General features: G+C 45.2%; 1 pseudogene; it reads right to left on the reverse strand.

The window, feature by feature from the left end:
• Positions 1 to 26,818: 26,818 nt before the first annotated feature.
• On the reverse strand, positions 26,819 to 48,439 carry LOC123171443 (uncharacterized; annotated as a pseudogene).
• Between the last annotated feature and the right edge of the window lie 23,650 nt (positions 48,440 to 72,089).

Genomic DNA, 72,089 nt, shown 5'->3' on the forward strand with positions numbered 1-72,089 from the left:
TCACGGGGAGAAGGCCCGCGCCAGAAGAGGAGGAGCTCCTGGCGTAAGAGGAAGATCTCGCTGCCGAGGACGAGCCCGCGGCCGAGGACGGGCCTTTTGTTACTCTGGAATGTATCAGCTCCTAACAACTCCTATAGTGATCTTTAATGGACAAGGTAACAGTGCCAGCTAATCTTAGTGGTATGTAGAGATGTTACCTGACGGTCTTTCTTCAATCATCGCGGCTTAATACACCATATCATGCCCAATCAATGTGTGACATGAGTACGGAGTTATGAAGCTTACATGTGTAGTATAGCTAGACTTTTTTGCTCACGTACAATGATTATATCGACCTACTTGTACGTAATATATGCATTATATTAAATGCATTTAGAATTATTTATTAATCTGACTTACTATATCTAGGATTTGATTTATTTTATATTGCCACTAATCCTATATCTTAGAAGTTCTTAAAGAATTGATGTATCTTAGTTGATATACATAGTTAAAGCATGTCCTTTCTAGCGGGCATTTGAAGTGTGATGTATGTTGCAAAGATTCTCACCAATCGCTGTATAATTTGTCTCCAATGATTTTTTGCTATTTTCTTATATACGGTAATAAGCAACAAAATCAGTTCATATGCAGATTTATGTGTGTGGTTCACATTGATATTTGAATATTAATATTGCCATCATTATAATGTGCCCGGGCGAATGCATGGGTCGACGACTAGTTCTAACAATAATTAACACATATCTTAACATCACATAAGACTCCAAAGAATGAGGAAAAATGACAAAACCACCGATCAAGAGGCCTTGCCATGACCATGTGTCCAAAAAGATACAACTATTGTTCATCCACCTGTTTAGAGGTAGGGCGGGAATGTTTCCATAATACCATCGTTATTCATTTATAAATGTTGGAAATATGCCCTAGAGGCAATAATAAAGTGGTTATTAATATATTTTTTGTTCATGATAATCGTCTACTGTCCATTCTACAATTGTATTGACCGGAAACTCAAATACATGTGTGGATACATAGACAACAACATGTCCCGAGTAAGCCTCTACCGGACTAGCTCATTGATCAAAGATGGCTATGGTTTCCTAGTCATAGACATGAGTTGTCATTTGATAACGAGATCACATCATTGGGAGAACGATATGATGGACAAGACCCAAACTATAAATGTAGCATCTGATCGTAGCAAGTTTATTGCTATAATTTTATGCATGTCAGGTATATGTTCCTATGACCATGAGATCATGCAACTCACTGACACCGGAGGAATACCTTGTGTGTACCAAACGTGGCAACGTAACTGGGTGACTATAAAGGTGCTCTACAGGTATCTCCGAGGGTGTCTGTTGAGTTGGCATGGATCAAGACTGAGATTTGTCACTCCGTATGACGCAGAGGTATCTCAGGGCCCACTCGGTAATACAACATCACAATAAGCTTGCAAACAATGTGACTAAAGAGTTAGCCACGGGATCTTGTATTACGGAACGAGTAAAGAGACTTGCCGGTAACGAGGTTGAACTAGGGATGGAGATACCAATGATTGAATCTCGAGCAAGTAACATACGGATAGACAAAGGGAACTGCATATGGGATTAGCTGAATCCTTGACATCGAGGTTCGACTGACAAGATCTTCGTAGAATATGTAGGAACCAATATGGACATCCATGTCCCGCTATTGGTTATTGACCGTAGAGGTATCTCGGTCATGTATACATAGTTCTCGAATCCGCAGGGTCTACACACTTAATGTTTGGTGACGATATGAGTGTAGTTGAGTTGTTTTGGTGGTAACCGAAGGTTGTTCAGAGTCCCGAATGAGATCCCGGACATGACGAGGAACTCCAGAATGGTCTGGGGGTGAAAATCGATATATAGGACGAAGGGAATCGGAGTCCGAAAGTGTTCCGGGGGTACCTGGTTATGGCCAGGATGACTGAAAGGGGTTTTTGGGGCCCCTAGCAAGTGTTGGGGACCTCATGGGCCATGGGAAGGAGGCACACCAGCCCATTAAGGGGTTGTGTACCCCCCTCACCTCAGCTCACGAGCACCAGGAGGGTTGGTGCGCCCCCTAGGGCTGCCTCCCCCTTGCTTGGGGGGCAAGGGGCCGACCCAAAACCCTACGCGCCCCCATCTTGGCCGCCACCCCCCTAGGGGAAACCCTAGGGGCGCCCCTCCTCCTCCCTTCCCCCTATATATAGAGGGGTAGAGGGAGGGCAGCCGCACCCCATCTATGCCACGGCGCTGCCCTCCCTCTCCCTCGTAGTCCATCTTCTCTCCACACAACTTAGCGAAGCTCTGTCGAGATTTCTCCACCACCACCGCCACCGTGCCGTCGTGCTGCCGGAGGACTCAAACTACTACTTCACCATCGCTCACTGGATTGAGGAGGTGAAGGCATCATCAAGCAGTACATGTGTTGAACGCGGAGGTGTTGTCCGTTCGGCACTTGGATCGGGAGTTCGCGGGACAGATCGTGATTGGATCGCGAAGATGTTCGACTACATCAACCGCGTTTCTTAACACTTCCGCTTAGCGATCTACAAGGGTATGTACATGCAATCTCTCCTCTCGTAGATGTTCATCTCCTAGATTGATCTTGGTGAGCGTAGGATTTTTTTCCATGCAACGTTCCCCAACAATAAATAGGATCTAGCATATTAGTTCCATATCCAAAATTCACCGGGAGTGCTGGCAAGGTAAACAAGACCTAATGTAGGTGTGGTTTTTGGTAAATTTTCTTCCTCTTAATGGGTAGGAGCGCGTGACTGGAACCGAAGCGGAACCAAGCCAGGATAGTAGGGGTAAGGCGGATAAGAGCCGGCGGCAGTGGTGGATCCCCAAAAATGTCACGTAATCTTTGGAATGGGTACACTATTTAGACAAGCCACGCCAATTTTTGTAGAGATATTCTGCTATAGACATCGTGTACACTGTGTAATCATCTATATAGTCACATGTACATTTTTTTGTGGGGGTAGTCACATGTAAACTTGTTAGTCTTGAACTTAACAATATCTACTAAGTAACTTGATACATACACACAAAAGACTCTACCAAATTCTCCAGATATTTAGGAATACAATGGAAAAATATACAAACAAATTAAGTATAGTCATCGAAAGCATATGTTTATTTGTGGAATATTGTGATAATATTGAATTTCTTAAATCTATAATGAAATCCATTTAATGAAATGTTTTCTTAAGCGCTCAAAATTTCTGTTTGTGCAAAATAACACATTTGACATAGCACTAGAAATGAATTGTAATGATAAACATTATAAATGGATGCATTTTTATAATAATATATATAGTTTGTTTCACGTTCTTAATGGTGCTAGTTATACCTAAATATAATATTAATATAATATGTCAAAAGATTTATCCTCAAAATGGAAAAAAATATTTGATGAGAAAATAGGTACGAAATAGAAAAGTTGAATATAAATAGCCGATAACATTTTACCATCAAAAGGAATAAACATCACCGAGGGAAAGTCAACTATCAACCAGGAAAAGTCATTTCCTCACTTGACAGGCAAAAGGCAAAAGAATAAAGAGGCACTACTCAGCATGCTAGTATGCTCACGAAGATTATAATTGCTGATCTTCCTTGATGTTTATTTCTAGTCACATAACAAAAGTCATAAAGATACTTTAGGAGCTTGTTAAATGAACCAGGCCGATAGGTTAGCTTTACTACAACTATTGGAAATCATTTTATTTGTCTTTTGCTCTCATTGTATGCAAATGTGTGCTCTTTTAGTGTAAACATCTCCTATATATTTTATTGAATGACTTAATGTAATACCTCATTTCTTTATAGTCCATTAAATTTTATTGCCCCAACTAGTAGGGGATATTGAGAAAAAACTTGATTGATCAGGAATTTGTGCTACAGAACATGATTCCTACTCTATTTTATTGTTCTGGATGTGTTCTGTATCCTCATATGTTCTATGATAATTTCTAAACTGTTTTTTGGTCGGCCAACGCCTTCTTTTAAGCTTGAGGATTGGGTAAAAACACAGTTGTGTGAGGTTTTTTGTGGGTGAGGATTGGGAGGGCCAGGTGAACTAAATAGAAAACATGATGTAATCTACAGTACGATAATTATTTCATGCCCATGAAGCACTTAAACTTTTTAAGTATTGCAACGTTTCTTATGTACATTGATGCCGTAGCTGTGGCCTCGAACGCAAGGGCAACACCGGCGGAGCTGCTGCGCTCACCTGTGTCTCAAGAAAATGCTGCATCCGGTGGCCTTTGTTTTACTAGAGGAAGCACGTAGGCATACGGGCCAAATGCTTGTTAATTTATACTCACTCTGATCCAAAATAAAGTGTAATCAAGAAACTACTTTTGGATCAGAGGGAGTAGTAGTATAGTAACACAGGTGTGTAGAGGCGACGTCTGTGGGAGCGTTAGAAGATAGTTGTGTCAGCCTATCTGGCACCTAGAGAGAAATGGACATAGTTCAATATATTTTCTCTATGTTGCACTGAGAGCAGTGGACTAGTTTCCCTATAATATTCGAATGAAAAGTGAAACTATAAAATAAGATAAAGATTTCCTTTTTGTCATGAGAAGAAGAATTGTGACTGATGGCAACGGAGTGCATGTTCTGCGGTTCCCTGAAACTAGTTCATCTGTATGCACTGTCCTGTAGCCATGTAACTGGTGTCGTGTAATGTGGTGTTCAGTTCGGCGCGATTTTGTTACTGTTATTTTACTAACCGGTCATGTACTTGTTGGTTTTTGCAGTAACCTCTTTCAAAATGTATTTTAGTCGGAATGTGAAACCACCAATGTTCAGCAAAAGTGACCCACCAATATTTCTTCCTTCCTCTAACAAATTAAGGAAGCTGGTGCCCTCTACTCTAGCAAACAACTTGAGCAAGAAACTCTAGACACAAAGCCTCACTTCAAGAGAAAAAATTGTTGGGCTAAGTCCCTCCACATGGAGGTGTGTTGGCAGCCCAACATCAGCCCACATAAGTCCAACACATGTCAGCTATTGATCTTCACTGCATCCAACGCTTGAGAGCGCTTCCAAGGGAGGTGAAGCAAGGAGAAAACCCTAGCCACTCCACCCCTTGCTGGTGGTGGATGCCATTGTGAGAGTGAGAGCATACACAAGAGAGGGACATAACCTGAGAGAAGAGAGAAAGAAGAAGAAGTGGAGGTTCTGACAGGATTTGCTGCATCTGACTAGATAGTGTTCAAGCTGGTGATTGGAGGCTCAAACGTACTTGGATTGGGACCAAACTTGGTGAGCTCGTTCCTTACTTTGAGTAGTTCGATCTAGTTAGCTGCTTTGAGGATTGGGTCAGTGGAGCATCAGATTTGAGAGTGGTATTGTCAGCTCTGACTGCTGCAATTTCATAACAGAGTAGTTTTGGGAGACGGACATTTTGGGTAGGCAAATGGTGTGCGATTGAGCTGAAATTTTGAGGGGATCTGAAGAACTCGTGTGTCTACTTGTCTGCCAAATTTGGTGCTGTTTGGTTCAGCGGTTTAAGAGGTATTTGCAAAGTACTGAAGGGGACAGAAGCTATGTAGACTCTGCTTCGCTGAAATCTTGTCTCTTGTGGTTGTTGTTGATGTTGCCGGTTAGCAACATGGAGAGTTTTTTGTAAATCTCTCTAGAGGTTCTAGAGAAGACTTTGTACTCATCATTCTCATAGTGAAGTTGTGTGGACCGGTCGGTCCACAGCCGTGGTTTTTACTCCTCAAGTTGAGGAGGTTTTTCCACGTTAAATCCTGTCTCACATGTGCATGTTGTTTGTGTTATTCAGCTGCTTACTTGTTGGCTGAAGCTATCCTCAAAGTTCATCACAATTGGAGGGGGTTGTGTAGTATGCATATTTGTCGTGTAGGTGACTTTGTGCAACGCGTTGTTGATGTCCAGCCCTAACAAAGTGGCATCATAGCCTTGGTTTACATCAAGAAAATTGCTAGTGAAGAAAAAATTGTTGAAAGGTGTGAAAGGAGTTCACATCAAGAAATGTTCAGATTGTCTAGCAAGGAAGCAACACCGAGTTGCCTTCAAGACTCTACCTCCTCACAAGAAGCCTGAGAAGCTGGACTTGATACATTCCGATGTTTGAAAAATGTCGGTAAGATCTCTTGGTGGTGCTAAGTACTTTGTGACTTTTATTGATGACTTTTCCATGAAAGTTCGGGCCTTCACTTTGAGGACCAAAAATCAAGTACTAGGTGTATTCAAGCAATTCCAAGTCTCAGTTGAGAGAGAAACTGAGAAGAAGATCAAGTGCATTCACAATGATAATGGAGGTGAGTATATTGGGCCATTTGATGCAGATTGCAAACAGCAAGGTATTAGGCATCAATTTTGATGCGGAGCATCCTACAGTCATCCCCATGGACCTACCATAGTCTCACCAAGTGCCAAGAGGACCTATGACACGAGCACGAGCTAGAGCTCTCGAGGCTGAGGTGACTTCTTTCCTTAGTGATATCTCATTCGATCCTCTCGAGACATGGCTACTACTTAAGTCCAGAATGTTGTGCATGATTAGGTACCAAGAAACCCCCCCCCCCCCCCGAGGATGCACATGAAGATGGTCAAGCCCCCAAGTTCTTGGACAAAGAGGAATGACGAAAGGAACCGGAGAAGTCCCCAGGACCTGGACATCCGGCCCCAAGCCCCGGACATTCGGCCCCTGGAGAAGACCCTCCTCAAGACCTCCTAACGGAGAAGATCCACGTTGGATTCAAGACCTCCTCTCGGAGAAGACCCTCCTCAGATCTACTCCACCGTGAGGGACCGACACCTCTTCGGAGAAGATCCACGTTGGATTCAAGACCTCCTCTCGGAGAAGACCCTCCTCAAGACCTCCTAACGGAGAAGAACCGGTTACCCTATGTATCGTCCCTTGTTGGATTCAGATCTTGTATCTCTTTGTGTTTCGAGAATCTAGCATATGTGTGACCATATTCTCGTTTGTTGAGTGATTCCTCTTGTGTTTCCCTCGTGTTCCCCTCGTTTCCCCTCTCGTGTTCTTTGTGTTCTTGGTAGGATTTCCTCCAAACGTGAAAGATCGGGCGTCTAGGGTTCTACCCTACATCATCTTGGTATCATGAGCCACGTTGATCACGTTTTTGGAGCCCCTACCCTTTGTTTTCTAGCTTGATTTTGTTGTTTTTCGTCCTAATCCGAAAATCCCCACCAAAAATAGCCCCAATTGTTTTTGTGATTTGTTGGTGTGATGAAGTTTTGTTGGATTTGATCCATGGATTTGCTTTGCCACGTGTGGACCTAGCTTTCCCCCATCTTCTCCGCAATTTCCATCCACTAAATCCTCCGAATTTTGCCCTGGAGTTGCCTTTTCCCCGCGGAGTTCATCGAGTTCGTCCACAGATCCCGAGCCCGGACATCCGGCCCGTGACCCCCGGATATCTGGCCGCCCCGGACATCCGGCTCTCAAGCCTGGACATCCAGCCCCTGACGGCAACAACTCCATCCACCGCCCCATTTTCCGCCTAACTTTCGCCAAATTTTTCCCTGGTGCCCACGCATACTTCCGCATACCACCACCGCTTTCCGCAAGCACCACCATCACTTACCGCTACCACATACGACGATTTTGACCCGTTTTGGTCTTTGAGAATTTGAGCTGTGGTTCCCGTTTCCTATTGTGTTTCGGCTATATAGGTACAGTTTGACATCAACATCACCACTGCTCATCTTCGCCAAGGACTCGTCATCACCAACAACCGTCTGTGCTTACAAACGACTACCGCGGCGGTAACCTCGACGACATCTTTGTCATTTCCATGCCACTTGCATTGATTACCACCTAGCCTTACTTTTGCGTTGCTTACCCATCGAGACTAGCCTTCAAGTATTGCCGGCAACGTGACTTGTGCACATTAGTGATCATACTCCACATAGCATACATACCATATCATAGTGGTGCATATCTTGGTATAACCTTTTGTGTCACAAAATTTTCATCGCATAGACAATTGCTATCTTGGTTCGTGAAGTTTTGCATGAGAAAAGAGCTCACAAGTGAAAGAGCCAAACAAGCTTTTAAGCAAAAAGGGAAAGATAAGCATAGAGCTTATTAGCAAGAACCATATCATCGTACTACATTAAGATTGTCATATCCGATCATCTTGGATCATACCATCGGAATACCATACATATAGCATACTTGGGATAGAAGTCGTTGCATTTTTGTCTAGTAGGTTCTGCACAAGTTCCCTATCCGCCTATTGTGCAATCGTGCTAGCGTCTCTCTAGTGTTGTGCAACAAGAGCATTTTCGTGGTCTCCACATTTTGGCTCATTCCTTGGTTGCACGACCCCACTTATTTATTTGCGCGTGTGTTTCCGTGTACCATATCTTTCTATTGTCTACTTGTTGCATTTGCAAACTTGTGAATCTTTTCCAACATTATTGAAGCTCACTAACAATTGCATCAAATTTTGTGCCGCCATCCTAACTGAGCTCCACCATAAGCTTTTACTTGTGTAGGTGTGAGCACCGACAAGAATTGGTACCAATTGTGCTATTTCCTTGTTACACATTTGAGTGATCATTGATCCATCTTCAACATCTGTCAAGGTACATTTGGTATAAGTTCTTCTCTTTCTCCCACTCACCTATTTGCTTGGAATGATGGATAGGCCAAGTTCTTCTACCAACCCACTCTTCATCGAGCAAGACGACGACATGTCATCCTACGTCACCAAGAGCCACCTCTTCGGTGCACAAAAAGCCTTACATCAAGAACAACAAGCAATGAGAGACTACTTCGACAACAAGTTCGAAGCACACAAACAAGAGAACGATGCAAGAATGGACGAGATTCGTGCCTTGATGCTCAAGCACCATTCCATGACTTCGTCCTACTCAAGACGGAGTCGCTCGAGTCGTCATTCCGGCGACACTCTCTCTGGCTCAAGTACACGGACATCGAACACTCTACGTCGAGCCGCGCGCCAAGACCGTCAACCTAACCACAACCCTCTTCATGGCAACCATCCACAAGAGCAATTCGACGAGCAAGCACATCGTCAACGTCACCAAGAGGAAGAGCAAGCACGCCAATACCAAGACGAACAAGACACCGAAGCACTCCGTCAACAACAACAACGGCGTGAAGCCCAAGCACTTGAGGCACAACGTGCACTACATGACACAAGTCGCGCCATCGCCGACCGAAATGTTCATAACCGCAATCAAGAGGAAGCACTTCGCAAAGAAATCCAAGAGAGGAACTATCAAGCAAGAGTGCATCGTCAAGTTCCTCAGGCTCCTCCACAAGCTCGACAAGCTCCTCCACAACCTCAAGTCCATCAAGAGCAAGATGACTATGGAAATACTCCATGATAAGAGCAACATGAGGTTGACAATCCTCCATGTCAAGGGCGTCATCATCACCCTCGACCCCAACACAATGAGGAGCAACGCTATGGCAAGCTCAAGTTCACCATGCCCAAGTTCAATGGAAGCAATGATCCCGAAGAGTACCTATCATGGGCATTGAAGGTCGACAAAATCTTTCGCTTGCACAACTATGAGGAAGAGAAGAAAATCGCTATGGCATCCCTTGAGTTCCAAGACTATGTGCTCATATGGTGGGAACAAGTCCTTAAACGCCGAGAAGCAAGAGGTGAACCCCCAATCACCACATGGGAGGAAATGAAAGATGTCATGCGAGCACGCTTTGTGCCCACCTACTACAACCGTGATCTCTTCAAGAAGCTCCAACTCCTCAAACAAGGAACAAAGAGTGTTGAAGAATACTACAAGGAAATGGAGATAGCCATGATAAGAGCCAATGTAACGGAAGATAATGAGCAAACTATGGCCCGTTTCTTGAATGGCCTCAATCATCCCATCAAGAAGATTGCCGACTTCCAACCCTACTCCAACCTCATTGAGCTCGTGCATCAAGCTACCAAAGTGGAATGTCAAGTGCAAGATGACTTCAAGTACGCCAAGTACTCGTCCAAGAGCTACGGCTTCTCCAACAACCAAGCTTCAACGACTCCAACATCTTCTACCGCAACCAAGCCATCTACAAGCAATGGCGACAAGTCGAATTAGAAGAAAAGTTCGACAACTTCAAGGCGTCCTCCTACTACAAGCAACTTCTAGCCGCGAGCTTCATCATCTACTCCAAATGATGAGACCGTCAAGACAAGATCCATCAAGTGTTTCACTTGCGGCGGCCGAGGCCACAAGTCCTTTGAGTGTACCAATAAGCGCACCATGATCCTCAACGACGACGGAACCTATGACTCCATGAGTGAAGAGGAAATGGAAGCCCTTGAGCAAGTGGCCTTGCACCGACGCGTGAACGAAGACGAAGATGATCAAGTCTTTTGTGGTGAGGATTCGAGCCCCGCTCTCATTGTCCCCAAAGTATTGACTCTTCAACATCAACAAGACGAAGACCAAAGATGCCACATCTTCCACACCAAGGCCGACATCAATGGAAGGTCCATCAAGGTAATCATCGATGGAGGTAGTTGTCACACCTTGGCAAGTGAAGAACTATGCACCTAGCTACAATTGGTCAAGATGAAGCACCCGCACCCCTACAAGGTTCAATGGCTAAGCGATTCCGGCACCATTCAGGTTGATCATACGGTCAAAGTTTCCTTCAAAATTGGAGCATATGTAGACACTTTGGAGTGTGATGTCATCCCGATGTCCGTTTGCCACCTCCTTCTTGGTCGACCATGGCAATTTGACCGCGGCGTCATCCACAACGGGCGTACCAATCACTATAGCTTCAAGATGAAAGAAAAGGAGTATGTGCTACGACCTATGTCTCCTAGTCAAGTGATCGCCGACAAGCAAGCCACCCATCATGGAGAAAAGAGTGAGAGAGTGATCCACCCAAAAGAGAGTGAGCGCCACAAGCCAAAATCGAGTGCCTCCATGATGAGCGACAAGAAAAACTTAGTCCTATTTGCCACCAAAAGTGAGATGAGAGCAGTGTGTGAGTACCCATCACGTGTTATGCACTATGTACTTGTGTGCAAGGACGAGGCACCAAAAACTAACACCTCTCACGATCTACCTTTAGTGTTGTCTTCTCTTTTGCAGGAATTCCAAGATGTTTTCCCCGATGAGCTACCTCCGGGTCTACCTCCACTACGAGGCATTGAGCACCGAATTGACCTCATCCCCGGAGCTCCTCTACCTAACAAGGCTCCCTACCGCGTCAACCCCGAGGAAACTAAGGAGATCCAATGGCAAGTACAACAACTCATCGACAACGGTCAAGTATCTGAAAGCTTGAGCCCTTGTGCCGTTCTGGTCATACTTGTTCCAAAGAAAGACGGTACTTATCGCATGGTTTCTGATTTCCGTCCCATCAATGCTATCACTGTTAGATATAGTTACCCTATTCCACGCTTAGATGATATGCTTGATGAGCTTAGCGGAGCCGCCATTTTCTCTAAGATTGATCTTAAGAGTGGCTACTATCAAATACGCATCCAAGAAGGTGATGAATGGAAAACCGCATTTAAAACCAAATTTGGCTTATTTGAATGGCTAGTTATGCCAATGGGTTTATCCGAAGCACCCTGTACTTTCATGCGAGTCATGCACTTTGTTCTTCGCCCCTATATTGGTGTATTTGTTGTGGTCTATTTTGATGATATTCTTGTCTTTAGCAAATCCCTCAAAGATCATGTCACCCATCTTAGAACCGTGTTGCAAACCCTTAGGAAAGAGCGTCTTTATGCTAATGTGGACAAATGCCTTTTTGGTGTTGATAAGCTTGTTTTCTTGGGTTTTGTTGTGTCTTCTAAGGGTGTTCATTTAGATGAATCTAAGATCAATGCTATTAAACCAACCAACTTGCGACGAGTGCGTAGTTTTCTTGGTTTAGCCGGTTTCTATCGTAGATTTGTGAAGGATTTTAGCACCATTGCTTCACCTTTACATTCTTTGAGTAAGAAAAATGCGCCATTCGTTTGGGGACCATCCCAAGATACCGCATTTAATGAGCTTAAGAATTTGCTTACTCATGCTCCCGTGCTTGCACTACCCAACTTTGACAAACCTTTGAGATTCATTATGATGCTAGTGGTCATGGCATAGGAGGTGTGTTAACGCAAGAGAAGTGCCCCATAGCATATTTTAGTGAAAAACTTTCCGGAGCGCAACTCAATTACCCCATCTATGACAAAGAGCTATATGCTTTAGTGCGAGTTTTGCGTGAATGGGAACATTATCTTCGCCCTCATGAATTTATCATTCATACCGATCATGAAACGCTTAAGTACTTAAAAGGACAAACTAAGTTGAACAAGCGTCATGCAAAATGGAGTGAATTCATAGAGTCTTTTCCTTATGTCATCAAGTACATCAAGGGTAAGGAAAACGTAGTGGCGGATGCCCTTTCCCGCATATGGACGCTTGTCACTAAACTTGAATTGAATGTCATTGGCTTTGAGCACATAAAAGACTTGTATGCGCATGATCCTACTTTTGCTATTCCTTATGCCAAATGTTTGACGCATACATCTTGGGAACGATATTACATCAAGGATGATTATCTTATGATATCTAACAAACTTTGCATTCCCGATTCTTCTCTTCGTTTGCTCCTTTTGCAACAGGCTCATGGAGGCGGACTCATGCGACACTTTGGACGCGACAAGACATTCACCACGCTCTCCAAGAACTACTTTTGGCCCAAGATGTTCTGCGACATCTCACGCTTCACCAACTGGTGCTCTACATGTCGCAAAGCTAAGTCAAAAGCTCAATCCCATGGTCTTTACATGCCTCTTCCTATTCCGTATCAACCTTGGGAAGACATTAGCATGGACTTTGTACTTGGTTTGCCTCGAACTCAAAATGGAAAGGATTTCGTGTTTGTTGTTGTGGACCGATTCTCTAAAATGGCTCATTTTATCCCACGCAACAAGATAGACGATGCTTCACATATTGCGAATATCTTTTGTAGGGAAATCTTGCGCCTACATGGAGTGCCCAAGATGATCGTCTCGGACCGCGACGTCAAGTTCTTGAGTTACTTTTGGAAGACTCTATGCGCCATGCTCGGAATCAAACTCTTGTTCTCTTCGGCATACAATCCCCAAACCGACGGCCAAACGGAGGTGACGAACCGTACACTCTCCACTCTAATTCGCGTGTTGATCAAGAGGAACATCAAGGAGTGGGAGGAGTATCTACCCATCGCCGAGTACGCCTACAACCGTGCAAGACATTCAACTACCGGCAAGTCCCCCTTCGAGGTCGTCTACGGTTTCAACCTGTTATCCCCATTGGACATTCTACCTCTTCCACTACAAGAGCGCACCAACATGGACGTGAGTGCACGAGCAAGCTACCTCAAGAAGATGCATGAATATACAAGTCACACCATCGAGCGCCAAGTACAATGACTCGCGACCAAGCTCAACATCAACAAGCAACCCATTATATTCAACATTGGAGATCTCGTGTGGCTACACCTTCGCAAGGAGCGCTTACCCAACGAACGCAAGTCCAAACTTCTATCGCGAGCCGATGGACCATTCAAGGTGCTCGAATACTACAACAACAACGCCTACAAGATCGACATTCCACGCGACAAGTACTCCGTGAGTGACAACTTCAACGTCAATGATCTCTCCCCGTACCATGGTGATGAGGATTTCGATCCGAGGTCGGATCTTTCCCAAGGGAGGGGAGATGATGCGGAGCATCCTACGGTCATCCCAATGGACCTACCATCGTCTCACCAAGTGCCAAGAGGACCTATGACACGAGCACGAGCTAGAGCTCTCGAGACCGAGGTGACTTCTTTCCTTAGTGATATCTCATTCGATCCTCTCGAGACATGGCTACTACCTAAGTCTGGAATGTTGTGCATGATTAGGTACCAAGAGAACCCCCCCCCCCCCCCCCCCCGAGGATGCACATGAAGATGGTCAAGCCCCCAAGTTCATGGACGAAGAGGAACAATGGAAGGAACCGGAGAAGTCCCGAGGACCTGGACATCCGGCCCCAAGCCCCAGACATCCGCCCCCTGGAGCATATACTACAGCCGCAGCCCAGCCGAAGCTACAGGCCCCGGATATCCGGCCCCGGTCCCGGACATCCGGCGCACAGCGAGCGGCCGGTCATCCGGCTCGACCCTCGGAAATCCAGCGCCCCATCACAGAAGCTGGACCCCCTCCAGCCCGGACATCCGACCACAACCCCGGAAATCCAGCCCTTCACGTCGCCCCGGATATCTGGCCAGCGCCCGGACATCCAGACCAGCCCTGCCCAAGGAGATCCAAGACGGCGCCAGGCTAGCCCGGACATCCGACCCGACAGCCCAGACATCCGGCACCCTGCGAGCGCACAGACGTCCGGCCTTCCTTGTCTGTGCACTGTGTAAAGGGCCGAGCCCATGTATCCCTTCGCCCCCTAGACTATATATACTCCTACTCCGCCCTCTTTCTAGGGTTAGCATTGTGATAGCTCATACTTTGAGATAGAGCTTTGCTCATCCATCCGGATCTACTCCACCGCGAGGGACCGACACCTCTTCGGAGAAGATCCACGTTGGATTCAAGACCTCCTCCCGGAGAATACCCTCCTCAAGACCTCCTAACGTAGAAGAACCGGTTACCCTATGTATCGTCCCTTGTTGGATTCAGTTCTTGTATCTCTTTGTGTTTTGAGAATCTAGCATATATGTGACCATATTCTCGTTGGTTGAGTGATTCCTATTGTGTTTCCCTCGTGTTCCCCTCTCGTGTTGTTCGTGCTCTTGGTAGGATTTCCTCCAACCATGAAAGATCGGGCGTCTAGGGTTCTACCCTACATCAAATTTACTCACTCAAAAACACCACAACTAAATGCTCTTGCTGAGAGGATGAACAGGACAATTGTGGAGAGAGCTAGGTGCTTGTTGTCAAGTGCAAAGCTACATAAACATTTTTGGGGTGAGGTTTTGATGACTGCAGTTTATCTTATTAATCTCTCACCAAGTTGTTTTTCGCAGGGAGATGTTCCTAACAAGGTCTGGATGACAAGGACGTCTCATATGACCACCTGAAGGTTTTTGGGTGCATGGCATTTGTTCATATTCCTCAAGATGAATGGTCAAAGCTTATTCGAAGACACGACAAGCTTTCTTTGCTATGGAGGTGATTAGTTTGGCTACAAGTTGTTTGACCCCATAGCAAGGAAAGTTGTGAGAAGCCGTGATATTATGTTTGTAGAAAACCAAACAATTAAGGATATTGTGAAGACAAAGGGGCAGGTCCCTCCTCAGCAACAGTAAGACATGATTGATTTTGACCCAGTCCCTGCAACTCCAGCTCCTCTGCAAGTTGATAGTTAGTAGTTCTTTTTTAGTTTTTGTGCAATCTAATTTACATTTCATTTAAGTTATGTAAATTAGTTTATGTAACTAGTTGAATCGAGTTTGAATCAAGTTTGATGAAGCTGTTTGAATCAAATTTGCACTAAATTTGTGTTTAATTTTTTTGAAGGATTCAAGTTTAGGAGTTTGGTTAGAAACACTCCTTTTTAAGGAGCAAATATGCTCCTCTAAATGATGCTTGGCCGTATCCTCCTTCAAATTACAGGGGATTGATTAGAAATGCTCTAAGCATTGGGATTTTGATTTGAATTTTGTTAAGGTGACATGGTCGCGACGGTGAACTCAAATAGGATTAGAGTGTCCTGCCCACCGTCTACGAAGGATTTACAAAAATCAGTAACCATAACCAAAATATACTTCAAGTTTGTTCGACACTTCATAGTAGCACGGGACATGCATGGTGAAAATGCAAAACATGTTTGACAGTTGACACTGCATCGCGGAGCTCTGTACATAGGAAAGTGAAGAAGCTCGCTAGCTACTGCCCTCCACCACCGGCTGTCAGCTGCGGTATACGGCCGGCGAACCAGCGCTTGCAGTCGTAGACGATGCAGAAGGTCTGCAGTGCCGTCATGAGCAGCAGCACCACCGTGGCCAGCAGCGTCAGCATCTTCCACGACCTGAACATGTACTGCTTGAGCATCCTCCTCGCTTTCACGGCCGCGCTCCAGTTCCGGTGCGCATTCACCTCCATGATCACGCAGTCCAGCAGCGGCGCCTTGCTCTGCCGCACCGCCCGGCACATCCCGTTGCACATCTCCGCGGCCTCCTTGTTGCTCTTCATGCCGTTCATGATGATCCCGCACCCCGTCAGGATCTTCACGTCCCTGGGGTGTCTATGATGCCGTTCATCAGCTCCGTGTACCGCACCAGCACCAGCAGCCCGCACATGGCGTCCGCCTCGTACGCCACCAGGTTGCGGAGGATCATGTCCGTGTTGCTGTCGAGGTGGAGCACCGGCAGGGTCAGCGTCGCCGTGGCCGCTTCGAACACGATCTCGGCCACGCCCTCCGGGGCAGCCAAGAACCGCACGCCGCCAGCTGCGCCACCGACGGGATCATTATCTCCTGGGCCAGCGGCGACTTGATTGGTACTAAAGGCTTGGTTGTTGTTGTTGTTGTTGTTGTTGTTGTTGTTGTTTTTTCCTTCCATGGAGAAGGTGATCTTTTCATCTTTTGTGTTGGATCTTGATATGTTACTTACAGCAACCAAACAAAAATAAGTTTAGCTCATATATTTCAGACCACACATTTACGTTTTCATTACAATTTGTCAACCAAACGTCTTCTATATTCCTCTGGTGATGTGCATTCTCAGCCCTTCTCCTCATCCTCCTCCTGACAATCTTTCCGGTGATGTCGAAGCGGTCAATAGGCCATCTCCAACTTTCAGCGAAATTTGCTGCATTCCAAACGTATATACGTTTGGAGTACACCCATGCCTACTAGTGGACATCTTGACATGACTAAGGATGGTGAACCCGTTGATCAAAAAGTTTACCGCTCTATGATTGGTTCATTGTTATATCTATGTGCCTCTCGTCCCGATATTATGCTAAGTGTGTGCATGTGCGCACGATATCAAGCGGCCCCCAAAGAATGTCATCTTAAGGCTGTGAAAAGGATAGTGAGATACTTAATACATACACCAAATTTTGGCATTTGGTATCCTAAGAGGTCTTCTTTTGATCTTGCTGGCTACTCCGATTCGGATTATGCCGGTGACAAGGTTGACAGAAAGTCCACTTCGGGTACTTGTCAATTTCTTGGTAGATATCTTGTGGTCTTGGTCCTCCAAGAAACAAAACTTGGTATCCTTATCCACCGCCGAAGCATAATACATTGCCGCCGGTTCATGTTGTGCTCAATTACTTTGGATGATCCAATCTCTTAAAGATTAACGGATATATGTGAAACATGTTCCATTGCTATGTGACAACGAAAGTGCTATTAAGATTGTTCACAATCCCGTGCAACATTATCGAACTAAGCATATTGAAGTTCGTCATCATTTCATTCGAGATCATGTTGCTAAGGGTGATATCAACCTTAAGCATGTTCGTACCGACAAGCAATTGGCGGATATATTCACTAACCCACTTGATGAGAAAGTGTTTTGCAGGTTGAGAGGTGAATTGAACATCATTGATGCTTCAAACTTGGAGTAGGAGCTCCATTTGGATACATGCAAGACATGAGCATATGACTAATACTTGATATTTCTCTTATGATGATAATCATATGTCTTGGATATATTTGCACCCTTGCATGTTATCTAACCCTTGTAGGTAGATGAAGTTCAATTACAAGTGGTGCTCCAAACGAACTACATCAACATTGAGCATCCCACACAAGATCAACTACGTGATCAAGATCAACACCACCACCCAAGGTATGTTATTCCATCTTAGAGAAGCTTTACCCCAAGTCATGGGTCAAGGCAGCTCAACAAGATGTGAATACATCAAAATGCTTAAACGAAAAATGGCAACCCCATTTTCAGCTTAAACGATGAGTATGACCTATGATCAAGTGTCTTCACTTGACTCCTAAGTCAATATACTCTAACATAGGTCACTTTGTCGCCGACCAATTCTAGATGAAGTTCCCTAGTGTTTCTCTTTGTTCTTGCATTTGTCTCATGCATATTTGTTTCCCTTTTCACTTCATCTAGATATCATTTCTTTTTTCTGTTCTGCATTTCATGCATCCAATTCATTGCAAATCCTTTAGTTAATTCCTTGCAAATCCTTGTGAGATCTTATTTGCTTAGTGAGCTGAGGTGACAAGTGCTTTTTCTCTGTACTGAACTCGGACACATCAGTTTGTCACTTTCGGTCAAACTGAATTATCTCGGTGCCACCGAAGATAACAACTCGGTGTTACCGATTTCACATGCTGAGGAGACACTTTGTCATTTGCATCATGCACTTTTTGTTCCAGCTCCACTCGATGATTCTTATCCTCTACTAGCACCTTATTTTTCCCTGCTACTTTGCTATGTGACTTAAGGATCAAACCTATTTTGACTCACACTCCAGAAGACCCTTCTTGGAAATTGATGTCAAAGGGGGAGAGAGAGCTCACATCAAAGCTTAATCATATCAGAAGGGGGAAAGAGAGATAAATTATCACATCATAGAGAGACCCCAGATGCTTGGTATTCAAAGAGGAGAGAAGTCACATGTCTTTAGAGGGGAAAGACATGTTCATATTGTTTGTGTGTTTGCTTTGCTCTGATTTTCTTTTCCTTATCTTCTCCCAGTATCCCACATAAGATTCAGGGGAGCAAGACATCTAAGGGAGGAAAATCTTCGAATTCATTGCATATCTTTACCTCTAGGGACATGTCTACACTCAAATAGAGTACCTAGTACTCACTCTCTACATGTCATCCCAATCTTCGTACTCTTGTGGTTTGCTGCTCTTGCTCTGTTTAGTAGATTTTTGTGTGTTGTCTAACCTTGTTTACTCAGGTTCATCTCTTCCAAAGCTAGCTCAAGACCACAAGGTAAGTATATGCATCACACTCATGTGCATGAGGATCTCTTGCTAATTTACATATTGTTTGCAAGAAGGACTCATGAGCATGAAGGTACATTTCCTATATTCACACCATTTGCTCTGATGCATATAGCCAAGATACATGTAACTCATTGTTTGCTCTGCCATGATTATGCACTCACATGATCTTATGTTCCATATTTATATGATTGCATACATGTAGGGGGAGCCTATGCATGTACATGTCCTTCCAAAGCTTTACCTGCTTTATCTTTATTTAAAGATTTGATCTATGTTGTCATCAATTACCAAAAAGGGGGGAGATTGAAAGCACAAGTGCTCCTTGGGTGATTTTGGTAATTAATGTCAACATATCTCTTGTTGTACTAATACTTTTATCAAGTATATTTCAGATGAGTCCAATAATGGAGTGGCATGGACAAGAGGATGTGGAACCCTTTCAAGATGCTAAGGACTAAGGATTGGCTCAAGCTCAAAGCTCTGGACTCTACATTTTCTATTTCAGTGATCCAAGATCACATTGAGTCCATAGGAAAGCCAATACTATTAAAAGGGGATGAGGTGTTGCTTAATGGCTTGCTTGCTCAAAGTGCTTAGTGATATGCTCCAAAGTCCTCAACCATTTTCTCATATCCACACATGTCCAAAACCAAAAGTCAAACTCGGCCCCACCGATTTGATCCATCCGGCGCCACCGAGTTCATTTGACATAGCCACTGCCAGAAAACCTAATCAATTCGGTCACACCGATGGGATCTTGGTCTCACCGAGATGGGCTTGCAATCTCTCTGTTGTCCATTGCAATAATTTCAGTCTCACCAAAATTATGCAATCGGTCCCACCGAGTTTGCTTGACCAACTCTCTGCTTTGCTTATTACCAAAATCGGTCTCACCAAGTTTGTGTAATCGGTCAAACCGAGATGAGGTTTTACCCTAACCCTTGCACATCGGTCCCACCGAGTTGATCATATCGGTCCCATCAAAATGCCTAACGGTCACATTATGAACTAAATCGGTCTGACCGAGTTTTATGATTCGGTCCCACCGAGTTTGGTAAATTGTGTGTAACGGTTAGATTTTGTGTGGATGCTATATATACCCCTCCACCCTCTCCTCATTCGTGAGGAAAGCCATCAGAACATGCCTACACATCCAGCATCCATTTTCTGATAGAGAACCACCTACTCATGTGTTGAGGCCAAGATATTCCAATCCAACCATATTAATCTTGATCTCTAGCCTTCCCCAAGTTGCTTTCCACTCAAATCATCTTTCCACCAAATCCAATCCTATGAGAGAGAGTTGAGTGTTGGGGGGACTATCATTTGAAGCACAAGAGTAAGGAGTTCATCATCAACACACCATCTATTACCTTTTGGAGAGTGGTGTCTCCTAGATTGGTTAGGTGTCACTTGGGAGCCTCCGTCAAGATTGTGGAGTTGAACCAAGGAGTTTGTACGGGCAAGGAGATCGCCTACTTCGTGCAGATCTACCCTAGTGAGGCAAGTCCTTCGTGGGCGATGGCCATGGTGGGATAGACAAGGTTGCTTCTTCGTGGACCCTTTGTCGGTGGAGCCCTCCTTGGACTCGCACAACCGTAACATTCGTGGGTTGAAGTCTCCATCAACGTGGATGTACGATAGCACCACCTATCGGAACCATGCCAAAAATCTCTGTGTCTCCAATTGCGTTTGCACACTCCAATCTCATCCCTTTACTTTCTTGCAAGTTGCATGCTTTACTTTCCGCTGCTCATATACTCTTTGTATGATTGCTTGATATGTAGTGTGAGTGGTTAAACTTGTGCTTAAACTCCACCTCAACTTGAAAAACTTAAAAACTGCCAACTTTGTGTGTTGAGGGTGTAAGGGCATATTTATCCCTAAGATGTTTTGGTGATTGATGACAATGCTTTTGCGGACTAATCGTGTGCGTTGAGTTTTTTTCAGAGATTCATTCTTTTGGGCACGAGACGATATCCTCCCCTCGGAGCTTAAAGCGAAGACGGTGTAGTCCTTTCGGATTAGTTTGGTGGACTAGTTTCATAGGGATCACCGTACTATCAAGAGGGGGTCCGTTTTGGAGAGGCTAGGGCGGAATCATCACGTACACTTCCTTTGCCCCTCCCTCCGAGCCTTTCCGTTTCGCTGATGGGCTTGGTTCTCCTTTCTTTGTGCCCTCTCTGGTTCCAGCGGTAGTACCGCGGGCCAGAGCGGTAGTACCGCTTGGGTGGTACAAGCGGTAGTACCACTCTGGAGCGGTAGTACCGCCCAGAGCAGTAGTACCGCTAGTAGCTCCGTGTGTGTGCTATCTCTGGTCCCAGCGGTAGTACCGCGGGACGGAGCGGTAGTACCGCTTGGGTGCCACAAGCGGTAGTACCGCTCTGGGCGCGGTAGTACCGCTCCAGAGCAGTAGTACCGCTGGTGGCCCCAAGCCGTAGTACCGCTCTGGTCTCGTGCTAGTACCGCCTTGATTCGAGGGCTCCTTTTTCGTGTCGGGTTTTACGGTACTGGCCGCGGCTGTGGGGGCCGTAGTACCGCTCCTGTGCGGTAGTACCGCCCTCCCTCCGCGGTAGTACCACTGTGGACCAAGCGGTAGTACCGCGCTTTTGGGCGGTAGTACCGCTTATTGTTGCAAGCGGTAGTACCGCTGGCACAGCGGTACTACCGCTCTCTTCGGGGCAGAGGGGGGGTAACGGTTGGTTTGTTCCCCCCACTATATAAAGGGGTCTTCTTCCCCAAAGTTGACTTACCTCTTCCCCCAAAAGCTCCATTGTTGCTCCAAGCTCCATTTTCGCCCGATCTCTCTCCCTAGCCAATCAAACTTGTTGATTTGCTCGGGATTGGTTGAGAAGGCCACGATCTACACTTCCACCAAGAGAAATTTGATTCCCCCCACTTATCCCTAGCGGATCTTGTTACTCTTGGGTGTTTGAGCACCCTAGACGGTTGAGGTCACCGCGAAGCCATAGTCCATTGTGGTGAAGCTTTGTGGTGTCGTTGGGAGCCTCCAATTAAGTTGTGGAGATTGCCCCAACCTTGTTTGTAAAGGTTCGGTCGCCGCCTTCAAGGGCACCAATAGTGGAATCACGGCATCTCGCATTGTGTGAGGGCGTGAGGAGAATACGGTGGCCCTTGTGGCTTCTTGGGGAGCATTGTGCCTCCACACCGCTCCAACGGAGACGTACTTCCCCTCAAAAGGAAGGAACTTCGGTAACACATCCTCATCTCCACCGGCTCCACTCTTGGTTATCTTGTTCCTTTACTTTCGCTAGTTTACTTGTGTTATATCTCTTACTTGCTTGCATGCTTGTTGTCGTTGCATCATATAGGTTGCTCACTTAGTTGCATATCTAGACAACCTATTTTGATGCAAAGTTTAATTTGGTAAAGAAAAGCTAAAAATTGTTAGTTGCCTATTCACCCCCCCCCCTCTAGTCAACTATATCGATCCTTTCAGAGGGTCTATTCACCCCCCCCCTCTAGACGCCTCTTCTCGATCCTTTCACAACCCCCCTCCCAAGTTGTGGGTTGAAGGTAGACATGCAACTGGGGCTCCTACAAAAGAACATGCAACTGGGGCTCCTATAAAAAACCAAAACGGACGACACTCCCCCTAGTTGTTGGTCGAAGATAGACTTGCAACTAGGGTGCCAATAAAAAAACAAAAACACACGCCCCCCCTAGTTGCGAGTCAAAGGTAGACTTGCAACCGGGGCATCAATAAATTTAAAAAAAAAATCAGAAGCCCGTCCTAGTTGCGTGGCGAGGGTTGACATGCAACTGGGGCTCCTATAAAAAAAACCAAACGACCCCACTAGTTGCGAGGCGAGTGGAGACATGCAACTGGGGCTCCTAAAAAACAGACGCCCCCTAGTTGCACCGCGAGGGTTGACATGCAACCGGGGCTCCTATAAAAATGACACCCCCCTAGTTGCGGGTTGAAGGTAGACATGCAACTAGGGCGCCAATAAAAACCAAAACAGACGCCCCCCTAATTGTGTCGCGAGGGTTGACATGCAACTGGGGCTCCTAAAAAAGGACGACCCCACTAGTTGCGAGGTGAGTGACATGCAACTAGGGCCCCAATACAAAACAAAACAGATGCCCCCTAGTTGTGTCACGAGGGTTAACATATAACTGCGGCTCCTACAAAAAAAGCAAAACAGGCGGCACCCCCTAGTTACGGGTCGAAGGTAGACTTTCAACTGGGGTGTCCATAAAAATACAAAAACAAACGACCCCCTAGTTCTGGGTCAAAGGTAGACTTGCAACTGGGGCGCCAATAAAAAAACAAAAACAGACAACCCCCTAGTTGCGGGTCGAAGTTAGACGTGCAACTGGGGCGCCAATAAAAAAACAAAAACAGACGACCCCCCCTAGTTGCGGGTTGAAGGTAGACTTGCAACTAGGGCGCCAATAAAAACCAAGACAGACGCCCCCCTAGATGCGTCGCGAGGGTTGACATGCAACTGGGGCTCCTAAAAAAAGGACGACCCCACTAGTTGCGAGGCGAGTGTGGACATGCAAGTAGGGCGCCAATACAAAACAAAACAGACGCCCCCTAGTTGTGCCGCGAGGGTTAACATGCAACTGCGGCTCCTACAAAAAAACAAAACTGGCGGCACCCCCTAGTTACGGGTCGAAGGTAGACTTTCAACTGAGGCGCAATAAAGAAAACAAAAACAAACAACCCCCTAGTTCCGGGTCAAAGGTAGACTTGCAACTAAGGCGCCAATAAAAAAACAAAAACAGACGACCCTCTAGTCGCGGGTCGAAGTTAGACGTCAACCGGGGCGCCAATAAAAAAACAAAAACAGACAACCCCCCCCCCCCCCTAGTTGTGGGATGTGTCATCACAAGATGTGTTGCATTCAACACGAGTCTTTGCCTCCTAGTTGACTAGACGAAGCCTAGACATCCCTTTTATAACGATGTTCAAGGTTGTAGCAACCCTATCTGACACTTTATGTATCCAGAAAAAAATAGAAAAACAAAAAAATGAGTAAAAAATGTATGTACTTTAAAAAAAATGTTCCATGTGTTGTACGCAAAAAAATCAAAAATTAAAACAAAAAATTGCTCAGAAAAACAGACGACCAGCAACGGAAGCGGACAAAAAAAAAGACAGCCCATAACAAGCGCGCGCCCCCCCCCCCCCCCCCCCCCCCCCCCAAAAAAAAAGCCCACCCCGCAAACAGGCGAGCGCTGCGAGCGAGCGATCGATCGTTGTACCTGCATGAAGAAAAAACAGTTACATTTTTACTTCAACAGGCGAGCGCTGCGAGCGAGCGAGCGATCGTTGTACCTGCATGAATAAAAAACAGTTACATTTTTACTTGGAGATAGTTTTACTTCTTTCACAAGAGTTTATTTTTTCCGATAAAATGTAATTGAACAAAGTTATCGTTCAATCATTTTTCAAGAGTGTTGAGTATAATATCTGTTCAGAAAACATAGGATAACGTAGGATTTATTCTACCTTGACTTGTACTTCAAGATGACTATGTACTCCTATAAATATGCCCACGAGGCTCAAGTAATACAATCATTGATTTCACCAATCTCTCTATTCCTTCTAACATGGTATCAGCCTAACTGATCCAACCCTAGCCGCCGCCCCCGTGGCGGTCGCCCTCCATGACCGCCGCCGGGGGCCACACCGCCATACCTAGGATTCGTCTGTCGGTCGTGTTGACCGACTGCCCTAGAGAGTCTTTCTCCCAATCTCTTGATCGGGGTTTTCCTCTTTCGCCGGTCGCTTTGATCGGCGTTTACATTTTGGTTTTCCGATCTCAGACCGGTTTGCGCCACCGTTGACCGCGCCTCTACTCCGATATCGGCGTGGACTCTACACCGGCTGATTCGTCATCAACCGTGCAGCAAGGCTGGATGCGCCGCCCAAGGGATGCCTTCTTGCGTCGCTGCCGGCCGCTCGTCCTCGTGATCTCCATTGCCGGTCTGTTTTCATTGTCATCGCTCGGGACATCACCGACAACGTCCCATCGACCCCGATCTGCGCGTCGTCCCTGCTTGGCGCGTACAGTGGCGCCGTCGGTCTGATCAACCGATCACGCGCCTGTCTTCGCCAAGCATGTCCCCGAGCATGCGCCTACCGCCGACCGAGCCACAGGTTGTCGTCGCGTCGTCCCTTCGGACCACGGCGACGCCGCCCCGAGGTCTTCCCGCCGGCGGCCCCGACCTGCGCGCCGCTCCCGCCGACGCCGCTTCGGCTGTCGCGTCGCGGACCGTGGTCCACGCCGCCGCCCCGAGATCCTCCCGCCGGCTACCCCGTAGCCGCCGCCGCCTTTGTGTCACCCCTTAGGGCTGTCGCGCCGCGGCACGCGGTCCACGCCGCCTCCTGTCATGTCGTCGCCCCTGTCAAGTGGTTCTCCCCTCGGCTTCCCTAACCCACGAGCCGCCGCTACACCGGCTCTTCCGGCTGTAGCACCGCGGAATGCGGTCACCATCGCCGCCCGAGGCCATCCCCGCGGCATCACCGACCGGCGCCGCCGCTGCGCCGCCCCTTTAGGCCGTAGTGACGCGGCACGCAGTCCACGCCGCCTCGAGGTCTTCCCGTCGTCGCCCTGACTTGCCCGCCTCCGCTTTGTTGCCCCTTCGGGCCGTAGCGCCGTGGCCCGCGGTCCACTTCGTCGTCACTGCGTGTCGACTTCCTGTGGTATGTGCCGTGCTGCCTCACTCGGCGCATGAACGCCACCGTCCACGCCGGTCTTCGTCACGCTGACGGATTCCTCGCATACTTTGAGCACCACCGCCGCGTTCCTAACCAAGCCGCCGCCGCCGTCAGGCCGCCGCCGCCACTCTTCTTCGACCGCCACCGCCCCTCCACCCCCTTCGTCTTCGTCCAGCACCAGCCCGTCGCCAGCGTCGCCGTCATCTACCCCGACCACTTTGTATACTCTGACCACCATTGGTGACATCAGCCCCACGCCGATTGGTGCCACAACCGTCGAGTCTCCTTCTCTGCTGGCCCCTTCGACTCCTCCACATGGTGTACAGCTCGTGCAGGTCCCTCGTCTATGCGTGCCTTTGTCCACGACGTGTCCCCGGACCTGGCAAGCCTGGTGTGGCGCTTCATCAACTTCGTCTTCGTCCATCTACGCGTACCCGGCATTGACAACATCGACGCGTGCCTTCGTCCACGATGTGTCCCCAAGTTTGGCAAACCCGGCGCGATGCCTCGTCAACGCCATCTTCTTCTTGGCGCACCACTACTTCGACACCACTGCGCCCACGATGAACTCGATGCCTCCTTGCGCCCGCGGCTCCATGGTGACATCATCGACACTGGCTACCCCGACTCAACATCGACCACGACAATGTTCGCACGGCTACCTCGACCACTGCTACACCACCCTATGCTCTTGGCTAGCTCAACAAAACGGCACAAAGGGCTACCGCCTTGATTAAGCAACCTCGTTGGTTTCCACTCCAACCATGTCTTTCGTGATGCATCGACCGTTACGATTGTGTGACTGCGGGGGGATGTTAAGTATAATGTTTATTTAGGAATCATAGGATGTGTAGGATTTAATCTACCTTTCCTTGTACTCCAAAATGACCATGTACTATATATATGCCCACGATGCTCAAGCAATATAATTATTGATTTCACCAATCCCTCTCTATTCCTTCTAACAAAGAGAAAAGACCATTACGTCCTGCTTTATAGAAAGGATGCATACTGGGAGAGTGGGAGTAGCCAGTTCAACAGAAGAGCATCCATCGAAACCGGTAACACAGTACACCAGTTACAGTCTGAAGAACACATAGGGAACAAGTGTACGCAAAGGCGCACCAGAACACATAGGGAGCAAGTGTACGTGGAGGCCTGATGGTACACAGATGGGCAGATGATATAGGCTTCCTCACTCTGAAGGGGTGGCATCTAAGACGGTGATCGCCTTGCCAAAGCGCTCTGAGGTGAGTCGTGCCCACTCACGAACCCCCGGTAGAAATCTTCTCTCAATGCCGATATACACAGACGGGGAAATCTCCTCTTGATGCCGATATAGAGGCCGATAACGCTGATAACAGCATAGCTTCGTGGTCCAGGGGTGTACACTCATGTGCTTTAGAACACAAGCATGTTCTAGGATACAGCATGCCAACGCAGTCTGACCCGTGTAACACCGGAACCCGCTGAGTAGACGGTCCTGAGATGATCGTGGCGACGCATGTGGGGGTCTTCCTCCTCCACCAAATCATCAGGTGCCGAAACCTTATGGAGCGAATAAATCATCTGCATTTGGACGTGAGCACCCAGTCGGTCAGAAACAATCCAAGTACAAGTGTAACTATACCAACAAAATGGCACTCACATCCAAGTGCAACGTCTCCAGCTGGGTTGCGAGATCCATACAGTGGACCAGCTGAAAAACTCCATTCACTAGTGGAAAAAGTCCCATTCGTTCCGGTTCGTGAGGGCCTTCTATCCCGGTTTATGAACCGGGACTAAAAGGTCGTTACTAATGCCCTTGGCCTTTAGTTCCGGTTCTTACACGAACCGGGACAGATGGGCCTCCACGTGGCCGTTGCGGCCAGCCCAGGCGGGGGGCCTTTGGTCCCGGTTGGTGACACCAACCGGGACCAATAGGCATCCACGCGCCAGCATCTGGCTGGAGCTGAGGTTTTTTTTTGAAAGGGGCTGGTTTAGGGGTTTCGGGGGTTAATTTAGGTAGCTAATAGAGAGAAGTGTCCTCTCTTATATCTCCGTGCTTGGTTTACCAACGCTACTGATGTGCCTAAACATGGCTTAGATTGAAGTGAAGGCAACATGTGGTGCATGTCGAAAGTAATACTAATCCTAACTTGATCAAGTTTGGATTGTACTACTTTCGACATGCACCACATGCATGTTGCCTTCACTTCAATCCAATCCATGTTCATTTCACCCGCTGATATATAATAACTATTCATGCTCGCATCATGCATCATCATATATAATAACAAGTCCTACTAATCATCATCATACAACTTCTACTCGTTATTAATAACAAGTCATACGATCATCATCCTCATAGTCATTGAACCATTCCTACTTAATTGTTCTTAGCACATGATCATCAGTATTAGGTAGGACCTAAATACCCTCTTTAAGGTAAAATAGCATAAAACAATATAGACCCTGACTCTCCATTATGAAGAATAGAGATCATCCTGTCTCCAATTCTTGCGCTTCGCTTCCTTTTGCTTCCAAGAACCTCCATACGACTGTCCATACATTTTTTCCATTCCTTGATTTTCATGTCTCCACTTCTTTTAGAAATCCGGTATGGACAGTTGAGATTTGTAGGATGACCTGGACGTATGTTCAAAACATCAAGGCGACCACTCTGATACATCAAATGAGGCACAAAATCCTCTGGGATTATCTGTTGAAAAACATAGTAATAACTTCATAGTTAGCAATGATGTACTAGTTTTAGAAGTATGCAAAACATGCACGGATGTCGTAATAGTAAAAAATATTACCAGGGTATCTCCATAGTAGTTACCGTAGTTCAACACGTGCACTAGTGGCACGTATTGACCATAATGTGGAGGAGTTTTACAATAGATATTGTAATTCTCAAGATCAGTACAAAATCCGACCAGATGATTTTTCTCCTTATAAGTTAACTCAGAGCCATCGGTGTAGTAGGTTCTGTCTACCATGTTCCGCACATTGTTTGAACAATCAAAATAAGCTGTCAATGGAAATAAGCTGTCAACTATTTTGAAATGAACAATATAAATTAGTTAATAACTATGTTTGAGAAACTCACATAGGGGAAGAATTGGAAGCGTATCAACAAGGACCCAAATGTCCATATTGTCTTGCTCGATTTTAGGATCACCAAGATCCATGGTGACAAGCATACCCTCATCAAAACCATACATCTTGCAAAGTGCTTCAGAATTTTTGCAACCAAAATGGGTTACAGTCTCTGAATTGTACAACTTTACTTCAAAATCCACACCATGATGGGTCCTTAGGTGAATTTTCTTTGTTTCCATACTTTCATGGTCTTCAAAACCCATCCTCTCCAAGACATAGCATCTTGCATAGCATGTGATAAGCTAGTCGAATTGGAAAAGATGAAAAGTACACGTTCAAATAGTTGAAGTCATGCTTAATTATGAAAAAACTCTTGTCGTTGTTGCGTACCGTTTCAACATCGAAGGTCTCCTCGAGCTTAATGCTGAAGCGCCAATCTTCGTCCAGCTCAAGGAACCTGTCGCACATACCTCGGTCGTCGTGGCACCAGTCGCACTCCCCCGAGCGGTTTTCGTCGTCCGAGTACGACATTTCCTATGTTCATAATTCAAATATTAAACTTGTACAATTAAATATATGTACTAAAAAACCTAAAGTCAACCTGAGGACTCATATTATAGGACTCATATTGACATGGAGATTTGGCTGGTCTCACCTCGAGGTCGGAGGGGGGTCGGTGACGGGGACGACGGCGCGGATGATGGAGGGGGCTCCTAGATTTCTGTAAAAACAAAAACCTTATAAGCTATCAAGTAATCAAATGCATACGCCTTGCATAGTGCTCTCCAATTTTAGCATTCAAAGTAGGAGTACTTTTCCAATTTGAGAAATCAATAAGCAAAACCAAATCATAAAATAAAGTAGTATATATTCAAATTAGCATGCATTCAATTATAAGCAAAACTATATCATCTCTTGCATCCGTACATCGTCGAATATTATCACTAATACACCTCGAATAGTATCATACATATAGCATCGCTAATACAGCTAGAACCGTAGCGCCCGACGGGTATCGGCGCGGGCGGTGGACACCCAAAGAGAAGGAACCATCAAAGGATCATAGCTCCAGTGAGATCCCTGAAGAACCCGCCAGGTATTGTCGAACCTGCCCTCCAACGCAACCATGTAGCGATGGCCGTGCTCGTCCTCCTCGCTCACACGGTGACGTACCACCTCCATGGAGTTCGGAAGCCTCGGCACCGTCACTGGCCCACGCGACCGCCACCAAACAAGGATCGGGTCAACGACGGGCTGGCTCCTCACCAGCCTACGTCCCCCGGAAGGTAGCACCTCCCAATACCAGCCCGGCGGAGCCCAGTCCCGGACATGGCCCCTCTGATCAAGCCGGCCTCCTCCGCCGAGTCGACGACGAGGATGCGGGATAGGCATCGTCGACGCCAATGCGGGAATAATTTCTTGAACTAAAAAAATAAACTATTTCTATTAATTTTCTTACTAAAAATAAACTACTTCTATAGTAAAATAAAGTAGTTTTACTAAATCAACTAGTTCAACTACTGAGCACTTATTATAAACAAAATAAAGTAGTACTTACTAAAAATAAACTACGTACTTCTATATATAGTGAAATAAACTAGTTTTATTTAATCAACTAGTTCAACTACTAAGCACTTACTATAAATAAAATAAAGTAGTACTTACTAAAAATAAACTAGTTTAACTAGTTCTATTATTTTTCTAACTAATTATATTAAACACTTTCTCTTCTTATTTTCCTTTTTCCTCTCCCGCTTTTTCTTCTAAATATGAACATATATATACATAAATGACTTTGATCATACACAATTTTCTATATATACACAATATGAACATGTACATAAATTGACAAAGAAAATTCTATGAACAAAAAAAATCATTTAAATTCTATGAAAAAAATTACAACAGAAAAAATTCATAAAAATTCTACGAACAGAAAAAACATAAAAAATTGACATATTCTTTGCATATATATGAACATACAAACATTTGCATATTCAACAATAATATCACCAAAAAAATCTATGAACAGAAAAAAATTCTAACACAATATGAAGAAATTACAACAACTCAATTAACTACACATCTAAATTAAATACACATCTAAATTAGGAAAATTAATTCTAACACAATGAGCTCACTGCACAAGGGGGCGGCGACGAGGAGGCAGGGCACGGGGATGGCGACGATGAGGGGCGCGGCGACGGCGACGGTGACGGGTGCGGCGAAGGGCGACGAAGCAGGGGCACGGCGACGGGCGACGAGGAGGCAGGGCCGGCGGCGTCGGGGCAGGGGGGCGCGGGGCGGCGACGGCGTCTGGGCGGGGCCGGCGGCGTCGGGGCAGGGGGCGCGGGGCGACGACAGCGACGGCGAGGCGCAGAGGGGCAGCCTGGCGGCGTCGTCGGGGCGGGGAAGATGAACTGAATGAAAATTTTCACGGGTGCTAGTTATATAGACGAAGCATTGGTCCCGGTTCGTGACAGGAACCGGGATGAATGCCTCCTTTAGTCCCGGTTGGTGCCACCAACCGGGACCAAAGGCCTCTTTTCAGCAGCCCAAAGGGCGGGAAGTAGAGGCCTTTGGTACCGGTTGGTGGCACCAACTGGGACTAAAGGCTGGCATTGGTACCGGTTGGTGGCACCAACCGGGACCAAAGCCCCCCTTTAGTCCCGGTTGGTGCCACCAACCGGGACCAACAGCCTTGCACAGCGGCGTGGTGGTGGGAGTTTAGTCCCACCTCGCTAGCTGAGAGAGGGTCGCACCTGTTTATAAGGTGCGGTGCGCCTGAGCTGTCGAGCTCCTCTCTAAAGCAGGATTACAGGCCTAACCTCTCTGTACATGCCTGTGGGCCTACTGGGCCTTCTGCGGGCCTGAATGGGAATCCTGGCCCATGGATGGGTGTCTAGTCGTATTCAGGCCGTGGTGGCCCAGTAGGTGGCATAATTTTTATTTTTTCCCTATTTTTCATTTTCTTTTTTCTTTATTTATTTTGTTTTGTTTCTACTTACAACAAAAAACTTATTTATTTTATTCTATTTTGTTTCTAATTACTTATATATTTTACTTTATGATAATTCTTTGTGCGATTAAAGTTTCTAACAAAAAAAGTTCTTTATGAAAATTCTTTTTGCTTTTAATGAATTTCAACAGAAAATACTTTGATAATTTTAGTTGCATAAATTTTATATAATTTTAGTTTCAATAATACTAGAGGTTGCTTATAATGTTTTGAACAGAAAATACTTTCATAATTTTAGTTCCATAAATTTTATTTATGTTATTAAAGTTTATTTTATTTTGTTTCTACTTATATATTTTGTTAAAGTTTATATTATTTTGTTTCTAATTACTTACAGCCCATCTTTTATGATAATTCTTTTTGCTATTAAAGTTTGTAACAAAAAAGTTCTTTATGAAAATTCTTTTTGCTTTTAATGATTTTGAACAGAAAATGAACTCTCAAAAGGTGGAAAGTTGGCATGGTATCATCATTTCATCTACATAGCATGTGCAAGAAATTTGAGAGGGTTACGGCAAAAACTGGATGCACTTCGTGTACAAAACGGACAATTTCTTTCGAAGTATCCGGATTTCATACGGAAACTTGTCTGTTACAACAGGCATTTCAAATGAACTATGAAAAGGTTGAAAGTTGGCATGGTATCATCATTTCATCCACATAGCATGTGCAAGAAAGTTGAGAGGGTTATGGCAAAAACTAGATGCACTTCGTGTACAAAACGGACAATCTATTTCGAAGTATCAGGAATTCATACGGAAACTTGTCTGTTACAACAGGCATTTCAAATGAACTACGAAAAGGTTGAAAGTTGGCATGGTATCATCATTTTATCCACATAGCATGTGCAAGAAAGTTGAGAGGGTTACGGTAAAAACTGGATGCACTTCGTGTACAAAACGGACAATCTCTTTCGAAGTATCAGGAATTCATACGAAACTTGTCTGTTACAACAGGCATTTCAAATGAACTACGAAAAGGTTGAAGTTGGCATGGTATCATCATAATAGTTGTGGAGAAAGTCTTCACTTATTCTTCGCTTGTGTCCTTTCCTTATTGCACCGTAACCATGGATAATCTTCATCATTTATCAGGATGCTTGGGTCAGCCTTGACTTTGAAGGGAGGAATTTCATGAAACTTTTCATAATCTTCGGACATGTCTGTCTTGCCCTCCACTCCCACGATGTTCCTTTTTCCTGAAAGAACTATGTGGCGCTTTGGCTCATCGTATGATGTATTCGCTTCCTTATCTTTTATTTTTTCGGTTTGGTAGACATGTCCTTCACATAGATAACCTGTGCCACATCATTGGCTAGGACGAATGGTTCGTCAGTGCACCCAAGATTTTTCAGATCCACTGTTGTCATTCCGTACTGTGGGTCTACCTGTACCCCGCCTCCTGACAGATTGACCCATTTGCACTTAAACAAAGGGATCTTAAAAATCATGTCCGTAGTCAAGTTCCCATATGTCCAATATGTAGCCATAACATGTGTCCTTTCCCCTCTCGGTTGCTGCATCAAAGCGGACACCGCTGTTTTGGTTGGTGCTCTTTTGATCTTGGTCGATCGTGTAAAATGTATTCCCATTTATCTCGTATCCTTTGTAAGTCAATACAGTCAAAGATGGTCCCCTGGACAACGAGTACAGCTCATCACAAACAGTGTTGTCACCTCTGAGACGTGTTTCCAACCAACTGCTGAAAGTCCTGATGTGTTCACATGTAAACCAGTCGTCGCACTGCTCCGGGTGTTTGGAGCGCAAACTGTTCTTGTGTTCATCGACATACGGGGTCACCAAGGTAGAGTTCTGTAGAACTGTGTAGTGTGCTTGAGACCAAGAATATCCGTCCCTACATATTATTGAGTCCCCTCCAAGCGTGCCTTTTCCAGTTAGTCTCCCCTCATACCACGATTTAGGGAGACCTGTCTTCTTAAGGCCAGGAATGAAGTCAACACAAAACCCAATGACATCCTCTGGTTGATGGCCCATGGAGATGCTTCCTTCTGGCCTAGCGCGGTTACTGACATATTTCTTTAGGACTCCCATGAACCTCTCAAAGGGGTACATATTGTGTAGAAATACGGGGCCCAAAATGACAATCTCGTCAACTAGATGAACTAGGACGTGCGTCATGATATTGAAGAAGGATGGTGGGAACACTAGCTCGAAACTGACAAGACATTGCACCACATCACTCCTTAGCCTTGGTATGATTTCTGGATCAATCACCTTCTGAGAGATTGCATTGAGGAATGCACATAGCTTCACAATGGCTAATCAGATGTTTTACGGTAGAAGCCCCCTCAATGCAACCGGAAGCAGTTGCGTCATAATCACGTGGCAGTCATGAGACTTTAGGTTCTGGAACTTTTTCTCTGGCATATTTATTACTCCCTTTTTATTCGACGAAAAGCCAGTCGGGACCTTCATACTAAGCAGGCATTCAAAGAAGATTTCCTTCTCTTCTTTGGTAAGAGCGTAGCTGGCAGGACCTTCATACTGCTTTGGAGGCATGCCGTCTTTTTCGTGCAAACGTTGCAGGTCCTCCCATGCCTCAGCTGTATCTTTTGTCTTCCCATACACGCCCAAGAAGCCTAGCAGGTTCACGCAAAGGTTCTTCTGTAGGGGAACGCAGCAGAAAACAAAAAATTTCCGACCTACGCACCAGCCCAGGACCACTATGGAGACGGCATACAAGGTTTGATCTTTTTCGTTACCGACTCGTAGCGCAGCGGGAAGTAGAGTCGATGACGATCGGCGGTGCAGATCCCCGCAGCTAGGATTTACAACCTCCCAACCGCGAGGATGTATACCCTCATCTGCTTCTTAGACAGCCCTCCGGGAGGCGGTTGAATAGCCCCCCGGACGGTGTCGCGGACAGCCCTTCGGGAGGACCTTCGAAACTCGAACGGTCACTCGGACAGCCCTTCGGGAGGACCTTCGAAACTCGGACGGTCACACGGACAGCCCTTCGGGAGGCACTCACGAACTAAGACCGAAACTACGATCTCTCTACAGAGTTGCACACATACGGTGTCATCTATCCGGCAGGGCTTCGCCGTCCAGAACTAGTTCCCACCGGAACCCAGACAGCCTTTCGGCTCTACGAAACTATTTCGCTGGGAGGGAGAGAGAAGCCAGATCATGCATGGCACTTGTATGTGAGAAGGGATGATCCTTTAGGCAGCCCCCTCCACCCCTATATATAGGCCAAGCCCAAGGGTGGCTTCTCCAAGAAGCCAAGGGGGAAATACCAAAAAGGCCCTCAAGGTGGCTTCTCCAAGAAGCCAAGCAAAAAGCACTTTCAATATTCATGATGACATTTTGCAGCGTACGTTCGAACTGAAAATATTTATGTGGGCTCACAACATTTCCAGTACCCACTAAAATAATTTTCAACGCGTTCCGAAACAATTTCGGTTTAGTGATTTTCATCTGCGAAAAGCAAACAAGAATGCGTTTTCACTATTCATGAAGACAATTTTTCGCGTCCACTAAATCCGAAAATATTTCTGTGGGTCTTAGAATAATTCCAGTACCCACTAAAATGATTTTGGATTCGTTCTGAAACAATTTCAGATTAGTGAATTTCATCTGCGGAAAACAGCCAAAGCGGTACCGGCAGCTCCGAAACATTTTCGGTTTTTATTTCTGAAAATTCCAAAAAGTTTCCAGAATGATTCTGGCACCCTCCAAGAATTATCAGGCATGTGCCGAAAACATTTTGACTTAATGGCATAACCCGAAACAACTTTTTCGGTTTCACCGAAACTCATCTGTGACCTCTCTCTGCGGTACGATTCCGCTGTCCGAAACTTTTCGGTGTCCGAAACTTTTTCGGTGATTTTCTCTCAGACTCCCTGTCTAGTATTCAGCAGATAGATGACCCTGAAGCGTGTGACCCTATAGGTTTGGTGAAGTATAGACATGACCTGGAACCCCTTCCGATCAATGATCAACATCGGAGCCGTGGACACCCATATTGACCCCTATACCCACACGAATGAATATTCGAGTGAACCTCCAGTTGTAGTGAGCTATTCCTGTTGCTTCGTGATATGTCACAAACACCTGAGGTGAGATTTATTGCATGCCCATGGACGAACAATTTGTCCACCATGCAAGTTACCTCGTTACCGGTTTTGTTCTCTTTTCTCGTTTCCGTGTTCCGGCATCCCAGTGATCAAATCACACTGTGTCTGGCCAGACGATGATGGATACCGTAATACCGAGAGGGCCCGAGAATATCTCTCCATCGTCGGAGGAGCAAATCCCAATCTTGAGCTATCAAGTTACTTGACACACTTTTCCATGAACCCGTAAGCCGCCGTAATAGCCACCCATTTACGGATGACGTTTAACAAACCCCAAAGTTCATGAAGCAAGCATGAAGAAACTCGATACTCTCATGGTCTAAGGAATCATGCAAACGTTAACCATCTCTGTGTTATGTACCATTAACTTGTGACGAATGAATCTCTTAGCATAACATCATGCCGGGTCGATTCAACACAAATGTTCTCTTAACATTGTGCCCTCAAGGTTGCTGACATAGACATGCCCATGATCAGGAAAACATAACCATCATGCAACACTTGAGCTAGTCTTAGAGGCCAGACTAGGAATACATTTTACCGTTTATTATTCCACACGTGCATATGAGTCTTCCTCCGAGCCTCGTGGTTATTGCAGACTCGAGAACCATAGCAGTTATAGCATGGAACATAAACATAATTATGAACTCGGAGATAAATAATATCATTTATTATTGCCTCTAGGGCATATCTCCTACATCTTCGTCACGTGCATCACGTCGATCAAAGAGCGGACCTCTAGATCTTTCCAGTAGGGTAGGTCCCAAAATATAGATTTCTTCTTCCACATGGGTGCGTGTCCCTTAGCGTCACTCGGAATAGCTAGTCCGCCGGGACCCTTTCCAAAGATTACGTGTAAATCATTGACCATAGCAAGTACGTGATCACCGGTACGCATGGCGGGCTTCTTCCGGTGATCAGCCTCGCCTTTGAAATACTTGCCTTTCTTTCGACATTGATGGTTGGTCGGAAGAAATCGACGATGGCCCAAGTACACATTCTTCCCGCATTTGTCCAGGTATATACTTTCGGTGTCAGCTAAACAGTGTGTGCATGCGTGGTTTCCCTTGTTTGTCTGTCCTGAAAGGTTACTGAGAGCGGGCCAATCGTTGATGGTTACAAACAGCAACGCGTGCAGTTTAAATTCCTCCTATCTGTGCTCATCCCACGCACGTACACCATTTCCATTTCACAGCTATAAAAGTTCTTCAACTAATGACCTTAGATACACATCAATGTCGTTGCCGGGTTGCTTAGGGCCTTGGATGAGAATTGGCATCGTAATGAACTTCCGCTTCATGCACGTCCAAGGAGGAATGTTATACATACATAGAGTCACGGGCCAGGTGCTGTGATTGCTGCTCTGCTCCCCGAAAGGATTAATGCCATCCGCGCTTAAAGCAAACCATACGTTCCTTGGGTCACCTGCAAACTCAGCCCAGTACTTTCTCTCGATTTTTCTTCACTGCGACCCGTCCGCGGGTGCTCTCAACTTCCCGTCTTTCTTACGGTCCTCACTGTGCCATCGCATCAACTTGGCATGCTCTTTGTTTCTGAACAGTGGTTTCAACCGTGGTATTATAGGAGCATACCACATCACCTTCGCAGGAACCCTCTTCCTGCGGGGCTCGCCGTCAACATCACCAGGGTCATCTCATCTGAACTTATACCGCAATGCACCGCGTACCGGGCATGCGTTCAAATCCTTGTACGCACCTCGGTAGAGGATGCAGTCATTAGGGCATGCATGTATCTTCTGCACCTCCAATCCTAGAGGGCATACGACCTTCTTTGTTGCGTACGTACTGTCGGGCAATTCGTTATCCTTTGGAAGCTTCTTCTTCAATATTTTCAGTAGCTTGTCAAATCCTTTGTCAGGCATAGCATTCTCTGCCTTCCACTGCAGCAATTCCAGTACGGTACCGAGCTTTGTGTTTCCATCTTCACAAATGGGGCACAACCCTTTTTTGTGATCCTCTAACATGCGATCGAACTTTAGCTTCTCCTTTTGACTTTCGCATTGCGTCCTTGCATCGACAATGACCCGGCGGAGATCATCATCATCGGGCACATCGTTTGGTTCCTCTTGATCTTCAGCAGCTTCCCCCATTGTAGCAGCATCGTGCACATCGTCTGGTTCCTCTTGATCTTCAGCAACATCACCGTATTCAGGGGGCACATAGTTGTCATCGTCCTCTTCTTCTTCGTCGTCTTCCATCATAACCCCTATTTCTCCATGCCTCGTCCAAACATTATAGTGTGGCATGAAACCCTTGTAAAGCAGGTCGGTGTGAAGGATTTTCCGGTCAGAGTAAGACTTCGTATTCCCACATTTAGGGCATGGACAACACATAAAACCATTCTACTTGTTTGCCTCAGCCACTTCGAGAAAATCATGCACGCCCTTAATGTACTCGGAGGTGTGTCTGTCACTTTACATCCATTGCCGGTTCATCTGCATGCATTATATATAATTATGTGTGTCAAAAGTAAGAAAATTAGACAAGTATCTATGTAAAGTAAGATTATTTTTTTTCTTTCAAAAAGAAGATAAGACCAAGAGGCTCACCACGGTGGTGCCGGCGATGAGATCGACGCGGGCGATCGACGGCGGTGAAGACGGGGACGGGGAGTGAAAAACCGCTAAACCTAGACAAATCTTGGGAAAAATGGAGCTCGGAGGTCGAGCTTCGAGAGGAGAAAGCTTAACTAGTGTGGCTCGGGCATTTCATCGAACACCTCATGTGCATAGGAGGTGAGCTAGAGCACCCAATGCCCTCCCCCTCGCCGGCCAGCAAAAAACAGAGCACTGTGGAGTGCTTTGCTGCCGCGATGGGATATATATAGGCAATTCATTTGTCCCGGTTCGAGGCTGGAACCGGTACTAAAGCTCAACCTTCTGTACCGGTTCTAGGCACGAACCGGGACCAATGTATGTGGGCCAGGAGCGAGGACCATTGGTCCCGGTTCGTGCCTAGAACCGGGAAAAATGGGTCGAAACGAACCGGGACCAATGCCCACGAGGCCCCGGCCGGCCCCCTGGGCTCATGAACCGGGACTAATGCACCCCATGGGTCCCGATTTGTGCGGAACCGGGACTAATGGGCTGGCCAGGCCCGAACGAAAGCCCTGTTTTCTACTAGTGATTGTCGGTATTTGGTTTGATAGAGGGGACAACTAATAAACAAGTCATGTGCCTCAAATGCATAAACATGCCATGTGGTCCTGGTGCCACCTTCTGCAACTGAGACATGATAAGGACAAATACGATGACATGAGAACACAGATTCAAGATCTATGAGGTAAGCAAACAAGAATAGATAAATAGGCACCAGGTAACCTGTTCATAAGCAGATATTTGAGCTTGCACATCTAGTATCTTCACTCGGAAAATGACTGGAACTGCAGTGAATACACGGGCCAGTCCATTGCTGCCTTCAAACCTTATTGTCACCTTCTCTAACTTTGAGCGACCATTAAGTACTATAGGGATCTCATTTCCTTTGTACTCAAAATGGGCAAGCTCAGCAGCATGACACTCAACCGTCTCGACATCCATTTCCTCAACTACCAAATGTTGAAGCTTATGAAGTTGGTGCGGTACGCTTAAATTGGTTACACCGGAGCACTCGATCAGCACTAGGTCCTCGAGTGCTGGACAATTTGCTAAAAATCCTGGAAAGTCTCCAGATATCTCAACATATAGCAGAACAAGGCTTCTGAGTAGTGTGAAGCCACATATGCCTGAGTGTGTCTTTATAGAAGCACCAGCGAGATGCAATGACTGCACACAAGAGCTGCCTTGAACAACTAAGGCCTCAAGAGGGAACTGGTGATCTTCTTTGGATGAGGAATACACTTTCATCAGGTCAAAATCTAGGATCTTCGCTTTCGACAAAGCGGCAAAGTTAATCCACCTTTCAAGATTATCAAAGTCTTCCTTGTACAGGCCACACCTGATGCTGAATTTACTGACTCCTACCCCACTATGCTGTTGAATAACACAATTCACAGCCTCAATGAACTTATCTAGTTTTAGTTTTAACTTGGCAAGCAATGTTTTGATATACTCATCAGATTGCAAAGGGGGCATTGAAGGGTCAATGATCCATTTCATTGGGCCCATAAAAACACAGACTGCAGTGGAATGTCCAGAGCATTTTCCAACTTGTTGAAACAATGCTGGTCCTCACAGCCTCTTTAAGTGGGAGCAGTGACATTATAACAGATAGAATCTCCTGCGACAAGGGCCTAATTTGCTGCAAATCAAAATGTACAATGCTGAAAGTGTATACATTGGAAAGAGAAATCTGACCAGATGGAAATGGCATCTTTTTTGGAGTTTTTATTGGGTGTTTTATGATTTTAGTTTTAGCAATCTTGCGTATATACACGGGTGCTTTTACAGGTGTGTAGAGTCAATGTCTGTGGGAGCGCTAAAAGATAGCTGAAATGGACAGTGTTCAGTATATTTTCTCTATGTTGCTCTGAAAACAGAGGACTAGTTTCCCTTTAAGATCCAGATGAAATGTGAAACTACAAAATAAGATAAAGATTTCCCTTTTGTCATGAGAAGAAGAATTCTAACTGATGGCAGCGGAGCGCATGTTTTCAGGTTCCCTGAAACTAGTTCATCTGTATGCAGTGTCATGTAGCCATGTAACTGGTGTCGTGTAATGTGGTGTTCAGTTCGGTCCGATACTGTTACTGTTATTTTACTTCACTAGTAGAAAACAGGGCTTTGGTCACAGGGCAATATTCACATTAGTCCCGGTTCAGTCACGAACTGGGACTAATGTGAGCCATTGGTCCCGGTTCGTGCGGCTAGGGGCCTGCCGGGCCTCGTGGGGGCATTGGTCCCGGTTCGTCTGGCCCCTTTTGTCCCGGTTGGTGGGACGAACCGGGACCAATGGGCCTCGCTCCTGGCCTACCACCATTGGTCCCGGTTGGTGGCTCAAACCGGGACTAAAAGTTAGACCTTTAGTCCCGGTTCGTGCCACGAACCGGGACTAAAGGGGTTTTGAATTTTTTTTGTTTTTCCATTTGTTCTTTGTGTTTAGTTTTTGTTTTAAATTGAGTTTAGTCCCACCTCGCCAACCGAAGGGCGCTCACACCGGTTTATAAGCCCGTCCCTCTCTGCCTTGTTGAGCTCCTCTCAAAGTGAAAATAGATGCCCTTATACAGGGAATTTGACCTAAATTCAGAGTAAATTTCTTTGAAATTCATAGAAATTTCTTAGAATTTAGGTTGAATTCTCTCTATAGGCGCATCTATGCTCATTTTTTTTATGTTGGGGTTGGCGATCTTTACAGACTTTTTGTGTATTGAATATGCACCATTCAAAATCAGTCTCTGCTTTGAATGGTTCATTTTGAACACACAATAAGTTCAAGAAAATGAAATCCCTTTGTAACAGAAGAGTTTTCTTCCGAAACCCTGATACTTCGAAAGAGATTGTCCCTTTTGTTCACGAAGTGCATCCAGCTTTTGCCGTAACCCTCTCAACTTTTTAGCACATGCTATGTGGGTGAAATGATGATACCATGCCAACTTTCAACCTTTTCAGAGGTCATCTGAAGTGCTTTTCAGTTTCAGGGTCATTTAGCTCAAAAAATTCAGTAAATGCATGAAAAATAACAAATGAAGTCAGAAAGGGTTGAAAATTGATGATGTGGCTTTGAATGGTGCATTTTGAACACACAAAAAGTGTGCAGTTCAAATAAGTTCAAAAAAAATGAAATGCCTTTGTAACAGATGAGTTTTCGTCCGAAACCCTAATAATTCGAAAGAGATTGTCCGTTTTGTACACGAAGTGCATCCAGTTTTTTCCGTAACCCTCTTGACTTTTTAGCACATGCTATGTGGGTGAAATGATGACACCATGCCAACTTTCAACCTTTTCAGAGTTCATCTGAAGTGATTTTCAGTTTCAGGGTCATTTAGCTCAAAAAATCAGTAAATGCATGAAAAATAACAAATGAAGTCAGAAAGGGTTGAAAATTGATGATGTGGCTTTGAATGGTGCATTTTGAACACACAAAAAGTCTGGTGTTCAAATAAATTCAAAAAAATGAAATCCCTTTGTAACTGACGAGTTTCCGTCCGAAACCCTGATAGTTTGAAAGAGATTGTCCGTTTTGTACACGAAGTGCATCCAGTTTTTGCTGAAACTCACTCAACTTTTTAGCACATGCTATGTGGGTGAAATGATGATACCATGCCAACTTTCAACCTTTTCAGAGTTCATCTGAAGTGCTTTTCAGTTTCAGGGTCATTTAGCTCAAAAAATATCAGTAAATGCATGAAAAATAACAAATGAAGTCAGAAAGGGTTTAAAATTGATGATGTGGCTTTGAATGGTGCATTTTGAACACACAAAAAGTCTGGTGTTCAAATAAATTCAAAAAAAATGAAATCCCTTCGTAACTGATGAGTTTCCGTCCGAAACCGTGATACTTCGAAAGAGATTTTCCATTTTGTACACGAAGTGCATCCAGTTTTTGCTGTAACCCTCTCACCTTTTTAGCACATGCTATGTGGGTGAAATGATACCATGCCAACTTTCAACCTTTTCAGAGTTCATCTGAAGTGCTTTTCAGTTTCAGGGTCATTTAGCTCAAAAAATTCAGTAAATGCATGAAAATAACAAATGAAGTCAGAAAGGGTTGAAAATTGATGATGTGGCTTTGAATGGTGCATTTTGAACACAAAAAAAGTCTGGTGTTCAAATAAATTCAAAAAAAATGAAATCCCTTCGTAACTGATGAGTTTCCGTCCGAAACCCTGATACTTCGAAAGAGATTGTCCATTTTGTACATGAAGTGCATCCAGTTTTTGCTGTAACCCTCTCAACTTTTTAGCACATGCTATGTGGGTGAAATGATGACACCATGCCAACTTTCAACCTTTTCAGAGTTCTCTGAAGTGCTTTTCAGTTTCAGGGTCATTTAGCTCAAAAAAATCAGTAAATGCATTAAAAATAACAAATGAAGTCAGAAAGGGTTGAAAATTGATGATGTGGCTTTGAATGGTGCATTTTGAACACACAAAAAGTCTGGTGTTCAAATAAATTCAAAAAAATGAAATCTCTTTGTAACTGACGAGTTTCCGTCCGAAACCCTGATAGTTCGAAAGAGATTGTCCGTTTTGTACACGAAGTGCATCCAGTTTTTGCTGTAACCCTCTCAACTTTTTAGCACATGCTATGTGGGTGAAATGATGATACCATGCCAACTTTCAACCTTTTCAGAGTTCATCTGAAGTGCTTTTCAGTTTCACGGTCATTTAGCTCAAAAAAATCAGTAAATGCATGAAAAATAACAAATGAAGTCAGAAAGGGTTGAAAATTGATGATGTGGCTTTGAATGGTGCATTTTGAACACACAAAAAGTCTGGTGTTCAAATAAATTCAAAAAAATGAAATCCCTTTGTAACTGACGAGTTTCCGTCCGAAACCCTGATAGTTCGAAAGAGATTGTCCGTTTTGTACACGAAGTGCATCCAGTTTTGCTGTAACCCACTCAACTTTTTAGCACACGCTATGTGGGTGAAATGATGATACCATGCCAACTTTCAACCTTTTCAGAGTTCATCTCAAGTGCTTTTCAGTTTCAGGGTCATTTAGCTCAAAAAAAGTAAATGCATGAAAAATAACAAATGAAGTCAGAAAGGGTTGAAAATTGATGATGTGGCTTTGAACGGTGCATTTTGAACACACAAAAAGTCTGGTGTTCAAATAAATTCAAAAAAATGAAATCCCTTCGTAACTGATGAGTTTCCGTCCGAAACCCTGATACTTCGAAAGAGATGGTGCATTTTGTACACGAAATGCATCCAGTTTTTGCTGTAACCCTCTCAACTTTTTAGCACATGCTATGTGGGTGAAATGATGACACCATACCAACTTTCAACCTTTTCAGAGTTCATTTGTAGTGCTTTTCAATTTAAGGGTCATATAGCTCTAAAAATGAGTAAATGCATGAAAAATAACAAATAAAGTCAGAAAGGGTTGAAATTGATGATGTGGCTTTGAATGGTGCATTTTTAACACACAAAAAGTCTGGTGTTCAAATAAATTCAAAAAAATGAAATCCCTTCGTAACTGATGAGTTTCCGTCCGAAACCCTGTTACTTCGAAAGAGATGGTGCATTTTGTACTAAAAAGCTTTTATAAAACTCCAATAGCAAAAGGAATCAACAAAAAAACTTTTATAAACCTCTAGTATTATTGAAACTAAAATTATATAAAATTTATGCAACTAAAATTATCAAATCATTTTCTGTTCAAAACATTAAAAGCAAAAAGAATTTTCATAAAGAATGTTTTTGTTAGACATTTTAATAGCAAAAAGCATTATCATAAAGATTTGTTTGTTAGAAACTAAAGTAACAGAATCTGTTTTGGAATAGAATCATAAAACACAGTAATATTAAATAGCAGGAAAAAGAATCACAGAAATTTCAAAGAATTCAAATTTGAAAACTAATGGCACTAACAGAAAGTTTATAATTTTTGTGACCTAAAAGCAAAAAGAATTAAAAAAGAAAATTTAATAAAATAAATAAAAATAGCAAGAGTAAGTATTTTGTTGTAAGTAGATACAAAATAAAATAAATAAAGCAACAAAGAAAAAAAGTGCCATCTACTGGGCCACCACAGCCTGAATACGACTAGAAACCCAACCATGGGCCAGGATTCAGGCCCGCAGGTGGCCCAGTAGGCCCACAGGCACACAGTGTACGGTTAGGCCCGAAAGCCTGCAATTGAGAGGAGCTCGAGAGGGTGGGCGCAGCAGCGCTTATAAACCACTCTCGAGCTCTCTCAACTAGCAAGGTGGGACTAAACTTTGGCCGCGACGTGGGCAGCACATGTCCTTTGGTCCCGGTTGGTGGCACCAACCGGGACTAAAGGGGGCATTGGTCCCGGTTGGTGCCACGAACCGGTACCAATGCCACCCCTTTAGTCCCGGTTGGTGCCACCAACCGGGACCAAAGGCCGTTGCTTCCCGCCCTTTGGGCCGCTGAAAAGACGCCTTTAGTCCCGGTTGGTGCCACCAACCGAGCTCATCGACGCCGCCAGGCTGCCCGTGCTCGCCGTCACCGCCCCGCGGTCGCCGTCGCCGCCCCCACCTCGTCATCGTCGCCCTGCACCCCGACACCACGCCCTGCGCCCCGACGTCGACACCCTGCTCCTCCTCGCCGGCCCTGCCTCCTCATCGTCGTCGCCGCGCCCCGACGCCAAAGCCCTGCTCCTCATCGCCGGCCCTGCCTCCTCGTCACCGTCGCCGCGCCCTGCACCGACGCCGTCGCCGCGTCCGAGCCCGCTGTGAGCGCCGCCCCGATCCCCTCCTCCTTCCTGTACTGGCCGCAGTCGCCGCCGTGCACTGCCGCCGCGCCCCCTGCCCTACGCTGCCGCCGCGCGCCGCCCTGCCCTGCGCGGCCGCCGCGGCGCCGCCCCTGCCCTGCAATTTTTTTATTTTTTTGTCATATATAGGTATTTTTTGTCAATTTATATGTATATGTGTATAAATGTGTGTATGTGTGTATATGTATATGTATTTTTTTTGTCATATATATTTATTTTTGTCATATATATATATGTATTTTTTTAATATATATATGAGAAACGATGTTCATAGAATATTTACCAAGTATATATGTATTTTTGTTCATAGCATTTTTTTCCATTTATATATGTATGTGGCTGTAGATGGATATATATGAGAAATGATGATCCATGGAAAATTATTATATATGCAAAAGTTACATTTTTAGAAAAGTTTTATATATCTAGCTAGGAAAGGAAGAAGAAGAAAAAGAAGGAGAGGAAAAACGAAAATAAGAAGAGGAAGAAAGGAGAAGAAGAGGAGAGGAAGAAGAGGAGAAATAAATAAGAAGAAGAAAAAAGAGAAAAAAGAAGAGGAGAAGAAGAAAGGAATAGAGGAGAAGAAGAGAAAATAGATATTCTATTTTCTCTTCTTCTCCTCTATTCCTTTCTTCTTCTCCTCTTTTTTCTTCTTCTTTTTTTTCTTCAATCTTCTCCTCTATTAATATCTTCTTCTCCTCTTTTTCTCCTCTATTAATATACCCCGTGTCCCGATAACTTCAACACGAGGGGGAAGCCTCTCGTCAAAGATGAAAGATCTCTAACAACGATGATGCGAAGATTAAAACCTGCAGAGAGTCTGATGGGATGAATACTTTGACGCTGAGAGTTAAACCGGAGCGTGACCTCGTTGGAATTGAACTGCTGAATGTTCCATTTGAGGAGTTCTTCCAGTTTTTCAATCAAAAGGCCCTCGATAAATCAACGATCACTTGCTACTGTCTGTAAGTAGTACTACTTCTGTCATTAAGTCTCTCTATATAGGTCAGCTCTTTCATTGCATGTATTTATAATTATCCTCACTATATTATGCAGATTGAAGATTACCGAATTGAAGAAAAGACAAATCGGTGATATTTGGTTCATTAACACAAATCTCATAGATGCAACTGAGGTTAAATATCATGCCGAAAATACCGAGGCCAACTTGCTACGATCGTTGGTAATAAATGAAAACAAAGATATAATACTCTTTCCTTACAACTTCAAGTGAGTGTTCCTGTCTTGTGCATATTCGGTTTCCCTTATTAGTCCAGGTTATGGTAATGTAATTGATGACTTATGCATGCGTGCGCAGCTTCCACTATATTCTCCTAGAGATTAAGCTTGAGCAGGGAGTAGTAACCGTCTTAGACTCGAGACGAAAAGATCCCCAGGACTATGCGGACATGACTCAAATGCTCGAGAAGTAAGTTAAATCGATCATTATCCACCATATCAGCAACTTTGTTCATTTCCTGATATCAAGTAATTGTTTTCTTTGTCTAGCAGGGTTTGGATAAAATTCACCAAAAAAGCTCCGGGACTGCCGAAGAAGCTGCAATTTAGACACCCGAAAGTAAGTACAATAGTAGCATGTTCCGCGCATCTCCTAGTGATTCAAACGCTAGTTTCATCAATACCATTTAGCCTGCTTGCTTATCAGTTTGATTGACCTCTATTTCTTGTAAAGTGGTTGTGGCAGGAACAAGGGAATGATTTCTGTGGATACTACGTTTGCGAGTCCATCCGCCACACGACCTGTGAGCGGGGCTACTCTGACGAACAATATGAAGTGCGTAAGCAATAATATTCACAATTTTATTTTATTACCATCATTTGTGTCGAGTTTCATTTATTCATATATATATATATGTATTGACCCCCTTCTTCAAATTAGATCTTTCGGATGCGGGATGAACTCCTAGCACCAGATCGTATGCGAGCAATTCAAGAGGAATTGGCGGCATTCTTCCTTGACCACGTGATCGCTGAAAACGGAGACTACTATGTGGACTCTGTGTTCTTACAATTTAATTAGGAGATTATATTGTAAGAGATAATTATTGTATATATGTAGCCGGTAGTGTGAGATAGATATACGAGAACTTGTTGTTCGACCAATCTCTCGGAGAAGGAGAGGTGGTCGATATCACTTCTCTCTGTATGCATATGTTCATGACGATCTTCTGTTTCCTTCATTTGCTTACTAGCTAGCGCGTCTAGTCCTCTCCATACGTATATAGTACGTAGCGTCGACCAAGCACGGAGATAAGAGAGGACACTTTTCTCTATTAGTTACCTAGCTAACACAATATATGAAACACCTAAATTAACCCCCCAAAACACCCAACCCCCCCCCCCTTCAAAAAAACCCCAGCCCCTGAAATGCTGACGCGTGGATGCCTATTGGTCTCGGTTAGTGCCACCAACCGGGACCAAAGGCCCTCCTGCCTGGGCTCGCCGCACCGGCCACGTGGAGGCTATTGGTCCCGGTTAGTGCCACCAACCGGGACAAAAGGCCCTCCTGCCTGGGCTCGCCGCGCCGGCCACGTGGAGGCCCATCTGTCCCGGTTCGTGTAAGAACCGGGACAAAAGGCCCTTACCAACCGGGACAATAGGCCCTTTTTCTACCCGTGCTTGTTGGTTTTTGCAGTAACCTGTTTCAGAATGTAATTTAGTTGGAATGTGAAACCACCAATGTTCAGCAGAAGTGACCCACCAATATTTGTTCCTTCCTCTAACAAATTAAGGAAGCTGGTGTCCTCTACTCTAGCAAACAAGTTGAGCAAGAAACCCTAGACACAAAGCCTCACTTCAAGAGAAAACAAATTACAATTATCGAAGACCTTGCAGGCAACAAAGGACCAATTTTTCGGCCTAGAGATGCAGATCCATGGAGAACACCAAACCACAGATCCAGAAGACCACAACAATAAGTGAAAAGAGGAGGTGGCGGGATGGAGGTTACCCCAGGAAGGTCGCCCATCCGGAAGGACGGCTCATCGCCGGCGCCCTGGTGGTGGTGCTCCAGCTTGCGCAGCTTGCTCGCCGCCGACCCTTCCGCCATGGGCTGCAGCTGCAGGGAGGGGAGTGGGGAAATCGGATCAGGAACACCCAGAGGAGAGGAGAGGCAGCGGATGAAGGATTACAGTGATGCTTACTTGCTGATCCAGAGGAGGAGGAGGAGGAGGAGGAGCGGCCATGGCTGCTGCTTCTGCAAGATCGGCGGAGCTCAGTCTGCTTTCCTTTCTTGGTGCCAACGCCAACAGGACGCTCCGTTGCGTTGCGTTGTGTTAGAATGATTTCCATTTGGGGGACGCTAGGCGCCGGCACGCCGGCCCAACAGTTGGGCCGGTCGAGCCCCAGCCGTCCGATGCAGGCGCTTAAAGGCCGTCAGATCTGTCCCAGTGCTTCGTCCCTTCTCGCGAGTCATTTTCCTCTGAAAAACTGAACGCCCCCGAGCGCCACCGACTTGAAGGAGCACCGCAGCGCCCTCGTCGCCGGTCGGCGCCGTCGCCGGCCGTCCTCGTCGCCAGTCGGCACCCTCGCCGGCCGTCCTCGCCGCTGGTCACCGCCCTTGTCCCTTGCTCTACCCATGCAACAGCTGCTCTGGGTTGCAGCTCCGCCCGACGACGGATGTAGCTCGGTGGCCATGCAGCACCGCCATGCCGTCGGTCTGCAACTCCCCGGTGTCGCCATTCCCACCATCGTCGGCATGCTGTAATGGTTGAAGCTTTTTCCCATGTCGCTTGAAGCTTTTTTCAAGATGGTTGAAGCTATTTTCACGATTTGAAGTTTTTTTCCCGTGGCCATTGAAGCTTTTTTCATGGTTGAAGCTTCTTCACACATCGGTTGAAGCTTTCGCGCAATGGTTGAAGCTTTTTCAGCACGACGAGGCAACGGGCAAATGTTTTTTGCTGCAATAGGGAACGAAGAAAGCTACAACCAGTAGCCATTTTTGCTACATCCATGAAGATGACGAAGTGTGGCCGGTGACGACGGGCTGTGAATTTGTTGCAACCGCAGTGGGAAAAAGCTACCACCGGCGGCCAAATTTGCTGCAACTGGATATGCGGTGGTCCGACCGGCGTGCGGTGGTGCGACGAGCAGCAACATGGATGACCACGCTGCCATGGATTTGCTACAATCAGTGTGCTTTTTTGCTACCACCAGGGTGACCGCGTGCTACCAGTGGTGCGGCGGCAGGGAGCTGCGACCTTGACGACGGACGTTGGAACCGGCGTGATCCATCGCGCGGGTGCTGCAACCGTCGGGGAAAAAAGCTTCAACCTTGGTGGGAAAAGCTTCAACCGTCAGGGACATAAGGTGCTTTCAGCAGGAGACGAACGAGGAGCTGCGAATGGGGGCGAGGGGTCGCGCGCATGGCGGAGGGCGCCGCAGTCGCGGCCGGAGACAAACGCTGTGCAGCGATCCAACCAACATGCAGTGGTGCGGGCGGGGGCTGGTGCCTGGTTTTGCGGGTGCCGCATGGAGTCCGGGTCGTGCGGAAGAAGATGAGGGGAAAATCGATTGGATAAGAAGTGCTTCGGTCGCCAGTTTTTTTTTAGCGGTGCTCCCGTCGCCTAGTACTCGCACTATCCAGCGATCGCAAGGCCCGCGTGCGTCCGGCGCAACGCTTCGGCCAGCGCACCGGCAGCGAACGTTTCCCTTTCCGTTTCCCTTTCCGTTTCACCATCTTTTTCGAGATCGGCGGAGCTCAGTCTACGCATTTTCTAGTTTTTCTCCCTTCGTTCCAAATCATAAGATCTTCTGACTTTTTCTGATTTGTATATGAACACATTTTAGCGTATTTGTTTATTTATTTCGGTCAGTATGTAGTCCGATTGAAATATCTAAAACTATCTTATAATAATAAACGGAGGGAGTACACATCACACATAGTGCTGGATTTACCATCTCATTTTTGGGGCGTCGGAGCCGGACATCCAACCTTTTCTGCATACATTTCAAATTGAATTTGAACAAACCAGACGAATTTCATGCAAACTAGATGATTTTCACTTAAACTAGATAAAAATATTACATTTCCAATATATTTAAATTAAATAAAAGCGGACGAGACTTTTTTGAATTAGTCTAAATGATCGCTAGCCACGACACGTCTAGTCTTCTCCATATCTGGCAAGCTCATCGGCCATAAGCCCCGGAAAGTGAAGACACGGGAGAGGAAGAATAGGAGTGGCCCTCTTGGGACCCAAGTCATGACGGCATCCCATCTCCTACTGTTCATCCCGGAAGTCTGTTGTGTTTAAAGCGTCAGATGTGGACTGGTCGGCATCGGCGGGGCACGGACCGCGTTGGAGGCACGGACGACGCAGAGCAGGCGCCCTCCACGATAGCCTAGGACTCCTCTTCGGACACCTCCTTGCCAATCTCGTAGGCAATGTGCATGGGCTCGTACAGTGCCCGCTGCTCATTCAGGAAACCCGGATCCTTCGTGACCATGACCGTGACTACATCGTCGTTAACTTGCTCGTCGGCGATTTGGCCCTCTGCGAGCCGGTTTCTCGTCGATGAGCCGAAGATTGTAGCTTTTGTCCTCCTACGCTTGTTGGAATGTCGACATGGGCGGCGACAACTACTCTTCGCCATGACGGGTTGGTGCGACCGAGCGAGCTGGGGCGCTCCTCAGTCGTATGGTCCTCGCCGTTGAACTCCGGCAAGCTCCTGGCAACCTAGCCTTAGTTTGTCGCGCACGATGGGCCTGCTAGCCAGCCAACTCCTAATTCTGTTCTGTCAACAGACTCACCCACATTGTTGTAGAACTGGAGGTCACAGAGGACGTGGTGCAGTGTTGGTCATGCTGGGAGAGGAGGTAGCCTTTAAAATAGCGGGTGTCGGCTAGGACAAGAGCCCAATACAGGCGCCGGAGTGGGTTTCTCATCCACCGCGCCTATTTAACGCCGACAAGCGTATCAGGCAGGAGTTGGTTTGAATGCAATATAAAGAAATCTAGTCCGGTCCGTTCATGCATCTCCGGCACTAGAACATGGGTGGAGATCGGGTGGCACTCTTGGCCAACGCGCCGCTTCAATGCCTCCTCTAGTGAGAGGTTTTTTTCGCTCTAAGCCGGCATGAATGTGGCAATAGAGCTCTGTAGAGGACTAGCGGTAGTGGTCGGCATGAATGTGCAGCAACCACTTCACGCCGGAGAGGGTTTGGGGTGTTTTTGGGGCGTCGAATGCGTGCATGGTAGCAGTCTAGACGCCTACAAAGCCCCCTTGGTCTGCGTCCGATTTGCGAGAAAACTGACGTTCGAATCAATCCGCGGACCAATGGATACCATGTTGGATGGCAATCTATCGTCGGACCGCTCGGTTCGGACGACTGACGGCCCGCGTTGGAGATGCACTAAGGCCCTATTGGTGTGGGCTCGATTTCTGTTTTCCTTTCCATTTCGCCATCTTTTTCCAAGCGCCCCTGTGTCTCACATTAAGATCGTGTGAACCCTCGCTGGAGGGTGGCCCCAATTGGGCTAGGCACGTGGGAACAACAACCTCATTTTTTTTTCTTTTCACGTTTTGTGTTTCATTTTTCCTTTCCTTTTTTTTGTTTATACTTTGAAATGTTCTAAATAAATATATTAAAAAACCACTCTACATAAAACATTGGAAATATGTTGACCAGGCATTCAAAAAATGATAAATGTGTACACGTATATGAAAAATGTATAAAAAAATTCAAACTATTGATCATGAATTTAAAAAATATTAATCAGGTATTTATAAAATGTTGAACAAGTGTTTGAAAAATGTTAACAAAGCATTTGGAAAAGGTTAAATGTCTATAGAAAAATGTTGACCATGTATTAAAAAATGATGAAAATTTTTGGTCTTGTCTGTAAAAATGTTAATCAACTAGTTGAAAAAATATTGAACAAGTATTTGAAAATTTTCAATCAAGCATCGGAAAAAAGTTAAAGGTGTTTATTAAAAAAATGTTGACCATCTGTTAAAAATATGTTAATGTTGCATTTAAAAAATGTTAATCAAGCACTTGAAAATATTAAATGTGCATAAAAATATTGAACATGTATTCGGAAACACTAATCTTGTATTTATAAAATGTTAATCAAGTATTTTAAAAAGTTTAAAAAGTGTATATTGGTAAAATGTTGACCATGCATTCGTAAAATGTTAATCTTGTATTTGAAAGTTTTAATCAAGCATTTAAAAAATGTTCAAATTGTGTATAGAAAAATGTTGAACATGTATTAAAAAATGTTATATTTGTATTGGAGAAACGATATATGTGTATTAGAGAAATGTTGTTGACATATGCAAAAATGTAGAATGAAAACCAAAAGAACAAAGAAAACCAAGAAAATGGAAACAGAAAAAGAAACAAAATAAGTCAAAGAAAAAGGGAAGAAATAAAACTTGAGAAACAAAGCAAAAGAGAATGAGAAAACGGAGAAGAAAAAGTACAAGACACAAGAGAAAAAGAAAAAAAAAGAAAACAAAAACATAGAAAACCGGCACGAATCACCTCAAGTAGACGCGCCTCTACTACTAACCACGAAGGTAATGCCGGAGCAGTGGATAGCAGCGCCAACAACCTCCCTGGAGACCAGGGATCCATCCCTGCTTTTCCTGCTCTTTTTACTTTAACTGTGCGCGTGCTAATGGGCCTTCCTGTTTACTGTAGAACCTTGAGCGAGACTTCCTACCGTCTCGCTTAAAGCGAGATATAGTCAGCACGTCTTTTTCCCCTTCCAGTTTACACATCAGCAAACCTGGTCAAATGCGAAATCACTAGTTAAGGACTACTCGTTGCCAAGATCATTCCAATTCCCCAGGTTGCGACAAGTGGCGCGCTGCATGTGCGCCCCTTGTCGCGACCTGAGAGTTTTCTCTTTTTTCGTAGATCCGTTTATTCAAAACGTTTTATCTCTTAAACCGTGCGTTTAAATCTCGAACCGCTTTCGCCGTTGGATTCCTTGCGTCGAGATCTTCAAAACTAGATCCCATGTTGACAGGTTTTGACGAACTTTTTTTTCACGAAAAAACCGAACCGGGAGCACGGGTTTTTCCCTTTCCGAAAGAGGCACGCCCGTGCCTCTGACGAAATCACAACTGTGCCTCTCGCGGAAGCAAAACCGTGCCTCTCGCGAAAGAAAAAAAAAATAGAAAATGCGGTTTTTTCGTTTTCGAGGAGGCACGGCCGTGACTCTCGCGAAAGCACAACCGTACCTCTCGCGGAAGCAAAACCGTGCCTCTCGCGAAAGAAAAAAAAACAAAAAATGCGTTTTGTTTTTCCTTTCCAAGAGGCACGGCCATGATTCTCGCGAAAGCACAATCGTGCCTCTCACGGAAGCAAAACCGTGCCTCTCGCGAAAGGAAAAAAACAGAAAACGTGTTTCTTTTTCCGTTTCCAAGAGGCACGGCCGTGCCTCTCGTGAAAGCACAACCGTTCCTCTCGCCGAAACAAACCCGTGACTCTCGCAAAAGGAAAAAAAAAGAAACGCGTTTTTTTGCACAAAATTTTTTTTTTGATTGAAAGCTAGGGAAGACCGATGGAAAACCAAAACAGCGAAAAAAATCAGGAAAAAAACCGTTTAGAAAGCCAAAAACGCGTGCGGAAAAATTAAAAAAACGAAATCTAGAGGGAGCGCCCAGAGCACGACACGTGGCAAATCACTGAGAGCGCCAAGTGGTGCTGATCGTTGCGAGGCTTCCGAAGGAGCGCTCGTTAATTAGTTGCTCTTAGTCAAATGAGTCGGCCTAGGTGTGCCGGCTGTACGGCCCGTCACAAGTCCGCCCGGACGTGGCTTAATGGGATGTGCCCAACACATGGCCCGGCTAGGGACGTGCCCTAGGCTGGCTTGCCAGGCACACGTACCGGCCCGGCACGGCACTCCTAACACACACGGGTGAGTAGTCATTTACACCGAAGGAGCGGCACGAGCGCATGTGGGAGGAGTGTGTCGCTCGAAAGAGCTGCTATGGAAGGGATCGGGAGGAGGGCACGCTTGTACGAGACGTGCCTCGATGTGCCTCCTGGCACTACTGCACGAGCACACGAGACGTACGTTCCTCGATATGTTACTCGATCGGACCGCTGTGCAGGCATGGCAAACGAGCCGCCGTGCCGGGGGGAGGGGGCGTGCCTTGGCCATGTAAGGCAGCATGTGTGCCGATGATACGTCTTCAATATATTTATAATTTTTAATTGTTTCATGCTATTATATTAGCAATTTTAGATACTTCATATGCAATTCTGTATAATTTTTGAGAACTAACCTATTAACTCAGTGCCCAGTGTGAGTTGTAGTTTTTTGTTTGTATTTTAATTTTCAGATAATCAGTACCAAAAGAAGTCCAAACACGATGAAACTTTACGATGATTTTTTCTGGACCAAAAAGGGACCCTAGAACATTCGGGAGGAAGCCAGAAGATCTACAGGAGAGTGACAAGCTTGCATGGCACGCCCCACGGGGCGTGCCACCTGAGCTCGTGGGTCCCACGCAGCTTTGTTTAACCTAATTCCAACTCCATAAATTCTCAAATATTCCCAAACCAATAGAGAGCCACACGAAACAATTTTTCCACCGCCGCGGGTCTCTGTTCTTCCGCAATCCCATCTGGAGGCCTTTTCTGGCCGATACTCTACCGAGGGGAAATCGATCACGGAGGGCCTCTACATCAACCTTGATGCACCTCCCATGATGTGTGAATAGTTTACCACAGACCCACGGGTCCATACCTAGTAGCTAGATGGATTCTTCTTTCTCTCTTATCTTCAATACCATGTTCTCCATTATCACCATGGAGTTCTATTTGATGTAATTTTCTTTTCTGTGTGTTTGTTGGGATCGAATCAATTGTGTGTTTATGATTAGATTATTCATTGAAAGTAATTGAATCTTTTCTGAACTTTATTATGCATGATTGTTATAGCTTTGTATTTCTCTCTCATCTATCTGTTTGGTTTTGGCCAACTAGATTGATTTATCTTCAGTAGGAGAGGTGCTTTATACTGGATTCAATCTTCCGGTGTCCTCACCCAATGACAGAAGGGGTAGCGAGACACATATTTGTATTGTTGCCACTAAGGGTAAAACGATGGGGTTTGATCATATTGATTGGTTTTATTCTGTCTACATTATGTCATCATACTTGATGCATTACTTTGTTTGTTATGAACTTAATACGCACTACAAAAAACCCGTTAATACATGACGGATTTTCGATGACATTTTCAGAAACTATCATGGATTGTCTAGTACAGCCCCACAAGCCCGCCAAAGCCCGATATAGCCCGCCTGACATTTACCCGTATAAAATCCTAACCCTAACCCTCCTCGTCACCCCTCCTCTCTCCCTCGTGCGCAGCCCCTCCTGATTCCCCATCGTTCCACACACATTGCCGCCACCCAAGACCTCATCGCCTCCCTATTCCCATAGCTCGCCGGCCCTCCCTCTCCTCTCCTGGAGCTAGGACGATGACCACCGCACCGTCATGTTCCGCCACTCTATTCCCTGACATCTATTACATCTTTCCAGATATGGACAATCATCGCACCGTCAACTGCCATGACGATGACCACTGCGTCCTTGGCCGGTAAGGGGAGGACTAAACATGCAGGACAAGAGGAGGGGGTCGAGCAGCAGCAGAGGCGGCAGGAGGGCGACTATCGACGGGGAGCTGACCATGGGATCTTGGCGATGCCCGTGTGCCAATGACGTACTCTTAGATCTCGCCGACAACCCCACTAATCCCACGACACCTCTTCCTCGTGCTCCTCCTCAAGATCCGGTGAGGCTTTGCTTCTCCCCATCCCCTCTGTTGCACAATATTTTTTGTGCATGCCGACGAGGTTGTCCCAACTAGGTCGTACACGAGGGGTTGTCTCAACAAGGTCGTACACGTGGTTGTTCTCCCTGTATTTTTTGTCCATGATGTTGCTTAGCACTACATTCAGATCTTGTGATAGCCTCTTCTATGTTCGATTTTTCAGACCATGAACCATTTTTCAGTTGGAAGAAAGAAACTCATGTTGTTGTGATTAGGTGTTAGGATTTTGACCCGGGCGGCCAGTCGCTTGTTACAAGAATTTATATTTCTACAGTTTTCTTACGAATCTAAAAGAATAGGCAGACATTCCATGTTCATTTTCTTTAGCTATCATATATCTTAGTCCTTGGAACCACAAGAGATTAATGTACTCATGTCGATGTGTGCTGATTGCCGAAGCTTTTGAACTGCTAATTCTTGCATGGAAGTGAATATTATACTCCAGATTGAATCTACGTGATTGCTCCATTTCTAGCTGGCTTGTTTGCCTTTTTATCGGTTTCTCAATAGCAGGGTAAGATCTTTGTTTGTTTATTGCAACTAGTGCTGGTTGTTTGGCTCTCAACAGATCTTAACTAGCTTGTTGCTGCTAATTCATATTAACTGGAAACAAAATTAGGTACTGATGCTAATTCAATCTTGCCTTGCTATTGAGAAACTGATCCCCTGCATTTATTCTGCATTCATGGACTGGTTTCCAACAAAATATGTAATGCATTTCTGTGATGAACTACCTGCTAGTGAAACATCTGTGCTATTTTCCTTTTTAGGATATTATGGACAGATACAGTACAACAAAAACACATAAATCTATTGCATTAATTAATTCTTTTGTTGCTTGCAACTCTTGGTACATAACTAGTTCTATTAATTGCTGAACATCTTTTTAAATGGTGTGGCTTGCAGTAACTAATTTTATTTTGTTTACTTCCTTTTGCGTAGGTTCTTGCTTTGTAATGTAATGAACCAGACCATGTCCTGCTTGAACTAAGTATGTGCAAGTTTGTTGGCTGAACTTATGAACTTCTGCTGTGTGTGCAAGTGTTCTTGCATTGTAATGTAAATAACCAGACCATGTCCTGCATTAAAACGAAGTATGTGCAAGTTAGTTGGCTGGACTTGAACTTCTGTTGTGTGTGCACGTTTTCCTGCTTTGTAATGTAATGTACCAGACCATGTCCTGCATTTAAAACTGTAGAACATACTACATCTTTCTTTTTTTGTTTTCAGTCTTCATCTTTGGGATTTAGAGGTGTATCTTTGGGATTTAGAGGTACACACAAATAATATAGTATTAATTTTTCTGTGCCAACTGATAGATGTTCCAAACATCGTCTCTCACTTGTTGGAGAACTAACTCGTAATTTCCAGTGGTATGAGTTTTCCCCTAGTGATATTCCTGATGAAACTTGATGTCTTCCTTTTTGTAACCTCATCATTACTGACCTTCGCTCGATGGCTTTTCGCTTGGCGCCACCGCTCCCTCCTCCACCACCTGAGCCGGATTAGGCTCCTCCGTTGCGGTTCTACCGCCTTTGTTTTATTTATTTTCAGAGCTTGTTGAGCTATGCCCTTAGCAGAACCCTTTCGTACTTCGTGTGGTGCTACTTTGTGTGCGTGTGCGTGTGAACTTGTGTTAAACTTTTTGGCTGTGGTGATTTATTTTATTTATAAAGCGGGGCGAAAGCCTTTTTCGGTAAAGCTAAGTCATTTCCCAAGGGAGCCCCAATGAAGACATAATCATGTTGCTACCACCATGGAGCAAGAAATAATCATGATATATCTCGTACCGTATTTAGACAAGTCATACTACTTTTTTGTAGAGATAAACTAAAAATATTCAACTGGTCAATATTACAACTTACCAAAGTTTGTATTATAGACACTCGTGCATGTTAGATATTGCATACACACTCGAATCATCTATTTATTCGCATCTAAACTTTGTCGGTCTTGACCTTAGCAATATCTGTCAAATTGCTTGATTGATACACTATAAAACACTCTACCTGATTCTCTTGATATTACGGAATACAATGGGAAATGATACATACGAATACAAAATAATCATTAAATGTGTATTTTATTTGTCAAATACTGTAATAATATGAATTGCTCGAATTTATGATGAAATCCATTCTAGCATAAACAAAACCTTTCTTAGGCATCTTTATTTTTTAGCAAAAATGACGCATTTCACATGGCACTAGAAATGTATTTCTAATGATAAATCTTTGAAATGCACACCTTTTTTATAATAATAATAGATGAGTTTGTTTACCTTCTTAATGTTGATAGTTGAACCTAAAAATAGTATTAATATAGTATGTCAAAAGCAATATACATTTGATGAAAAGATAATTAAGTGGTAGAAAAGTTCAGTATAAAGGTGAAAGTGTGAACTACAACATCTGAGTAAAATTTGTGTCACACTTCAATTCTGTCATCATTGGCTGGATGTTGGTGCAGTCTGGTACCGAGACGCCGCTTCACGAGGTCGACATGTGACTAAGATCCAACAAACAGGATTGAGGTTTGGTGGAGTAATCTTTAATTTAATGGGCTTAAGTCATGTGTGATAGACTAGTAGGTGCACAAATGTGCAGGAATCATGAGTTACTAGCCATGCCCGCGCGGCGGCACGCCTCGCCCCGTCGATACATTATGTGTATATATGATATTTTTTATCTCATATGGTGAAAAATAAGAGCTTATAACTTTGTAGTCACACAAAAGCAAGCTATGCACATGACCAATTTGGAAAGGATACATTTATTATCACCATGAGTGATACATCTTGCAAGATGGAAAGTATACATTGTCATTTCTTTCTAGCAAGACTCAACACATTACATTCATTGACAACTTATATCATTCTAGTGGAGCCTGTTGGATTGGTATTTGTAATGAAATGATACAAAGATTTTGAAAACTGTTGCACGCGACCTATAGGTGGCTTAGTGCCATTGTAAGAAATGATTGGATCATCAGTCTATGGACGCTGAGAATACATACACAATAATATTATGTCCGAGAAATTATCACATATCCTACTTTGTCCTGTGAATTCATTTTGTAGCGTGGTTACCTATTGACGTGCCATAATAACTGTCATTGCTTGGTGCGTACTTCTTGTGACTTCAAGTGCATGATAGTTATGATCATTGATGGCGATTTCATAGTGAGCACATATTAATTCCAAGGTTGCTTGAGAAACATTCTCCTCAGCTGCATCTAGTGTTTCAGCTAGTTGGCCGTTGAACGTAATCTGCCTGCTTTCAAATTCGCCTGGCATATATACAAACTTGTATTTATAGAAACATATAGATATCCCCTAAAAAAGAAACAGATAGTCCGGCAACAATGACTAATAATAAATGAACCTGCGTTCTTAACTGATAGTATATGAGATGGGTGCCCAAAATTTACAAACTCATCACCAGATCACTCTGAATAAAAGTGTTAATATGTGTCAGACTCTATCATTACAACCATCTAAAATATCAAAGCCCAGCAGAAACTATGGTTTAGGAGGCAGTAGACCTAAAATGACGAAGAAGGATCGGCACAGCACCACCAACCACGACGAAGTAACCAAATGTAACACTTCAAAGCTAATACACTACACATGTCAATGCAACCATCGACGCTAAACGACCTGTGAAAAGATCTTCCATACAATAAAGAAATTGCTCACGTTGAACGGTCGAACAAAAGATCTCTCAAATAGGCAAAGAAAAAACTGAGAATCAATACGGTGTACTCTAATGGCCTATGCTAATCTGCCCAAAAAGAATGTCTGAAAAATATTTATATAAAGAGCCAGCTCACATGCAAAAGCCATGCACGTAGTCACATCGCTTCTTAAAATTGCATGCAGGTAGCCACATCGGCTTGAAAGTCGTGCACAACCGCTACATGCTCTGACTAGAGACGATCCCATGTGGCCCACAGATTGACTACATTATAAGCAACCCGTGCATGCGATCTTTCTGTATACATCAGGCTGGAGGCATGCAAAATCACAACCACTGAGACACCGCATGTAAACTTTCAAAAAAACAGGAAACTGCCAATCCAAACCAAATGTAGTCAAATCAGATCCATACAGCGGCAAAAGGAATGTCCAAGACAAAATGCTAAAGCCACCCCGAACTACATGACCATTTAAATTTAAACTGACCTGCTTATATTAGCTAATTACCCAAAAGTAGCTAGGTTAGTGTACATTGCACTACAAAAATATCGACAAAAACTCAAAAGCATAGCAACCACACACATCAAATGACTCAACCTAAAGGAGACCTGATCTGCTGGTTGCCCATAATATTAGCATGTTCTAATAAGAAATGTAGTATATACAAGATGGGTGATCGAACACACATGTTCAAATGCACAAAGAAAAACAAACAATTAAAATAAGGACTAAAGAACACTACTTTTGAACTAATTTACGTACATTAGTTCCAGCCTACTTTAGTCTTCCAAATCCTATTTTTTGCAAAAATGACGGGAAAGAAAAAGCCAAGCTTTCCGTATCTTAGTGACCATAAACAACATGTGGTTTATAAGTTTCCAATCCTGATCAAATTCCTACCAGACTGCCACCATGCCACGATGGCCGAGAACATCCATGGGTAAAGCGCCGACCATGGCATCACACTGGCCTCCTTCTTTTGGTCGTCGCCCTCTAGCGCCATGCCGATGCCCCTTATGATGTACTGCATGGCCACTAGTAGAAAAAGGCCTTTAGTCCCGGTTCATAAGGGCCTTTAGTCCCGGTTCTGGAACCGGGACTAAAGGGTCGTTACTAAAGCCTCCTCCTTTAGTCCCGGTTCTTACACGTACCGGGACTAAAGACCCTCCACGCGGCTGCTGCCTGGAGGTCCACCTTTAGTCCCGATTGGTAACACCAACCGGTACAAAAAAAAAATTTATGATTTTTTTTGAAATTTTTTCTAAATTATTTTAACCTCTAATCTCTAATCACCCCTCATCACTGCTCAATTTAACCTCTAATCTCTAATCACCCCTCATCATTCCAAATCATCTAACTTCCCAGACGGTCACCCATCCTCTCACTACTCCAGCCTGAGCACGCTTAACTTCCGGGTTCTATTCTCTCTCGTTTCCAAGTCTGCACTTGTTGTTTTCCTGACAATAGTAAGATGTCAATCCTACTAACCCTCAGAAATTTAGCTTGAGCATGAAGTCACACATTTCACTGTTTGAGTTTGAAACTATTGTTCTAGAAAACAATAATTATTTAGTAACACTAATATTTCTTGAATAAGTAGTTTGACCATAGTTTGACCACAGTTTGACCAGATTTGACCAAAATTCAAAAAACTGAAAAAATTATTTAATAACACTAATATTTCTTGAATAATTAGTTTGACCATTGTTTGACCACAGTTTGACCAGATTTGACCAAAATTCAAAAAAAACCTGAAATAATTATTTAGTAACACTAATATTCTTGAATAATTATTTAGTAACATTAATACTTCTTGAATAAGTAGTTTGACCATAGTTTGACCAGATTTAAGAAAAATTCAAAAAAAAAGAAATTTGAGCCTAACTTTTTTTCCTTTTAGAATTTGAGTATTCTAAAAATTTGCAAACAGGCCGTAGGTGGTCACTATCGGATGCGGATTTTCGTGCTGAACATTTTGATATATTATACGTTTTTTTCTGACATCGTATGCAAAAGTTATAGCCGTTTTACATTTTCCCTACACTTTTTGCAAAACATGTCCAAATTTAAGTTTTTAAATTTTCCTAACTAGTACATGTAGTAACATAACTACATCTGGAAGGATTTTAATTTTTCAAGTTTTTATCATTTTCTTTTGCTTTTTACAAAACTGAAAAGGCGATCCAGGGGGTAGAGTTTGAAAATGGGACCTTTAGTACCGGTTCGTGCCATGAACCGGTACTAATGCCTCAAACCCCATTAGTACCAGTTGGTGGCTCGAACCGGGAGTAAAGGTCTAACCTTTAGTATCGGTTGGTGCCACGAACCGGTACTAATGGGCATCGCACCCTTTAGTACCGGTTCGTGGCACCAACCGGGACTAAAGGTCCCATTTGAACCGGGACTAATGCATGTACGGTGCCCTAGCCGCTCGAACCGGGACTAATGCTCACATTAGTCCCGGTTCGTAATGCAACCGGGATTAATGCTCTTTTCTGGCCGAACCAAAGCCCTGTTTTCTACTAGTGGGCGCCTCCAGACGTGAAGCTACGGCTTCGTGCACGGGGTCTCCCAAGATGTCCATGACATGCGACCCCGCCTTGCCAGGAATAGCCTCACGTCGAAACCAGCGACGCCGGCGAATACCAGGGACTCGCCGGGCCAACCATCGAACCTGCCACAATGATCTGGTTGGCCTTATTACTCTGACCGCTGCAGTGCAGGCCCATGTAGATAGGCCGACCGAGATGGGTAAAGAGCGGCGCGAGCCAGGTGACGTCGGCCTCGTCACCACAAGCGAGGAGGGCAAGCGTGTCGTCGCGGCGCCAACATTGCCGCGGGAGACGGGGCAGTCGGCGACGTGGTATCTGGCAAGGCGGCTGGCCGCCAGTGACGGAGACGGGAGGGGGGGGGGGGCGAGCAGGGGCTTGGCCCCCCTAATGATCGAAGGAACGCTTAGCAGGTAGAGATTAATTAGGGAAAACTCATCTAACTTCACGTACTTGGCCCCTCCCAACATAAGCGTGTAATAAAATAGAAAAGAAGAAAAGACCGATGAGCTAGCCAACGCGTGGACAGGCGGCTTCCTCCCGCTAGTCACGCAGGCCCTTGCGTAATTAACCTCTTCCGTCATTCACTTGTGTGATTAGCCCTGCCGCCTCCGCTGCCCCCACCCTGCCGCCTCCGCTTCTCCGTGCGACCTGCTTGCGATCAGATTGAAACCGCATGTGCTGCGATGGGATGAAGAGCTATGTTCTCACGCCGCTCTCCTCAATTGTTCGGCCCGGCCAAGGAATTAGCCAAGGTTAGCTTACTGTATTGATCTCTCTCAATTGTCGTGTTGTGATGCTAATTCTATAAGGATTTTAGTTCTTGTATACGTGTCAAAATTATACATCAGATTTTAGTTCTTGATGTGTCAAAATTATACATCAGATTCAATTCTTTTGTTTGTGTTGTGAGGCTATTTCTGAAACTTGCAACGGGAAGTTATGAATACTGAAAGCACCCTCAAACACTCTAAAGCTTGGTTTGTTTTTAAGCGCCGCCAAATTAAGACGACTTGCTTCGGTACTGCATGATAATCTATGTTGAAAAAAATTAGTAGCTAAGTTTTATTTTGATGAAATTCTTAATTTTTTCATCTTATTTACAAAGATAGAGCTAAATTTAAACTAATACAAATGTGTTCATGTTTTTTATAGGCTCAAAGCGACATATTATTATAGTATTATATGGTAGTTGTTTTTCACTCTAGACAGTTTTTTTTTCAACTCAACTTGGCCCCCCCTACCAAAATCCTGGCTCCGCCCCTGCTGGCCGCGGCGACCTTGCACAAAGGAGAGGGAGGAGCCAAGAGTGGAGTCAACAGGGCGCTTTCCCAACCGAATCTCCTCCCTCTGCTGCCTAGAAGAAACATTAGGAGGAGGATCGGCCACCAAAGAAAGAGACCCTAGACAAACATATCAACAAAATGCCTAAAACATAGAATAACTCCACGGCAAACATACGAGAACAAGAAAGAACAATACAAGAAACAAACCTGATCATGCAGACGCACCACGAGACCGAGCCGGAGGATCCGCCATCAATTCAGAACCTGGAAGCAGCACGGAACAGCCAGCCCGGCGCAATAAACGACCATCACATATCGAAGTAGCCGGCATAACTACAGCCGTCCAGATACACCGAGCGAAGCAGGAGGACAAATCGAAACACCACGGCAACCGACGACAGCCCCACGCAGCCGAGGAGGAGGACCCGGACGCCACGGGCATGTATGCGACAGCGATAAACCAAAGCCCACGAACCAAGTGCAATACAATCACAAAACAGGAAAGAAGGCCTATTTATAAGTCGCGAGAGACAGAAAGAGAAAACAAAAACAAAAACAAACACGAAATGTACAGCGGCAAGGTAGCACCGCCGCACCTCGTGCCCTCGTCCGCGTGCCGCTGTGACCTGGCTGGCCGAAATGGCTCCGTCACCGCTACATGGAGAGAAGGGCGAAGAGCTTGGTCGCATAGGGATTAGGAAAGCAGAACAATATTGCGCCAAGCAACTGATTTCCGTCGAGCACTTGCACTACTCATCCGCAGCAGCCCAACTCGCCCTACCACAGCCAGCTCTTGCTCCACTCGGTCCTCTGCGGCTCGCTTAGCCGCGCTCGATACCATCATACCGTACCGCTTCCTCTCTGTCTCGACGACGCAGAACCAGCAGCCCAATCCTCGCCGGCACCAAGGGGCAGCAAGACGCCAGGAAGACCCGCCCTCGCCGCCAACGCGTCGCGCACGCTGGATGTGCCTCCTTTCATGAGGGGGCGCGCCACCCCTTTTGGGCTGGTGTGCCTCCCTCCTTTGGCCCATATGGCCCATATCTTTCCCTGGGGTTCTGGTAACCCCTGCTACTCCGATATGTACCTGATACATTTCGGAACACTTCCGGTGTCCGAATACTATCATCCAATATATCGATCTTTATCTCTCGATCATTTCGAGACTCCTCGTCATGTCCGTGATCTCATCTGGGACTTCAAACAATATTCGGTCACCAAATCACATAACTCATATAATACAAATTGCCATCGAACGTTAAGCGTGCGGACCCTACGGATTCGAGAACTATGTAGACATGACCGAGACACCTCTCCGGTCAATAAACAATAATGGAACCTGGATGCTCATATTGGTTCCCACATATTCTACGAAGATCTTTATCGGTCGAACCGTTATGACAACATACGTTATTCCCTTTGTCATCGGTATGTTACTTGCCCGAAATTCGATCGTCGGTATCTTCATACCTAGTTCAATCTCGTTACCGGCAAGTCTCTTTACTCGTTCCATAATGCATCATCCCGCAACTAACTCATTAGTCACATTGCTTGCAAGGCTTTCTTATGATGTGCATTATCGAGCGGGCCCAGAGATACCTCTTCGATACTCGGAGTAACAAATCCTAATCTTGATCTATGGCTACCCAACAAACACCTTCGGAGATACCTGTAGAGCATCTTTATAATCACGCAGTTACGCTATAACGTTTGATAGCACACAAGGCATTCCTCCTGTATCCGGAGTTGCATAATCTCATAGTCGGAGGAATATGTATTTGACATGAAGAAAGCAGTAGCAATAAAACTGAACGATCATTATGCTAAGCTAACGGATGGGTCTTGTCCATCACATCATTCTTCTAATGATGTGATCCCGTTCATCAAATGACAACACATGTCTACGGCTAGGAAACTTAACCATCTTTGATCAACGAGCTAGCCAAGTAGAGGCATACTAGGGACATGGTGTTTTGTCTATGTATTCACACATGTATCAAGTTTCCGGTTAATACAACTCTAGCATGAATAATAAAGATTTATCATGAATAAGGAAATACAAAATAACAATTTTATTATTACCTCTAGGGCATATTTCCTTCAAAATTAACAAATAATCAATCTTGACTTGTGTGACAATAATCGCTTACAACATATGCATAGTCCAACGACTTGGGAGTATACAAACAATGACGATTAAATGTCGATCAAGCAAACGCTGCAATGAGTGCCGGCGGACAAGTGAGTCAAGATGTCGCCGTCTTGACATGTACGCGTTATCGTCTGTGATTTATGCTTCCACAATCTTGGTCACTATCGCATGGCCTTTTCACTTCCATCTATTATTTTTGGACCTATCAATGACGAGAGATCTATGAGCACGTCATTGAATAAGAAAGAAACAGAAAAAGCTGAAAGGAAAACCGGTCCAGGAAAGGTTCTAGAACCTTCCCGAAACTGATGGGGATGAAATCCGTGAATGGGCCGGCCCAAAAGGAGGATCAAAGGCTGGAGGGGTATGCGCTAACTTGCTAGGGCGCGCCTTACACGCCAAACAGGGTACGCCTCCAGCGCGTACCGCCCCGTATAGGAGGTCTCATAGGAGACATAAGTCATGTGGATACGAGGCGCCAACACTGCAAGCTCTGCGGCGGAGGCCTCCAGGATTTGACGAGCGCCTGGGCCTGGTCCTTGTATCATAATTTAGACATAAATAATATAGCGATTATTAACTCTAAATCGATAAAAATGTTGACCTACAGATTCTTGAATGCGATATGAGTTTAATTCTATAAGCTGAACCAATACTACCACCATAAAACAACATATTTGTTCATTGATACTCCCTCTATCCATCTATATAGGGCCTTGATACGTCCATTTTGCACCATGCTTTTATATTGATATTTATTGCATTATGGGCTGTTATTACACATATCACAATACTTATGCCTTTTCTCTCTTATTTTATAAGGTTTACAGGAAGAGGGAGAATGCCGGCAGCTGGAATTCTGGACTGAAAAAGGAGCAAATATTAGAGACCTATTCTGCACAACTCCAATAGTTCTGAAACTTCACGGAGAATCATTTTCGAAAATATAAAAAATATTAGGCGAAGAAAGCACCAGAGGGGGGCCACCTGCCATCCACAAGGGTGGAGGGCGCGCCCTATCCCCCGTGGGCGCGCCCTTCATTCTTGTGGGCCCCCTGGCAGGCCCCCGACGCCCATCTTCTGCTATATGGTGTGTTCTGACCTAGAAAAAATAAGAAGGAAGTTTTCGGGATGAAGCGCCGCCGTATCGAGGCGGAACCTGGGCAGAACCAATCTAGGGCTCCGGCGGAGCTGTCTATCGGGGAAACATCCCTCCGGGAGGGGGAAATCATCACCATCGTCATCACCATCGATCCTCTCATCGAGAGGGGGACAATCTCCATCAACATCTTCACCAGCACCATCTCCTCTCAAACCCTAGTTCATCTCTTGTATCCGATTTTTGTCTCAAAACCTTAGATTGGTACCTGTGGGTTGCTAGTAGTGTTGATTACTCCTTGTAGTTGATGCTAGTTGGTTTAATCGGTGGAAGAGCATATGTTCAGATCCTTAATGCTTATTAATAATCCTCTGATTATGAACATGAATATGCTTTGCGAGTAGTTACGTTTGTTCCTGGGGACATGAGAGAAGTCTTGTTATAAGTAATCATGTGAACTTGGTATTCATTTGATATTTGATGAGATGTATGTTGTCTTTCCTTTAATGGTGTTATGTGAACGTCGACTACATGACATTTCATCATGATTTGGGTCTAGGGGAAGGCATTGGGAAGTAATAAGTAGATGATGGGTTGCTAGAGTGACAGAAACTTAAACTCTAGTTTATGCGTTGCTTCGTAAGAGGCTGATTTGGATCCATATGTTTCATGCTATGGTTAGATTTATCTTAATTCTTCTTTCATACTTGCAGATAGTTGCGAGAGGGGTTAATCATAAGTGGGAGGCTTGTCCAATGAAGGGCAACACCCAAGCATCGGTCCACCCACATATCAAATTATCAAAGTAACGAACGCGAATCATATGAACATGATGAAAACTAGCTTGACAGTAATTCCCATGTGTCCTCGGGAGTGCTTTGCTTTATGTAAGAGTTCGTCCAGGCTTATCCTTTGCTACAAAAAGGATTGGGCCACCTTGCTGCACCTTAGTTACTCTTGTTACTTGTTACTCGTTACGAATTATCTTATCATAAAACTATCTGTTATCGATAATTTCAGTGCTTGCAGAGAATACCTTACTGAAAACCGCTTGTCATTTCCTTCTGCTCCTCGTTGGGTTGGACATTCTTACTTATCGAAAGGACTACGATAGATCCCCTATACTTGTGGGCCATCAGGCCTAGTGTATTTTCCAAGGCTAACATTGACCACATGTTAGAGCAATTATACATAACATGCAGGTTACACAAAGAATACCGTCAAATTCGTACGTGAAAGGAGCTTCCAATGGTATAATTTTTACATTATACATTTCATATATTATTAATCTTATCAATAGTCAAAGGCGATCTCAAAAAATGTATTAGGCCTTATATATATGGATGGAGGAGTACAATTCTTAAAATAGAAAAAATATCATTCATCCACCAATAAAATTTGATGGAAGATGTTTTCTGCCCGAGTGATATTTTATTTAGCATAATGATTGTGATGACTATGGAACCACTATTTGAAATTGCATAATGTAAGTTTCTATAAAACCATAAATTTATTTTCCAGACACTCCCGGACATTACAAGAAAGTAACATAACAATAATTCACGGCTAGAACACAAAAGTGTTTTACAGGAACGGAACTACGTCGACACGACCATAGACACAGATCACGGACACAACTCTGCATCGAACCTTATTAACACACACAAGCATGGTAAGTATTACAAATTGAGCATACATAAAAGCAAGTAACTATTCAGAGAACTTATTAATCACCTCCGTAAAATCTCCGGTAAGAGCGGCCATGGTCACATGCACCACTACGCCGCTTACATACAGCATACGCCAGCCCAGGTTTCCCCTGGGGGCATCCTTCTTCTCCCTCACCTTACCATCCGGTGGCTTCTCGCAGCAACACGGGTGAAGGCACAACTTGCTGCTGTGGTAATGGAATCCCGTCACATCGTCGCCACACGCGTCGCATACCAGCTTGGAGCCCTCGGGACCGGCGGGGGCGAACCGCAACTGCAGCTCAATGTTCTTAAGCAAGGGATGCACAATCTTCGTTCCTTCCTCGAAGGCGCATTTGTCGTGCAGGTTGTACCCGCATGTCTGGCATCTATACCTCTCTCCTATGCCGTACTCATGACAACCATTGCACACGAACTTCCCAGTCCCCTCGAGCGTCAGCTCGTGTTGCAGGTGGGCGGGGTGGGAGATGCAGGTACGGCTCGATGAAGCCATGATTTTGTTCGCTAGATTGGCCCAGCTTCTGACACGATTCGTAGACAAAGGTAGGTTAGTTTCCTAAAGGAGAAGATTGATCGACCTCTGCATATGACGGATTTACTTGGTAGAGGCATTAATAGCATGTACTTGTACAATGAAACAAGATTATGTATGTGTACCTCATACTAACCTTGAATTAAATCCGGAGGTGTTGATCAAACCCCCAGGTTGTTTGCTCCTCCGCGATGAGAGTCTCATCCGGCGGAACCTCCAACCTTTAAAGCCTGTGATGTGTAATAGCAGAGGTTCTAGAAAAATGCGCTCCTTTGGCTACATGAAGACGGACAAATTATTTATTTATTTTTACTTTTTTTACGGTAGAAGACAGACAAATTAACAAATAAGCAATCTTGACTTGTGTGACAATAATCACTTACAACATATGCATACTCCAACGACTTGGGAGTATACAAACAGTGGCGACTGAAGGGCGGCCAGGCAAACGCTGCAATGAGTGCCGGCGGACGAATGAGTTAAGACGTCGTCGTCTTACACGTACGCGTTATCGTCTCTGATTTTTCTTTCTACCATCTTGGTCGCTATCGCATGTCCTTTTCACTGCCATTTGTAATTTTTGGACCTATCAATGCGAGAGATCTGTGAGCACGTCATTGATGATGTGGTGTAGGCAATTCTGTAGTAAGGCAAAGTTTGAAAAAAAACATTTTTTTCTCCAAAACAACAAACATTTAAACTTGAACGTTTCAGATCATCAGCACACAATTACTTCCATGTGCAGAAATTGTCAGGTTTTTTTGGCACAACAAAAATATCTAATACGATAAATCGTATTATAAATTTGTCATGGTTATCTGATACCAAGCTAGAGGATAGAGTTGCAATGCACAGACTGTTCGTATTGATTCAGACAGAGGTAGAGAGTACATAAGGGAGAGAGCTCCCGTGGAAATAGGCACGCAGGCCATGTAACAGATAACGTTACATACATGCAGTATACAATAGTTGTCACGCTAACAATTCTGTCATGGACGATGATCTTAATTTTTGTGCCAACATGAGGGTCGTGGCTAGAGCCTTCTGTCTTCTTGGGGCATTCAAACGTGGAGGAAGTGGAGCTTTGGGCATGCTTGCCGGGTCTCCATAGACGGCACCCACGCGAAGCTCCTCAAGGTCGCACTGCCTCCGCCGTGACGCCCTCATGCGATGGAGCTCATTGCCGTCAGCTTGCCGGGCGCATATGTGCTTACCGCCAGGGCTAGCCACAGAGTGTCTGAGTTCAACCAAGATGTAGCAGGTGCACTGGTAGTGATGTCTGTGACAATGATGCTGCTGTATGGTCGAACATGAGGCGATGCGGCATATAGAAAGATCCTGGGTGCAGCTGGATCGTGATAACATGTTCTACTCCTGATTGGTATCACCGCTGGTGCAAGGGCAGGTGAGGGACGGTGACAAAGGGGGACCTTCCCCCCCCCCCCCCCCCCCCCCCACCCACTTGTCTCGAGGACAAAGGGAACAGAGTCCACTGGTCAGGACTTAGCGACCAGGTTCCTCCCGCGGTCCCAACTCTGCCCCCGCGTCACTCTTCCTGGGCGACACGGGCCGCGTCGCCGTTCCCCCCGCCTAACCCCCTCTCCTCCCGTCTTTCCCTCCCGCCGTCGCCAGAGGACGCCGCTGGCGAAGCTAGTGCGGCCGACAGCGGCGGCGGGGTCCCTACTTATGGCTGTTTTTCCTGAGATCTCCACGTCACAACCAGATTGGATCTCAAGGAAACACCGAGTTTGATTCGATCCTCAATGTGCTCACGTGTGTGTTGCTAGGCAGCAAATCAATTAAGCTGCATGTGTGCTTGATTGATGGCTAGCTTTGCAGGCGTGCGAGTTCTCATCGACCACAGCGGCGGATGGACGTGCCTTTCTGCGATGTTCGCGTCCAGATCTAACATGGCCAGAGGAGGCGCGACAGCTGCCGTCGTTCCTCCGATTGCGATGGAGGTTGGCTGGATCTGGACGCACACCCAGGTGTGCCAGATTCGAACCCCGCCTCCCACGGTGGTTGTCAAGCCAGCTAGCCCGTCATGGAGGTGGGGCGTCTTGGATGGGATGCGGCGGCCATCTGTGTGGCTGCTATGCCAAGATCCAATGCCGTGCTGTCTGCTGGGCTCTGTCGGCGGCTGGGTAATCTCATCCCGGTAGCGGCCTCGCTGTGGATTGTTGTGGCCACCGAAAGGTCTTCCCGAGGGTTTCTCACTCCAGATCCGGTGGTTAACTTCGACGGTGAGATGCAAATTATGGACAACGACTTGATGCAGAGGGGTGGTGGTGCAGCGGCGACGGTCACACGTCGCATATAGCTGCTGGGATCGTGCAAACGTGGTGGCGACAACACATGACTGATTTGATGGTGGTGCTTCTTAAGTACCCGGTCTTGAGCTCCGGGACGAAAGCCTAGGTGACCCGAGTTGGTTATGCCTGGCAACGGGGATGATTTTACGTCGTGACCTTGTTGAAGGCATTGCTCTGATTATCGGACGGGTTTTACAAGGTGAAAACCTAGATACTAACCTTGAGTGACTGGATCCGGTGACGGCGGCGATTGAGCGACTCTCGCTTCCTGAAGGAGTTGCTGTTGAAGAACCTCGTCGTTTGTGTGGTGTCATCAGATGGTTGTGTTAGAATAAAATGCTAATGCAAGATCATAGATGACACACCGAGGCACGATATTTGTTAACGAGGTTCACCGATATGGCTACATCCCCGGGGCATGACTACGGGCACTCCTCCCCAAGATACCGCAACACCGGCCGCCCGGGCGCCGGCACAAGCCGTCGGCTCCCCCGCGTACCTGTTGCTATCAAGTCGTCATGGGTTACAACGTGTGGTGCCCCTACGTATATAAGAGGCCTAGGATACAAGTGTCCGACTCCTACACAACTCGTACCTAACCACACCAATTACAACTCCAAGTCCATGTAACCCCTTGCGTACATAATATTCGACACAAATATAACAAACTCCACCTTGGCGAATATTCTCCACCACTTAAAAGTCGTCCATGCTCGAACCTCCATGTACTCCGGACTTG

The sequence above is a fragment of the Triticum aestivum genome, chromosome 7D, assembly GCF_018294505.1.
Source record: "Triticum aestivum cultivar Chinese Spring chromosome 7D, IWGSC CS RefSeq v2.1, whole genome shotgun sequence".
Lineage (NCBI taxonomy): Eukaryota > Viridiplantae > Streptophyta > Magnoliopsida > Poales > Poaceae > Triticum > Triticum aestivum.